This window comes from Lathyrus oleraceus, unplaced genomic scaffold (genome assembly GCF_024323335.1).
Source record: "Lathyrus oleraceus cultivar Zhongwan6 unplaced genomic scaffold, CAAS_Psat_ZW6_1.0 chrUn0399, whole genome shotgun sequence".
In the NCBI taxonomy this organism is placed as follows: domain Eukaryota; kingdom Viridiplantae; phylum Streptophyta; class Magnoliopsida; order Fabales; family Fabaceae; genus Lathyrus; species Lathyrus oleraceus.
Window position 1 is genome coordinate 1 of NW_026112790.1, and position 62,224 is coordinate 62,224.

The following is a 62,224-nucleotide window of genomic DNA, read 5'->3' on the forward strand; positions in this document are numbered from 1 at the left end:
GAGAGTTGGAGATAAAGAATATGAGTTACTGAGATTGCGAAGGAGTTCTTACAGATAGCAATAATGGCGCAAGTTTCATAAAAACAAATAAACAACGAAAAACTCTTTTATCTATAATTTTCAGAGCAACAGGTTCTTCGCTAGAGTTTTTCATCGCTTATGTGGGAGAAATAAAACGGCTACGTATTGGAAAATATACTCAGCTGGATTGGGCGGGTATGGGTACCGCCGGTTGCTTCTCCATAAACCGAACCGCCCATTACAATCCACCACAGGCCGCACTGTTGGGCTTGTCAAACCGCTGGCCCGTTTGAAACTGCACTTTTTGGTTTTTATTTTTCGGGTTTTTGCGGACTGGGCCGGTTGACGGTTTCTTGTCCAGCCCTAGTTATAAATACTTAATTTCCTCCACCACATATGTGTCAAATATTTCCATATTTATAATAGGTTGATTATTATTTTGCAGATTTTTCCTTCAACTTTAACATGGGCGTTAACAGAGATATTTACGTTATAATTTTAATTTTATTTATACTTCTACAATTCAATAGAATTCACTTTTATATTTAAGTTAATTCTTTTGTTTTTCACGAGCAAATCCTCAAATCCTCCTTTCTACATCTACTTGATTGCAGTTGGCGGCGCTTATATTATAGTATTTTTTATTTTTTTTATTGTTATTATTCGTCTTTAGAGATTTTATAGACATCGATATCTTATTCGGATAATCCAAGAGAGAATTAGTAAGAAGAGGCGCCAGATGCATTGGCGCACATGCATTGGGCCTCATGAAGAGGCGCCAATGTGTATGGTGTAACACCCTTTTTTCTACCCCAAAATACTTAACATATAATCAGAGTAAATAAGCACGCGTATAAACATAAGGGCCTCACATCGACGTTTTCAAAAACTAAAAGCTTTCAAAAACCAACATCATTCATCATCGATATACAATACACTGGTCATATAAAATAACACATTTCAATTATCATGAATACCCAAGAATATGCGCGTTCGCAGCGGAAATAATGAATACTCATGTATTCATAACATGATCCATGTCCCATACCATGATCATCTCTCAATAATCACCTCAAGATAAAATAAACCAAGTAATAACATAATGCATATCCAAATAAGATATGAGTTCAATACTACTAATCTACCCAGTGTTACATGACCAGAGCATTGACTCATTACCTAGTCTTCAAACTAAAATACGGAAACTCTCGGCTAATCTCGAGCGAGCTACCGTCCACTTACTTCAGCAATACTACTCTGGAGTATCTGCACGATGCCCATGTAAAGGTAACATTCAAACAGAAAGGGTGAGAATTCAAATCATTATGAAAAAGTATAATCAGGCACAATGATTAAATCAACAATTAACGGAATTCATCACACCTCGTATCATCATGTCAATAACATTAATCCACATTTATTTCATATGTTTCAAACATACATCAAAACTCAAGGAGTTAATATTAAAATTCAATGCTATATTCTCAAATATACACATAACCACATTATCACATAATCACATATTTCACCAAGTTATGCATCCAAACATCACCAAATTCAATTACCATATCTCGACACAACATCACAATCACATAAATACATACATTCAATTATCACATAACTCTAATGTGACTCAATGCAAGACATGTGACTCTATGCATGCGGTACCTCAATGTGAACCCAACGTTTCACCGCTTTCCGATTCAATATCTAAAATCCAAGCCACGCTTCCGATCCGGACAAGATCAAAGCCACTACCACGCCTATTTCCAATTAAGGATCAACGTGTGCTACGTCTATTTCAATTAAGGATCACCGTCTACTACCACGCATATTTCCAATTAAGGATCAACGTGTGCTACATCTACCGCCTATTTCCAATTAAGGATCAACGTGTGCTACATCTACCACGCATATTTCCAATTAAGGATCAACGTGTGCTACCATGTGAACCCACAGTTTCACCGCTTCCACTATGAAGCCAACCATGCCATGAATGAATGCACACATACCAACACATATGCAATTAAGATCATCTTTACCATCTTAACATTCCACATATCAACATAATTCAACTCTATGAATTATCCACCAATGGTACATATACACATTCATAACAATATATCATTCACAAATATAGGCTAATTATCAAATACACATAAGATTTCATTCCAATGAATACAACTTTTAAAATCTCAATTTTTCATTTTTCAAATAGTGGTAACCGGTTAATGCTTGGTGAGTAACCGGTTAACACAAAACAGAGCAAGTAACGGTTAACGCTCGGTGAGTAACCGGTTAACATAAAACAGAAACAATTCCTGCGCAGATTTTCAAGCAAGTAACCGGTTAACGCTCGGTGGGTAACCAGTTAACACAAAAACAGAATCAACAGATTTTTAAGCAAGTAACAGGTTAACGCTCGGTGGGTAACCGGTTAACACAAAAACAGAATCACATATTTTTAAGCAAGTAACCGGTTAACGCTCGGTGGGTAACCGGTTAACGTAAACAGAATCAGAATTTTCTATGTTTTTCATCGTTTGAGGACCTTCGGACCTCCGATTTCGATTCCGTAAAAAGCTACACGTTCAGAAAATTATGACTCATACAATATAACATTAGTTTACAATTTTAACACAATCAATCACCAAAAATCGAGAATATTCATCAATACCTAACAATTCCAAAACCATGCAATTTAAGGATTTCAACCTACACATGTTTCTACCCATTGACCCAATCATACTAACCCATAATAATAAGGATTCCCCCTTACCTCTTCAATTTGATGGAAACCCTAGCTTCTCTTTTGTTCTTCCCCTCTTCTCCTTACTTTTCCTCTTCTCTTTCTCTATTTTTGTCAAATGATCAAATGAATCATATTCTCCCTCTCCTCTTACTATTTATATTAGTATTCTATTTGGGTTTAAAGCATAATACATCTAATTTAATTAATAGGCCCAATAAAACCTAATATTTAAATATCTCTATTTAATTCAAATAATTTAAATCAACCAAACATACACACTAAGTTAATTAATATAATTATTTAATTATATCTCATATCAACTAAATAATTAATTAACACACCAAATTAATTAATATAATCAATTATTATACTACCTAACAACCAATTAATTACTTAACACTCCAAATAAATAAATAAATATAATATAATAATAATATAAGAAACAATACTAAAAATTGGGTTGTTACAACTCTCCCCCACTTAAAAGATTTTCGGCCTCAAAAATTTACCTCAAACGAACAACTCCGGATACGATTCCTTCATCTTATCCTCGAGTTCCCAAGTAATATTGCCATTGGCGACTCCGCCCCATATCACTTTCACCAAAGAAATCTCCTTACCACGAAGCTTCTTCACTTCTCGATCTTCAATTCGCATAGGTGATGTATCGACCGTCAAATTATCCCTCACTTGAACATCATCTAATGGAACAACATGCGATGGATCCGCGATGTACCTTCTCAATTGAGACACATGGAACACATCATGAAGATTAGAAAGTGACGGTGGTAATGCAATCCGATATGCCACTTCACCTACCCTCTCGGAAATCTGATAAGGACCAATGAAACGCGGCGTCAACTTACGCGACTTCAAAGCTCTACCAACACCTGTTATTGGCGTAACTCGAAGAAACACATGCTCATCTTTCTCAAACTCAAGAGCTTTCCTCCTCTTATCATGATAACTCTTTTGACGACTCTGAGAAGCCTTCATCTTCTCTGAATCATCTTAATCTTATCTGTAGTCTCTTGAATCAACTCGGGTCCAACCACAGCACTCTCTCCCGATTCGTACCAACATAAAGGAGTTCTACACCTTCTACCATAAAGAGCCTCAAAAGGTGTCGTTCCATTACTCGAATGGAAACTGTTGTTATACGTAAACTCGATCAAAGGCAAGAAATTATTCCAATTTCCTCCTTGTTCCAAAACACAAGACCTTAAAAGATCTCCAAGTGACTGAATAGTCCTCTCCGTTTGACCATCAGTTTGCGGATGATATGCCAAACTCAAACGCAACTTCGTACCCAAAGCACTTTGCAAACCTTCCTAAAATCTCGAAGTGAACCTCGGATCTCTATCCGAAACAATGCTCGACGGAATACCATGCGAACACACAATCCTTTCGATGTACAACTTAGCAAGTCTCTCCATCAAATAGTCCATCCTCATCGGAATAAAATGAGCACATTTCGTCAACCTGTCCACAACGACCCAAATCGCCTCACAATTACTCGATGTTCTCGGCAAATCCGAAACAAAATCCATAGAGATACTATCCCACTTCCACTCGGGAATAGATAACGGTTGCATCAAACCAGACACTTTTGATGTTCAATCTTTGACTTTTGACAAGTCAAACATGAATACACAAATTCCGCTACATCCTTCTTCATACCTTGCCACCAAAACATCTTTCTCAAGTCTTGATACATTTTAGTAGCACCAGGATGAATACTCAAACCACTTCTATGCCCTTCCTCAAGAATCCTCTTTCTCAAATCCGCAACATCCAGAACACAAACTCGATCACGACACCTCATGATACCATTCTCATCAATCCTAAAGTCACCACCTTTGTCTTGATTAATCAATGTCATAACATCGACTAATTTCAAATCTGACTTCTGACCTTCTCTAATTTCGTCAAGAATGCCACACGTAAGCTTCAACATACCAAGCTTAACACACGAAGACGTCGCTTCACAAACCAAACTCAAATCTCTAAATTGCTCCAACAATTCAAACTCTCGAATCATCAACATAGACATGTGCAATGACTTCCTACTCAATGCATCAGCTACAACATTCTCCTTTCTAGGATGATAATTCAAACCAAAATCATAATCTTTCAAGAATTCCAACCATCTCCTTTGCCTCATATTCAATTCTTTCTGATCGAACAAGTACTTCAAACTCTTGTGATCACTAAACACATCAAATCTCGATCCAAACAAATAATGTCTCCAAAGCTTCAACACAAACACAACGGCGGCCAACTCTAAATCATGCGTCGGATAATTCCTCTCATGAACTTTAAGTTGCCTTGAAGCATAAGCTACCACTTGCCCTTTTTGCATCAAAACACCTCCCAAACCATACAAAGAAGCATCACAATACACAACGAAAGTTTCTAACGGATCGGTAAAATCAAAATAGGAGCCGTAGTCAATCTTCTCTTAAGCTCTTGAAAATTCCCTTCACACTACGAAGTCCAAATGAAAGCTTGACCTTTCCTAGTCAACTGCGTCAATGGTGACGACAACTTAGAAAATCCTTCAATGAACTTCCTATAATAACCAGCCAAACCAAGGAAACTTCGAATCTCAGCAACAAACTTAGGAGCTTCCCACTAAGATACAGCCTCAATCTTCGTAGGATCCACAGAAATACCACCACTCAAAATCACATGTCCAAGAAAACTTACTTCACTCAACCAAAACTCACATTTAGAGAGCTTAGCAAACAACTTCCTCTCTTTCAACACCGATAACACAACCTTCAAATGCTCGGCATGATTCTCTTTACTCTTGGAATAAATCAATATATCATCGATGAACACAACAACAAACTTATCCAGATAATCATGAAAATTTCTATTCATATACTCCATAAATACACCAGGTGCATTAGTCACACCGAAAGGCATCACGGAGTACTCGTAGTGACTGTACCTTGTCCTAAAAGCAGTCTTTTGTATATCCTCAGCCTTTACACGAATCTGATGATACCCAGACCTCAAACCAATTTTGCTAAACACACAAGCTCCAACCAGCTGATCCATCAGATCGTCAATCCTCGGAAGTGGATACTTGTTCTTAATCGTCACTTTATTCAGTTGTCTATAATCAACACATAATCTCATAGAACCTTCTTTCTTATTGACCAACAGAACAGGTGCACCCCACGGCGACACACTAGGACGAATAAACCTCTTCTCGAGTAAGTCTTCAAGTTGACTCTTCAACTCTTTCAACTCAGAAGCAGACATTCTATAGGGAGCCATCGATACAGGACTAGTTCTAGGGACTAAATCAATCGAAAACTCAACCTCACGTTCCGACGGTAAATCACTTATATCTTCCGGAAATACCTCCGCAAACTCATAAACTATTGGCAATTCTTCAATCGTCTTCTTCTCACGAATATCCAAAGTTGCCAACAACATAAACAACTCTGCACCATCTTGCACCGATTCATCAACTTGCTTAGCAGACACACACCAATCTTCCTGAGCACCAACCTCAGGAAAAATAACCGTCTTCTCGAAACAGTTGATATACACCCGATTAACTTCTAACCAATTCATACCCAAAATCACATCAAGTTGCTCTAAAGGAAGACAAACTAAATCAATTCCAAAATCCCTACCAAAGATACTCAACAGACAATTCAAACACGCATAGGAAGTAGAAACAGAACCCATAGCAGGTGTATCAATAACCATACTTCTACGCATATCAGATAATATAAGATTCAATCTCTTAGCACAATCCAAAGAAATGAAAGAATGTGTTGCACTGGTATCAATAATGGCAATTAAAGGTGTACCATTAATAAAGCACGTACCTTGGATTAGCCTATCATCGGTTGTGGCCTCCGCACCAGACAATGCAAACACCTTTCCTTTCGCTTGCTCCTTCTTCGGCTTATCACATTTGGTACTAATGTGACCTTTCTCACCACATTGAAACAAGTCACGCTCGAACCAACTCCACACTGGTTTGCTCTGTGACCACTCTTGCCACAATTGAAACACGTCACAGGATCCCTACTACAATCCATAGCACGATGACCTTCAGCGCCACATTTGAAACACTTAAGTGGAGTAGAAGATCCTCCCCCACTTGGCTTCTTGCCAAAACCAGATTGTCTCCTTCTGTCATCATACGGTTTCCCACGATCTTGGTTTTTCCCCTTTAAACTCTTGTAGACAGAAGCACTCTCCCTACTATCCTCATCATAAATCCGACTCTTGTTAACCAACTCCGCAAAACGAGTAATCTGTTGGTAACCAATGGCCTTCTTGATATCATGTCTCAAGCCATTCACAAACTTTAAGCATTTAGATCTCTCAGCATTAGCAGTATTGTAATGAGGACAATACTTGGTAACCAATGGCCTTCTTGATATCATATTCCGCAACAGTACCATTTCCTTGCTTCAATTCTAGGAACTCCACCTCTTTCTTCCCACGACAATCTTCCGGAAAATAGTTCTCCAAGAAGACATCATGGAAAAGAGCCCAAGTAACCTCAATGATGTCTTCTTCGAACCTCTGAAGAGTGTTATTCCACCAATCTTCAGCTTCCTTCTCAAGCATATGGGTACCAAACTGCACCTTCTGAGCATCTGTATAGTTCATGACTCTGAAGATCTTCTCAATTGCCTTCAGCCAAGCTTGAGCTTTCTCAGGTGCATGCTCACCCTCAAAAACAAGAGGATTGTTCCGCTGGAATCTCCCCAAAGCACGGAATTCATCATCATCTCCGTTTCGGTTACCAGCATTCGCTTGATGGATCTGACCCATGGATTCAGCCAACATCCTCTGCGCCTCAGCAATTGCATCGTCATTCCTGCCTGCAACCATCGTCCTGAATAGCCCGAACAAACAGTATCGATTGTGTCAGATACACAAATCAAATACCACGGAATGGAAAACCCTAACGACTATTGACCAACTGGTCGACCAGACTCTGATACCACTAATGTAACACCCCTTTTTCTACCCCAAAATACTTAACATATAATCAGAGTAAATAAGCACGCATATAAACAAAAGGGCATCACATCGACGTTTTCAAAAACTAAAAGCTTTCAAAAACCAACATCATTCATCATCGATATACAATACACCTGGTCATATAAAATAACACATTTCAATTATCATGAATATCCAAGAATATGCGTTCGCAGCGGAAAATAATGAATACTCATGTATTTCATAACATGATCCATGTCCCATACCATGATCATCTCTCAATAATCACCTCAAGATAAAATAAATCAAGTAATAACATAATGCATATCCAAATAAGATATGAGTTCAATACTACTAATCTACCCAGTGTTACATGACCAGAGCATTGACTCATTACCTAGTCTTCAAACTAAAATACGAAAACTCTCCGGCTAATGTCGAGCGAGCTACCGTCCACTTACTTCAGCAATACTACTCTGGAGTATCTGCACGATACCCATGTAAAGGTAACATTCAAACAGAAAGGGTGAGAATTCAAATCATTATGAAAAAGTATAATCAGGCACAATGATTAAATCAACAATTAACGGAATTCATCACACCTCGTATCATCATGTCAATAACATTAATCCACATTTATTTCATATGTTTCAAACATACATCAAAACTCAAGGAGTTAATTTTAAAATTCAATGCTATATTCTCAAATATACACATAACCACAATTATCACATAATCACATATTTCACCAAGTTATGCATCCAAACATCACCAAATTCAATTACCATATCTCGAACACACATCACAATCACATCAATACATACATTCAATTATCACATAACTCTAATGTGACTCAATGCAAGACATGTGACTCTATGCATGCGGTACCTCAATGTGAACCCAACGTTTCACCGCTTTCCGATTCAATATCTAGAATCCAAGCCACGCTTCCGATCCGGACAAGATCAAAGCCACTACCACGCCTACTTCCAATTAAGGATCAACGTGTGCTATGTCTATTTCCAATTAAAGATCACCGTCTACTACCACGCCTATTTCCAATTAAGGATCAACGTGTGCTACATCTACCACGCCTATTTCCAATTAAGGATCTACGTGTGCTACATCTACCACGCCTATTTCCAATTAAGGATCAACGTGTGCTACCATGTGAACCCACCGTTTCACCGCTTTCATTATGAAGCCGACCATGCCATGAATGAATGCACACATATCAACACATATGCAATTAAGATCATCTCTACCATCTTAACATTCCACATATCAACATAATTCAACTCTATGAATTATCCACCAATGGTACACATACACATTCATAACAATATATCATCCACAAATATAGGCTAATTATCAAATACACACAATTAGATTTCATACCAATGAATACAACTTTTAAAATCTCAATTTTTCATTTTTCAAACAGTGGTAACCGGTTAGCGCTTGGTGAGTAACCGGTTAAAACAAACAGAGCAAGTAACCGGTTAACGCTCGGTGAGTAACCGGTTAACATAAAAAAGAAACAAATTCCTGCGCAGATTTTCAAGCAAGTAACCGGTTAACGCTCGGTGGGTAACCGGTTAACACAAAAACAGAATCAATAGATTTTTAAGCAAGTAACAGGTTAACACTCAGTGGGTAACCGGTTAACACAAAAACAGAATCACAGATTTTTAAGCAAGTAACCGGTTAACGCTCGGTGGGTAACCGGTTAACGTAAAACAGAATCAGAATTTTCTATGTTTTTCATCGTTGGAGGACCTTCGAACCTCCGATTTCGATTCCGTAAAAAGCTACACGTTCAGAAAATTATGACTCATACAATATAACATTAATTTACAGTTTTAACACAATCCAATCACCACAAATCGAGAATATTCATCAATACCTAACAATTCCAAAACCATGCAATTTAAGGATTTCAACCTACACATGTTTCTACCCATTGACCCAATCATACTAACCCATAATAATAAGGATTCCCCCCTTACCTCTTCAATTTGATGGAAACCCTAGCTTCTCTTTTGTTCTTCCCCTTTTCTCCTTACTTTTCCTCTTCTCTTTCTCTATTTTTGTCAAATGATCAAATGAATCATATTCTCCCTCTCCTCTTACTATTTATATTAGTATTCTATTTGGGCTTAAAGCATAATACATCTAATTTAATTAATAGGCCCAATAAAACCTAATATTTAAATATCTCTATTTAATTCAAATAATTTAAACCAACCCAACATACACACTAAGTTAATTAATATAATTATTTAAATATATCTCATATCAACTAAATAATTAATTAACACACCAAATTAATTAATATAATCAATTATTATACTACCTAACAATCAATTAATTACTTAACGCTCCAAATAAATAAATAAAATATAATAATAATAATATAAGAAACAATACTAAAAATTGGGTTGTTACATATGGCGCCTGCATGGCCCTCCAAGAGGAGGCGCCAATGTGTGTGGCGCCTGCATGGCCCTCCAAGAGGAGGCGCCAGAGGCAATGGCGCCTGTGTGTGTTTGTGTGCAAGGCGCTAATTATTGTGGCGTGTGTGTGTGTGTGTGTGTGTGTGTGTGTGTGTCATGTGGGTGCCAATTCAATTGGCGCCTACGTATTTTGTCCAATTCATCTTCCGTTTCTATAAATACCATCCCCTTGCATACAATTATTTTCACTCAAATTCATCTCCTAGTCTAGTTCAACCATTGATTTTAATTTTCTTTGTTTCAACAATGTCTGCATACATTCAGAAACGAAATGCTGATGTAATATTTTCTGCCGTTGCGACTCCGATACAGGTTCGACTTTGGAACACAGATACGTTTGAACGTCTTAATCGGACGTTGTACAGTTGGTTAGAGGGAGAAATTGGAGAGGGTGAACGGATTAGAAGAATACAATGGCTTGTGTCCACGTTCAACCAAAACGGAGAAGTGCGTGAATGAGTGGATATTAAAACCGACCAAGACGCTCGTAGGATGATGCAGTACATGTTCAAAATTATTTTGATGGTTGTAATCGCATAGTTTTTGTATTCTAGTTGTTTTAATTGTTTGTGTTACTTTTTATGAACAACTGTCTTTTCGTCACAGACGTCTACTATGAAGTAAAATTAATTTTCCATATATTGCAACAGAGGTACTTTGAAATAAATTTAAGTTTCCATATATAGCAACAAAGGTACATTTGAATTTATCTGGTTATGCTCGTTCCAACACTATGACAGTTATTACGATTGTGACCTAGTTGACGACATGAACTACATAGTCTAACCATTTTGTTCGCCGTATCGATTTCGGTTTGAATCCGGGTGCTGTTAGGGCGACCCTTTTTCTTCCTTCGCATAACTTCGTTGTGCCACACGATGTCCCCTTGATATTCTGGCCAATAATCCTCTTTTGCCACTACCGAAAAACTAATTTTATAAACATTTGAAAGGCTGGCGACTTTGTAAACTTCAGATAGCAAGTAGGATGGATCCCTTCGAACCTTTGAGCATGCCGCAATGATATGGGAGCAGGGGGTACAAAAGGCTTGGAACCTTCCACAGTCGCACTAACCTCTATCTAATTTGACTCTGTACTGTCTCATTGGCATGCCCTCATTGTGATCCATGGACTCGGCAACACTAAACCAACCTTTAGTTCAGTCAAATACCGTAACCACGTGTGTGTTTGCTTTGGCAGCTTCATGTCTGATGAATTTCATTGAAGCATCACTGAACAACTGTCCAGATTACAACACGGAACTCCACTTTGAGCGTCTGGTTTCAAAAAAGGCCCCTAGCCTGAAATATGTAGCTTGCACCAAAGCGATTATTGGTAGGTTACGAATTCCTTTGAAGACGGAGTTCATTGATTCCACAAGATTTGTTGTCATGTGGCCCCAACGTTGTCTGCTGTCGTATGCCCTAGTCCACTTCTCCAACGGAATACTATCGATCCACCGAACCGCATCTTCGTTCGACAATCTTATTTCCTCGCGGTAGTGTTTGAAAAAAGGTTCTGTTAATGCGTAACCTGCATTGACAACCTTCTTACGCAACATCTGATCTTTGATTTCCCGCATGAAATTCTGAGCAATATGTCTAATACAAAACACATGCGCCGAATGAGGATTTTGCCAGCCATTGTCAATGTTATTATATGCACTAATGATTGAGGGGTGTCTATCAGAGATCAAACACAAGTAAGGCTGAGGTGCAACGTGCAATCGGAGATTTCTTAGGAAAAAACTCCATCCCTCAGTAGTCTCCCCTTCAACTAGGGCAAAGGCGATCGAAAAAATATTGTTGTTCCCATCTTGTGCCACTGCCATCAGTAACGTTCCTTTGTATTTTCCATACAACCATGTATCATCAATTTGTATAATTGGTTTACAGAAAGAAAAACCTATGATACACGGTTGATACGCCCAAAATAGACGGTGAAATATTCTATTTCCAACAGCACACGTACCATCTGGTGTATATGCGGGCAATGTTTCCATCTTGAAAATTTTCCCAAGAGCATAGTGTTTTAGAGCCAACGGGTATTTTGGAAGTTGCTTGTAAGATTCCTCCCAATTGCCAAACACTTTTTCAACAGCTTTTGTTCTAGCTATCCATGCCTTCCCATATGATGGTGCGTACTCGTACTCTGCCCTAATATGCGAGATTCCTTTAACGACAGATTATCGCCAATAACAGACAATATTTCATCGCATATTAGCTGAGAGCTTAATTTACGATGATCCTGCATTGGGTTTGTCAGCATGCATGTGTGATCTGGACCCATTGATCCAATCTCCCAAGACTCGCTCCTCTTTCGGTACGAAGCTGACAACTTAAAAAGGAAGTGCTCATTCGAACAATAAACTTTGTACCTCGATGCGTTAGTTCTGTCTACTCTGAAATCTGTTGCTAGTTGTATGTGGAATTTCTTAATGGCTTTTACACATTCCTCTTTTGTGCGAAATTTGTCTCCTTGTTTCAGAGATCCTTGCATTTGCACGTAAGGATTGTACCATACATCTGCCGAAGGTTCATCTGAAACCAAATTTAACCTTGTCATGTGTTGGGGTGGGCAATATACATGACTTGCTGGTATTGGCTCCTCTTCCTCTTCAGCGTTCACCATCGAATCAACCATGATCTCAGGTTCCTCTTCTTCATCGTCTGGAACATTCACCTCAGCTTGTTCGTCATCAGTCTCACAAAACACTCGTGTTGTTGATGTGGTAATATATACAACTCTATATTGTTGTAACCGGAATGTTCGTGACTGCCAAACATATGCTGAACATCATCATCATCTCGAATCTTCTTTTGATAAAATTTTACCTGGTTTTCTGTAAAACAAACTGGATTTTTATAGATGATCTGACCCACATTATTGCACTGCAATTTCTTTTCTATTCTTTGTTTCAGATGTGAAAAATTTGATCGCCGATTTAGTATAAACGGAGTCACCTCTGTGTTTCGGAAACAAAAACCGAACAACTGATGATCAAATATTTCACCTTCGAAATGTGCACTGTTCATATAATGTTGTGTGGAAGACATTGTGTTGAATGGAATTTAAATTGAATGCATTGCTAAGTTGTTCAACTGCACAACATAAATAGTTGGTCATTGGTAAGTTGGTCAATGCATTGATAATTTGGTAATTGTTTGTACAGACTTGACCATGCATGCAGTTGAAGGAATCCAGCACGCAGAGAAAAGATTGAAACGAATACACAAGCGCCAGGGAATCAAAGAATCTTTGATGTCTGTGCCCTAAGATTCCAACCTAGGCGCCCATTCCCTAGGCGCCATAAAGTAACTGAGGCGCCAAAGGCTTGGGCGCCCCTTCACAAAACAAGACAAAGACGCCACTAGGAAGGGCGCCCCTTCCAATTGCCTTATACTAAGGCGCCAAGAGGAAGGGCGCGTCTTCCTTGCATGTGAGAAATCACATGTAGGCGCCAAACTCAAGGGCTCCTCTTCCCTTGCATGTGATTTCTTCACATGCGCCAAGAAGATTCCTCACATGCTCTTCCATGCTGAATTTTGTCATTCTTGTCTCCTCTTGCCTTTCCATGCAACCAATCACACTCTTTTTAGGTTTCCAAACCTACTCACTCATTCATCTATAAATAGTCTCTCATATCAACAATATCAAATCATCTTCATCAATACTCAAGTATTTTCTTCTACCATATTTCTTTCATCTACCAAACTCAAGCTTTGCAAATTCAAATCATGTCTTTGTTGACTATGGGCGATGAACACAAAGGCACAATCGAGAATATATCGGCATTTGTATGTTATCTCTCTCTCTTTTAGTTACTATTTCTGGATTACTTCTAATACACATCTTCTTTGTGTTATACCTTTGTAATCTCTCTCTTTTTAGTTTCTATTTTAGGATTACTTCTTATACATATCTTCTTTGTGTTATACCTTTGTAATCTCTCTCTTTTTAGTTTCTATTTTAGGATTACTTCTTATACATATCTTTTTTGTGTTATACCTTTGTAATCTCTCTCTTTTTAGTTTCTATTTTAGGATTACTTATTATAGATGTGTGTTTGTTGAGTATGTATTTCTTCTTCTAATTGTATTTTCTTATTTTTTTGTTATTAGGATCCAAAGCGGCTTAGATGCCGTGTACATGAATATGTACCCCACGATCCTTTAATAGAACCATATATTAGAGGATGTGGATTTAGAAATCTACTAAACATTGTTTCGTACTCGGTGGACTACAAGTTCATTTTGGATTTGTTGGAGAGGTGGAGACCCGAGACCCACACATTTCACATTCCGATTGGTGGGTGTACCGTCACACTTGAGGACGTGTACATGTTGTTGGGTCTTCGTATAGACAGAAAGGCAGTGAATGGGCAAGTTAACCAAGACAACAATATATGCAATGAATTACTGGGTGCCCCTTTGTTAGACGACGAAACTGAGGGAGACACATCCGGTCAAGCAAGGGGGCAAGGTATAAATTTAAAATATCTTAAACAATATTATGCCAGTATAGTATTGTCCGACGATTCAACCGAGTATGAGAAAATAATAATAGCTCGGTGTTATATTATGATTTTATTTGGTAACTTTTTGTTTCCAGAAAGTACAGGTAATTTTGTGAATATAATGTATTTACCTTTATTACGCAACATTAATAAGGTAAACACTTATAGTTGGGGTTCAACTGTGTTGGCCCATCTATATAGTGCAATGTGTAGAACTGCAAAAAAGAATACCTGTACTTTTTTTTCATGTACTTATTTGCTTTAAGCTTGGGGGTGGTCTAGGATGCCGTCGCTCGCCCCGATAAATGAGCGCCCATTCGTGTTCCCCTTTGCAACGAAGTAACTCTAGCACTTTACCATTCACCATTTAGTTAATTATATTTATTATTTAAATTAACAGTAAATAATATTTTTCACTTCTTTTTATTATCTTAGGTGGTCAGTAAGGGGAATGATCTACAATAGGTGTCCGAAACACGCTATTGCAGTCTATCGAAATCTATTGGACCACATTGGACATGATGATGTAATACTCCTACCAAACTATATTTTAATTTAAAAATTCTTCTCAAATTATTTTCCATCTAAAGATTTGGTATTTTTTTTCCAGTTTGTTTGGAGGCCATATCTGGGTCTGAATCATGATGTGAACCATGACGATGCTGCAGTTTGGACATCGAAGACACCGATTATCTGATTCACTACATTTAAAATGCACCAAAGTGACCGGGTCAAACTGTAGTTAGGAATGCTACAACATATTCCAGAATCTCCCACGTGTTTGGGGAATTGGCATCAAAAAAGGGTCGATGCACAGTGGGATTATTCTGACTGGAGAGACTTTGCAAAAGACATGTGTCGTCAATGGAGGAATCGACGACAACACATCTTGAACGAACCAGTCATCCAAGGTGCAAGACCGACTCAACAATATATGGAATGGTTTAGGTTTGTGACAACTCAGCAATTTGTATCTGAGCCGCAGTATTTTATGGATCCGCGCCAATTTGCTTCGTCATCGTATGCCCCACACCAATTCACCAACCAACACCAATGTGAACCCACTGAAACTCAACAACCAACCACACAACATCAACCGACCACATACACAAAACAACCACACACCTAACATCACAACCCGTTCATGCCAACCACCCAACAACGAACTATCCAACGTTGCAATCCATTCATACCACCCACCCAAACACAAAACCAAGAACCAAACCCCGCAACCACAACCGTCTATAGCTGTCATACCCCGATTTTGGTCCTGAAAATTTTTCATTTTTTTTCATTTGGCACTTGGCCTAAAGTTCATTTGCATCTAAGATCCATGGAACCTTAGTCCATTATTGCATTCAAATGTATCAATACATGAAAAAAACTACAATTTTGCCATGTTGACCAAAGTCAACTATATGACCATTGACACTTTCCAAGTCCTAATTCATGTTCATGTTCACTTTTAACCATGTTCATTATAAAGTCCATTTCTTTATTTTGTTCATTTTCATTTTAGACCCTATCCTTCTTCCACCTTCTAAACCATTTTTATCCTATACCATACATAAACCAATTCAATTTTAATATGTGTAATCGACCACTCAATTTCTCTTCAAACCATACAATGTTGTATTAAACCATTAACTCAAATTACAACATAGGTCATACATTCACTTTTCCATTTTTATTAACCTGTAACCATCAAGTTTCCAATTCAACCATACATACATTCATTTTCAATTTCATAAACAAATATATCCAACAATTATGAGCATAATTATGAGCATTTCAATTCCATAAACCATAATACATTCACATTTCTATTCTAATTACATCCAATTATGAACCACAACCACATATGTGTCAACATAAACATTACAAAAAAAGTATCTGAAGTTACAAGATTGCATTCCAAGCATTCCAAGCATTTAATCCACAACATATAAAATTGAACCGAGGAACCGTTGGAATCAATCACCAAACCAATTATCCTGGACGAACCCCTCTTCTGCGGCCTTCTCGCGCCTTCTCTCGACCGCCTTAACTCCATAACAAAGCTACTCTCTACCAATGACACAAAGCCAACACTCACAACGTCATGATATGGATGCTTTCTCTGCAGCCATCATTGTCTACATAACCTTCTCTTTTATTCCTGCCTCATTAGATGTGTCAATTGTTAAGGAACATGAAGTGAAAGCTAAGCAATCCCCATACATTCAACCTGCAACACCTACTAACCTGCAGAGCTTAATAAACATAACAGTAAGAATAATTCCTCACAGTTGAACAAAAATTTCCAATTAATAAGAAATTCTGCACTAACAGTTCAAGTAAGACAATGTAATGAGACTTAACATTAACACTAGCTTATAACTGAACTAATTTCATTCTTAATAGCATAACACTAATTCACACAAATTTCATAATAATAGAATTCTATTAAACTAATTACTAACATAACAACATTTTTCCCAATTAACTCAGTAGGGATACAACCTAACTAGCTCCCAGTTTAAACAGCCAGCTAACATTTAACTGATTTCCACTTCAATTTCACTAACAACTGCCCGATTCGGTTAACCATCCCCAACTTTATAAATTCATCTCTCACCCTCATTCATGATTTTGATACGTGATTCCCTCCGAATTATCAAGCTCCGGTTTGGATCACATTGATGATTTAGATTATGACTTTAGGGATTTTAAGGATGCTTCACCTGAGACCACACACCCACCGAAACCATTTCAAAACGGTTAAATTTCTGAACTAACCATGGTGCTTAGAGACCCCGGTTAAAACTCAATGTGGCGCGATATCATCCTGCAATAACCGTTCATTTTCAAACCACCAAACACGTCCTTCACGTGCGACCATCTTAAACCAACCTTAACCTGCAAAATTTTCATAACAGAAAAACATGCATGTTGTACATAGCATAGCAGCAGCAAACAAACCAAGCAAAATTATGCTAATGTCTACACTAAACTGATAATCTAAGCTATGCTACTGAATTGGTGATCCAAGTAACCTACAGGCAGGCATTAACAGCATGGTCAAATCAGTTAACATTCACCTAGCAGCCTCACTTCATATCAAGTGTGCATTTTGATTAAGATCAAATTCATGTCATAACCATCATATTGCAGCCTATACATCCATAACAGGTGTGTATTTGCATAAAAGCTACTAGCAGAATTCTTCCAAATTCAATCCAACAATATCACAGGCAGTCAACAACAACGCTCAAGCACCAAAAGTTACTCTATGGGACGAAGTTCAAGATGGGATGCTTATTGAGAGAAGGCTAAATTAATGTGGCTTACCTTCTTAACAAGATAGTCAGCAAGTGTTGTTGCACCAGGAAAACCAGCAGGTAAAGACTTTTGTATTCTTTCCCGATTGAAAGTAATGTTCATTGCAAATTCTGCTGAGACTTCAAGCATTCCCAAAATAGCTCTAACACTGTCAAACACTGGTTCTTCGTCTTCCTACTTACAACAGAAAGCAACTTTCTTTAATGAATCTCAAATAAATAGTGCTTAGACAAAACAAACGAATGCAATAACATAACATAAAACATGCACAGCCATAAAATATACTTTGATTATCTAACTACCTGCAAATCGCGATTGTAAGCATGTGGAAGTCCTTTGCACGCTGTTAGAAGAGTGACCAAACCCCCTATGACTCTGCCAGACTTACCACGAACAAGTTCCATTGGGTCTGGATTCTTTTTCTGAGGCATTATGCTGCTTCCTGTTGAAACAGAGTCGCTTGGAGTGATAAATCCAAATTCTTCTGAAGCCCACAATACCCATTCTTCACCCAATCGAGAAAGATGCACTGCTGTGATGGCATTAGCAGAAAGAAACTCCAGTAGAAAATCTCGGTCAGAAACTGCATCAATACTATTCAATATAACAATATAGTCAGTTATTTAGGTAAAAAGGTTGCATTTGAACATTCACATAGTTAACATTAATCATATGTCAAGTACAACTAAATGGATTGATTTCAAGCAAGTAAAAAGTAAGATACCTATTCCTCATCGGAGCTGTAAATCCCAATGCATCTGATGTCATGAACCGGTCAATGGGGAGCCCTGTACCGGCCAGTGCACAAGCCCCTAAAGGACTGAATTTCATCCTAGCTCTACAATCAATCAAACGACCAGCATCACGTTCAATCTGCAATAGCAAAAAGGATCGATAAAAACAAATGAGCTAAAGAACTATTCCCCAAATCCAAACTGCTTACTCCACAAATGAATAAATGAACCAGAAAGTATGAACCTTTTTACAACAAGTCAACAATGATGTTAGGATTTGACTCTAACCTACGCAATTAACTTTACAAGATTTTGTCCCAATGGAGTGGTCGCTGCTACCAATGAAGAAATTCACTTGAAACAATTTTTGTTACAACGTAAAGATAAGAGATTCCTACTCCATCAATGGTAATATTATGTTGCCTTTCAACATTTTGGAAAGTATGGATTAATATCTTCATTTGAAACGTTAAGTTGCAAGTATCAACAACAACAAATCAAACACGATCCCATTCCATTAGTTCAGCAACACACCTTCCATTTTTTTCAAATGTGTAGCGGAAATTCACTGCAGTAAAAAATACATCAACTCGGTAAGACGGTAAAAGTTAACAAACAGCCCAAAACGGAATTGAGACAAAGTTAGAAGAAGAAAGTGTAGGTTTGTATTACCGTTTCCGAATTAACGTCAAATAAGGCAGACCAAAATCTGAGCGCCTTAAAGTACTTCCAGGAGATGCCCTTTTGGATCTCCATAAGCTAGCTCAGAACCCTAAGTTGTTGAGTATAAAAAGGAGCAAAGCGAATACTGTAGGGAGAGGCAAAAACCACGACGAAAACCCTAAATCTTGGAGGCGAAAGAAACCCTAAACTTTTCCAAACGAAAAAACCTAATCTTGGAGACGGCGAAAAATCCAGAAGAGGAGAGGGAGCTGTAGCAAAAAACCAACATTCTCCACCGAAAAGCTGTCGTGGGAGTTCTTGGAAACCACCGCCGAAGGTGAGCATTATTATTTGATTTTCTTTGAGAGCCATGGATTTGTGCATTTTAGGGTGAGAGTAGGGTATTGTGAGGTAGGTGCAAAAGTTTGAGGAGATGAGCGATTGAGAGACGACGAGAGATTAAGAGTTGGAAAGGTGTTTGCTTTAGGAGAGATTGAGAGAGGAAGAGGTTTGTCTTCGTGAGGAAGACGAACGGATCCTTTGGATTTGTTTCATGTTCCCAGTTCATTTTCTTTTTATTTATTTTAAGAGCATTTAAAATCTCTTTAAAAAATTAAATGACCGTTTAATTTTTTTTTGCAATTTTCCATTAACTATTGTCTGCTGGAGTTAATGGTACTAATGTATGGTTATCTCAACCCAACAGCCAGGCGGCTAGGGTTACGTTTTATATTCCTCCATAATTTTAATTAGTGGTCCATTAACAGTAGCCCATCTCATTTTAATTCATTTGTATTCTAAACTACCTTTAGCTATCCCTGTTCATATATTCAAGTTATCATTAAGATAACAGATGACCATAAGTGTCCTAGTGGAGAGAGAGCAGTTTCACTTTCTTTAGTGGGATGGGTTTGATACTTGGGAGTAGCATATCTCCATATTTTTATTTTTATGCTTACTATTTCATTTAAATTTTTATAATTTCTTGCTATTTATTTTACTTTTATATTTTTATCAATTTAATTTAATCGTTATTTAGTTGTTTAGATTTTTAAATGTTTACCTTTTAGATTTAATTAATGGTTGACTTTCCGATATTGGGTTTTATTCGGTTAGTCGATTTTTGCGTGTTAGTTAATTTAATTAGGTTATTGGTATCCATGTTCATACCTTTACACATATAAATAATCACTTTCAAATTCACTAAATTTTTCAATTTAAATTTCACTAACTTTCCATAGTTTCGACATTTAATTTCATTTCCTCCCATTAGAATCTAGCATTCTGGTGGGAATTCGATCATATATATATATATATATATATATATATATATATATATAATTAATTCGATATATATATATATATATATATATATATATATATATATAAATTAATATATATATATATATATATATATATATATATATATATATATATATATATATATATATATAAATTGTAAAATTAATTTTATCCCTATAATTTTATTTTATTTTTAAACTATCTTTACAACCCGATTAAATTCCCTTTTTTAAAAACCTGAAAGAAGAGGACCATCTGAATCTTGCATTCCGGTGGGAACCCTCGAATAATCAGTCCTGAGCCCCTTGTTTTGGATTAACCGTTCATTCCTCCCTTTCATTCTTAAAACGCTTGATAATTAACTTTGACAAAATAAGGGCTGTTGGGATCAAGCATTCTGGCGTAACCCTTTGAACATTTGATTCTTATCAAGTGTTCGTTGTCCATTAAATAATTTTCTTAAATAATTCGAATGAAAAAGGACCATTGGAATCTAGCATTCCAGTGGAACCCCGAGTGATTGATCCCGAGGCTCATGTCTCGTTCTCATCAAATATTCGTCTTTCAAAATTCAAAAAATATACTTCATTCCTACCTTAACACTTTTTCAATAAAGATGGAAATGGAACATGGTGTATACCGTGCACTCCTGAGATTAAGATTCAAGGTGGATGCCTTGCCTATCTTAACTCTCGCTATCGTCTAAAATTGTCAATGCGGTTTCTTCAAACCCTTTCTCAATCAAACCTAAAAATACTTAATCTTTATTAAACATTTTTTTCAATAAAGATGGAAGTGGAACATGGTGTATACCGTGCACTCCTGAGACTAGGATTCGAGATGGATATCTCGCTCATCCAAGTTCTCGTCATCACTAAAAATACATCCAACCGATCAAACTCTTTCTCGCCGCCATGTGATTAATCAAAAACCTTTTTCATAAACGAAAGACATATTGTCTTAAGGTGATGCAAAACAATGTTTCGGCCACGATTGTTGAGTCGAGATAAGTGACGCTTTTCCGAATGTAGATTTATAAATCCGTTCGATGTGTGGTATGCGTCCACTCCTCATCTGTTTTGGGTAAAACAATGTTTTCGTCGATTAATACAGTATAGCTTTCGCTAAAATCGACCAACAAACAAACATTTTTCTACCCAGAACTACGTAAGCCTTGATTTCTCTTTTGAGATACGTAGGAGCAGGATTTATAAATCTTGTCAGACCCACTAATAAAAAACTTAGGTTTAGTCCTTCGTCGAAAAATCTAAAAACATTTCTTCCCTCTTCTATTCTTTCTCTCCCCCATAATAACTTGAGAAGACTAACATAAGCTAACATTCAAAACGAAACTAACTAAACGGTTCCCGTTGAATACAACGGACGTGAGGGGTGCTAATACCTTCCCCTTGCGTAACCGACTCCCGAACCCTGATTTGGTTGCGACGACCAATAATCATTGTCGTTTTTTTCTTGGGTTTTATCGATATTTCCCCTTTCCTTTTTAGGAATAAATAAAGTTCGGTGGCGACTCTGTTCAGTCCATCAATGCGAGTGTGTGATTGCGCTTCGCTTAAAGGTGTGTGGACGCGCCAATCCACACGGCGCATCCTCTCCCAAAGTTGGTTATTTTGGTATTTTTTTGAAAACATGGTTATTTTCGTATTTTTTTTGAAAAAGTTGGTTATTTTAAAAAAAATCCTTATAGGGCAAAGATTTAAGTATTAATGTAATATTTTTAAATATATTGTATAATAAAGAGTATATTTAATAAGATATTTAATAAGATATTTAATAAGACATTGGTTGTTATATAAATATAAAAAGACAAAACTTGATTATAATAAAAAATAGATATAATACATTTATTATTTTATGAATTTTTAAAAAGATATAATACATTTATTATTATTATTATTATTATTTTTAGTTTCTAAATTCACAATGAAACAAATATTGAGTCAACAAAAAAATATATAAAGTTGGTGTACTTCCTTCATTTCTTTTTTAATCAAACATCAAATTTTATATTTATTAAATAATTGATATATTTAATCTATATATTGATCAAATACATTAGTTATTCAATTAATCTAAAAAGTCATATTTCAAAAAGTTATAATTTTATTTATATTATATAAATTATTTTAAAATTTAATAGCACAACATAAATATTATTAAAATCACTAGATTGTCAAATCCCAAGCGTCTTAAAGATCATAAATAATTAATATCTTATTTTACTATTAACAAGTTTATTATTTAAAATCACCAAGTTATAAACTATTAATGGTTATAACAATATATTGAATAGATTAATTGAATTTTTTTAATCATTTATTTAAATTTAATATCATTTTTATTTTTATTTTTAAACTCGAAATTATGTGTTCAATTTTATATAGGAAGCTTAAGTTAGTATTAGTATAAATACGTATAAATAATTGAACAAGTATTACATAAAAATCAATTAAAAGTAAATTCTATAAAATCCTGACGTTACTTTTGGTGGTAGTTCTTAGCTTTTGCATAACATGTAGCAATGTTTGATGCAAGAACTGAAACTCTATCAAATGAGACAAGTTATTTTACTATATTTGATATCGTTGGTATTGTTTATTATTTATTTTCCTTTGTTATAATTTGTTTTACATCTGTTTTACATGGTTGTAATTTTTGTTAACATATCCAGCATCGTGTGGACATTGATTTTGGTTGTATTAATATCCAGAAGCAACCTTCTATAAAGCATCCTTTATTAAAAAATCATAAAATCCAGGTATAAAAAGTTTAAATCCTTATAGGTTTAATAAGATTACTTGATTTATTATGCATTTTATCATTCATAATTTGAAATATAAATCCTTGTTTTTATTTCCATTTCATTGCCAAATAGCTTTATCCAACCTTTACAAGAAACATTGTGCAAAAAAGACCATCTTATGATCTTATGATGGTAAAATCATTGAAGAATGCCCAATAGAAAAAGTTCCCTTTCACAAGAAAACAAAAAAACATCAAATTAAAGGTTTTCAATCAAATTCACATGAGTATCATGTAAGTGGACTCTCCTAATCATATCATGCAGTGTAAGGTTATAAATTATATAAAAAATTTAAGCTATCATAATATATTTATTGAGGATTAAGTATCAATATAAATTAAAAATAATTTCTCACAACTACAAATATATTGTGTAATTTAAATTAAAATTTTGAAAAATAAGTTGATGCAACGGGGGGTTTTTTACCAAGATAACCCACTTTTTCGAAGAAATTCCCAAAATACCCCACTTTTCAGCAAAATTCCCAAAATACCCCATTTTTAGGAGGAGGCGCCAATTGGATTGGCGACCCCTCTTAAAAATTGCAAGGAGGCGCCAATTCAATTGGCGACTCCCTTAAAAAAGCCTCAAATGAAAAAACCTCCAACATGAAAGTTGTAGATCTTTTCAAGACAATGAATTTGGATATAAATTTTGCATCATTTGGATTTTTTATGAGAAAGTTATGGGCAGTTGAAGTTGGACTTCTGAGTTTTTGAACTGTTATCTGACCTATAATGTTTTGTATTATTGCATGTGTTTCCTTTAGGAATATGAATTTTTGTTCAACATAACATTTGAAGTAGACATCTTAAATTTTCCAATGCAATTGGTCCCAGTTCAAAATAATTAAAAATGAGTGAGTTAGGTCTTTGCGAACTTGACCCAAAGTTAGGGTTTATGTCAAAACAAGTGTATGTGAATTTTGCCAAAAGGGACCAACTTCTAGCCCTTCTGTTTGAATGATAAAAGCCTCAAATGACAAAACCTTCAACATAAAAGTTGTAGATCTTTTCAAGATAATGAATTTGGACTAAAGTTTTGCATCATTTTCAATTTTTATGAGAAAGGTGTGGGCACCTGAACTTGGACTCTTTGACATTTTAACTATTATCTGACCTATAATGTTTTGTATTATTGCATGTGTTTGTGTTAGAGTTATGAATTTTTGTCCAACATAACAAGTGAAGTAGACATCTTAAATTTTCCAATGCACTTGGTCCCTCCTCAAAATAACTAAAAATGAGTGAGTTAGGTCCTTGCGAACTTGACCCAAAATTAGGGTTTCTGTCAAAACATGTGTATGTGAATTTTGCCAAAAGGGACCAAATTCAAGCCCTTCAACATAACAATAACAAGCCCTTGAATTAGGGTTTCTGACCTATAATGTTTTGTATTATGATATGTGTTTATTTTAAGTAGACATCTCAATGGAGTTTCAGTCAAAACATGTATATGTGAATTTTGCCAAAATGGAGTTTAGACAAAGAAACTAAATGTTTGGAGTTTACACAAAGATAAATTTGACATAATATGAATTGATATTAATAAAATTTGGATTTTACACAAAGAATCCTAATGGTGATGACCGGGATCACCTAACCGACCTCCGGTCCCACATCCCCTAGCTATCCTAACCCTTGGCCCTAACCCACGTTGACGATTCTGCACCGGTGTTTGTTCATCTGATGGTCCAGGAGCGTCATTACCTCCTACAGGAGAAGATCCGTTGAGGTATTCAGCCAACTCAGCATAGTCTTCAGTATTCAATGATGGTGTACCGGCGTAGCTGAGCTCATGACCCATGCTAGAGAAGTTGGGGTGTGGTTGACTCATGGATGGGCGACCGGGACGGTTGAAGGGAGACATGGGTGTGAATGATGGGTCTAGGAACGGTTGGAAAGGTTGTTGGGGTGTTTGGAAAGGGTATGGTTGTGGGATGTTTTGGTATTGTGATGTTTGGGGTTCTTGGCTACGGTAGGAGGAGGGGCGGTTAGTGTTTTGGCTAAGGCGACTTTGGTAGGGTGATGGTGTGGGTGCGAAGCGATGTTCGGTCGAAGGTTGATGGTCCATTTGTTGGTGGTGGTATGGGGGATGTTCTTGGTATTGGGGTTGGGTGAATGGCATGTTTTGGTTGTATGTTTGTGTGTTTGTGGAACGGAAAGTTTGACGGATAGGTGGTTGTGAGTAACCGGGATGAGAATGTTGTTGGGGGTTAGATGTTGATCCTTCTTGTGTGTAACTTGTCTGGCGTGGGTTGTAGAGGTACATATCATCGGCGATGAATTGAAATCCAACCGATCTATACCAAGCCATATAAGTACGACTTGGTTTTACCTCATTTGGCATGACTGCGTCAGTTAAGACATGGTCATGACAGTGCTTCCACTTGCGACACTCTGATCTTGCGAAGGTTTGCCAAGGGTTGTAGTTCCATTGGTCGTTCACTTTACGCATATGCCATTCTCCTAGGCTAGCTGGGGGGTCTGGGATATTCTGGACCATACCGAACTGCAGCTTCACACGATCGGTGTTGTGCATCTCCACTGTTGTGAACCGTATTATCGGTGTGCATGTTGTCCATACGGCTGCGTCTTCAGGGTTGATCTGATGCTCATGATCCATATTAAGGTATGGACGCCAAATGAACTGAAATGTTAAAGACAATAGGATTTAAATGAATGTAGAAAAAGTCAACATAATATGACGAATTAATGAAGTTATTTTGCTTACGTCTGTCGGTCGAAGGTGATCCAACAGGTTGCGATACTGAGTAATACAGTGTCTCGGACATCTGCTGTAATTCATACCACGTGCCGACCATCTACACCAAAAAGTTAAAATAAATTAGTTATGGGTACTAAACTGTAAGGAAGGAAGTAAAGATATAGCAATTTAAACAACTTACTTTTTTTCATATGGAAAAGTGAAGGGGTTGTTATTGACCGGTGCTAGAGACGGTAGTCTTGACCATCCCCATGCTTGTAGCAAAACAGCACATCCAGAAAATGTAGAAGTGTCTTTGTGGGAGTTTTTGCACAACGAACTATAGAGATAGGCTAGACATGCGGATTCCCAACTATAACTACCTATTCTATCTATATGTCTAAGTAAAGGTAAGTACATAATATGCATGCTAGAACCACTACCTTCGGGAAATAAAAAGGATCCTAGTAACAACATAATGTAACACCTAGTTTTGATTATTCAAGCATCTTCGGTAGAATGCTCATCTAAATATAAACTATTATAATATGACTTTAGGCGTGAGAGTAGTATACCTTGACCTCTAGCATTATCATCTAACAAATCAGTGTTTAAAAGCTCCATGCAAATTGAATTTGCATAGTTGGTCTTACCATTAACAGCTTTGCCTTCAATTCGTAGTCCTAAAAGCATGTAGACGTCTTCTAACGTCACGGTACACTCACCGGTTGGAAACCAAAATGTGTGTGTCTCTGGCCTCCATCTTTCGCATAAGGCTAGAATGAACTTGTTATCTATAGACCAAGACATAATCTTGCTAATGTGACCAAAACCGGCGAGTTCAACATAAGGTTGAATCATCGGGTCCATTGGGACAAATTCGTGGACTCGAGTTCGAAACCTTGATACATCCTATAATAGAAATAATGTAACACTTGACTAAGTTGGTATTTCAAAATAAAATAGGGTTGGTGGAGATGAAACATAAAAAATTAGTATAAGAAAAAACTTACGTATGTTGTGATGTTTGCAACTGTTCCTCTGTGTGCTTCGCCCATTGTGAGTAAAGACATATTGTTGGGGAGTTGGTGTAGATGAAATTGGAAGATTTTGTTGAAGATGAAATTGTAAAAGAAGTGATGTAGATGAAGTAGTGAGAATGTTGGTGTGGAAGAATTGTTGAAGGAGTGGATGAATTTATAGGCAAATGGAGGAGAGCATAAAAAATTGTGTTTGCATGGTGTCTCCACCTCATTTGGCGACCATGTACAATAATAAAGAGGGGGCGCCATTCAAATTGGCGACACCATAGGGTACATGCATGCAAGGCTAGTTCTGAATGCTTGGTTTCGAGGACTGACTCCATGGGGGCGCCATTCAAATTGGCGACCATGTGCAAGCCTTAAGTGTAGGCGCCAAACCAATTGGCGCCACCTTCTGCATGTCTGACACGTGGCACTGTTGTCTCCTGCATGCTGAACAACTTACTTATGGATGGCTTGCATGATTGACACATCATCTCTGACCATCTTAGGTGTCCGACACGTGTCTGTCTTGTCTCCTGCATGCTGATGACTAACTTCTTGATGCCTTGCCTGGTTGACACATCATGTCTGACCATCTTAGGTGTCCGGCACGTGGTTGTCTTGTCTCCTGCATGCTGATGACTAACTTCTTGATAGCTTGCCTGTCTGACACATCAACTCAGACTGTCTTGCCTGACTGACACATCATCTCAGACACGTGGCTCTCTAGTATCCTGCATGCTGAAGACTCACTTCTTGATAGGTTGCCTGTCTGACACATCAACTCACACTGTCTTGCCTGACTGACACATCATCTCAGAACTGTCTTACATGTCCGACACATGGCTATCTTGTCTCCTGCATACTGAAGAGTCACTTCTTGATAGCTTGCCTGGTTGACACATCAACTCACACTGTCTTGCAGATTGACACATCATCTCAGTCACGTGGCTCTCTAGTATCCTGCATGCTGAAGACTCACTTCTGTCTTGACTAGCTAGCATGCTTGACACATCAACTCACACTGTCTTGCATGACAGACACATCAACTCATGACTAGCTAGCATGCTTGACACATCAACTCACACTGAATTGCATGACAGACACCTCATCTCAGAACTGACTTGCATGCTTGACACATTATCTCAGAGTAGCTTCAATGTCCGACACATCATCTCAGAACTAGCTAGCATGTGAGAGACTGATACCATCTATTTAAGTGTCTTACTATCAACATCCAAGACACTTCACTCACATTCATCTGCACTTGCAAAATAGTTTTCATCTCCAAAATGTCATCTTCATCATTATACAGTGTCAACGTTCACTGCAACGGTGAAACTTTTGAGTCTGAGCTTCATGGTTTTTGTTTTAGAAACACTGATACCATTAGAGTCACGATGAAGAGAAATGCAACCTTTTTGCATTTGAAAAAAAGAATACAATCCTTTATAGGATCAGGTATTGTGTCAAAGATGACATATCAAAATCCTATATTTTTTGAGAATGGTCAATGCAAGTTTTTCCCCCTTAAGATACGAGACGATGAAGATGTTCAAAACATGTTTCTTAGTCATGAACATTCAGGCATGGATTGTATCGAGTTGTACATTACTCTACAACCATGTATACCGTCTCAACAGTCTCAACTAACCGATCAGGATGCAGCTGGTGAAGATGCTGCAAATGATGCACAATGGTCAGATGAACTCAACCCAGAAGCAGAAGTAGAAGTCGACGTTGTTGATGAAGAAGAAGAGGAGACCGAGATACAGGTTAATCACATCCTGAACAACGACGATGAAGATGAGGCTCAACCACCACCAATACCTCCTAGTCATGCCTGTAACACCTCAAAATTTGCCCTCCTCTCTTGGGACTAGCTTAGCATATTGCATTTCATTTTTTAGGTCATTAGGCATTGCATATTTGCATATCATGTGGAGACCTTAAGCAAGTCATCCTCCCAAGTCTTGTTCAGAAGATAAAGAGGTTAAAAGGTTCAAGCCTAAGGGTCTCATGAATTGATCACTAATCATCTGAGGGTTGGTGCTTCAATTAGGGTTTTCCAATTCCAGAAGTTGTTTGATTCATTTTTGCGCTTGCTGCATGAATTTTGATGTTATAGCGCCATGCATTGGACCACGTGTCCTGGTCCATTAGTGAAACGGTGAGTTTCATCCGTTGGCGCGCGCTCAGTTTGAAACCGTACTCCCTTCGATTCCCCACGCTGGACATCCATATTTGGCCATGTGCATTTTTAGTTCATCATTTCTCACATGTTCATACCATGCCTTTCTATGTTTTTTTTATTTTTTCTCCACTTCAAAAAATCATATCTCCATGATTACTTATCCAAATCACATGAGATTTTTTGCATAATGTTCTTCATGATCTCTACTATTTTTTGATGATTTTTCCAGAAATTGTGCACTGTTGGATTTTAATTTTGGCTAGGGATTGTGTGTACATGTGTTTTCTTGACATGCCTTGCCATTTTGATTGTGAAATGATGAGATTTTATCCAACATTCTTGAAATTGTGTGTGCTTAAAATAGACATCCTTAGGGACATTTTGGTATAGAGTTTGCATTTTTTGCATTCCTGGTTGATGAGATATGATGTGATTAATGGAGGTGTGACAATGTGTGTCACACCTTTGCTTTCTTGACTTGTGGATTTTATTTACCATGCCAATTCAATGCCAGATGATGTGAATTTTTGCATGATGCTACCTCTGGATGTTAGGATTGCTTGTGAATATGTGTAGAATTTTTGGATGCATTTATGATTTGTTTGGGATTTTCTTTGCTGATTGGTCATATTTGGACTTTTGATGAGTGTTGAACTTAGATGATTTGTGAAATGCTTGATGTTTATCATATGAACTTGAAATTTTGCATGTTGTTTCTAAACACTTTGAAGTTTATCTTGGCTTTAATTGGATGCATTTATCATGTGTGAATTCTGTTTTAGGCTTGTGTGAAGTTGATGTATGAATTTGTGCCTCATTTGAGCTTGTTTCCTTGCCTTGCCTTATGGAATTTATTTGCCATGCTTCCACTTGTCCAAATGACTTGAGTTTTGGTATGATGATCATGTGATGAATGCTGTTTAGCCATGATTTTTATTGGGATTTATTGAATCATTTTTGAATTGATTTGGATTGGTTCATTCTGTTTGCTTCAATGAGCTTTCAACTTGGAACATGTTTATAGCAAACAGAACCAAATACCTTCAGATGACTAACACTTTGCTTATCTCCAGTCCACTTCTGTATTGGAACTATTTCCTTCAACTTCTTCGTAGGACATCGGTTGAGTACATACGTTGCAGTGGCAACAGCTTCTCCCCAGAGCTTCTGAGGAAGTTTCTTCTCCTTTAGCATGCTTCTCACCATATCAAGCAAAGTGCGATTTCTTATTTTAGCAAGACCATTGTGTTGAGGGGTATAAGGAGCAGTAACCTCATGCTCAATTCCATTCTCCTCACAGAACTTCTGGAACTCTTTGGAGTTATACTCACCTCCACCGTCAGTTCTAAGAATCTTCAACTTCTGACCACTCTGATTCTCAGCCTTCATTCTGAACTTCTTGAATTCATCAAACACCTCGTGTTTAAACTTAATAAGGGATACCCATGTCATTCTTGTGAATTCATCAACAAATAACACAAAGTATTTATTCCCTCCAATCGATGCTACTGGAAATGGACCACACACATCAGAATGTACAACTCCCAAGGCATGTTTTGCTCTTGGAGCAGTTTCTGACGCAAATGGCAATCGTGGTTGTTTTCCTTCCATGCAAACTTTGCATGACTTTTCAGGCTTCTTAATTGCAGGAATTCCATGTACCAACTTCTTTGAATTCAGATGTTTTAAGCTTCTGAAATTCAAATGACCAAATCTTCTGTGCCACAACTCACTCTCCTTCTCAGCACTTGTTGCACTAAGACATTCTGAGTCTGCAGTTCTGACATTCACCTTGAATGTTCTATTCCTTCCCTGTTCTGACTCCATAATCAATTTCTGATTGCAGTCATACAGCTTCAGAAGATTGTCCTTCATGGTAACTGAAAAACCTTTCTCAATTAATTGTCCCACACTCATCAGATTGCTTCTGATGCCAAGTACATACCACACGTTCTGAATCAATGCTGTTTTCCCATTGTTCAGAATCACTCTGACATTTCCCATACCTTCTGCATTAAGATATTTGTCATCAGCACATCTGATCTTTGTCCTCTTTTCAGAGTCAAAGTCAACCAGCCATTTCTTGTTTCCAGTAAGATGATTTGAACAGCCAGTGTCCATATACCACCAGTCTATCAGATCCATGTCATCAGATTCAGAGGCCATCAATAGCACAGATTCGTCATCAGAACTTCTGGCTATATTTGCTTCTTCTGATTTTCTCTCCTTGTTTGACCAACAGTCTCTAGCAAAGTGACCAAACTTCTTACAACAGTAACATTGGATCTTCTTCTTGTCATACTTCTCTTTTCCCTTCTGAGCATTCTTTTGTCTATCAGAGGTTGAGCTTTCTGACTTCTGACCACCATCAGATCTTCTCCTGGCTTCTGACTGCTTCTGATACCTCCTATCAGAAGTTGCTTTCAGAGCCTGCTGCTCTACTTCCCTTTCAGAAGTTCTCTCAGTCAAACGCAACTCTTGCGCTTCTAGACTGCTCTGCAGCTCTTCAATTCTCATGGTGCTCAGATCTTTGGAATGTTCTATTGCTACCACAATGTAATCAAATTGAGAGGTAAGGGATCTCAATACCTTCTCCATGATTGTTTCTTCAGAAAGAGTTTCTCCACACGCTTTCATCTCATTAGTGATCAGAATCACTCTGGAGATGTATTCAGAAACTTTCTCATTATTCTTCATGTTGAGATTCTCATATTGCTTTCTCAAGGACTGAAGCTTCACCTTCTTCACTGATGCGTCACCACCATAACATCTAACCAGTGTGTCCCACGCAGCCTTTGCTGTCGTTGAATCTGCAATCTTCTCAAACACATTTACATCAACACATTGATAAATGAAGAACAATGCTTTCTGATCCTTCTTCCTTACTTCCTTCTGCGTGTTTTTCTGTTCATCCGTCGCATTTGCTGCTACCGGAACATAACCATCAGTGACAAGATCTAGAACATCTTGAGCACCGAACAGTACACGCATTTGGATCATCCAACGATTCCAGTTTTTACCGTCAAATACTGGAAGTTTGGTGTTCATGTTGCCGTTTCCGTTCATCTTTCTACCTTGCACAGTACACTCAGATTTCTCACACAGTGTTTCCCAACCCACAGAATTAAAATTCTGATCAGATTTTGTTCAAGATTCAACACGAATCTAAGAATCAAAATCAAACACACAAGACCTCACGTTCACTCGTGTTTCCCGTGTTTCCCAATGAATCCGAACCAGGCTCTGATACCAATTGTTGGTGCAAAGGTAGAATGAATGATGAACGGAAATATTCTATTAAGAATGACGGCTACAAAACATGATAAAAGTTACAATGATTGTCACCCTATTTATAAGCTAAAACTAGGGTTACTAGAATAGGATAAAATACTAAAATACCCTCTAACAAACTTAGGGGCTAAGAAAATAGTACAACTAATAAATATGAATTACTTCTAATAACACATACACACATTGTAAATAAACTTAATCATATTGATTTTAATTTCAAAAGACAAAATGAAGTAACAACCTCATCTAATCCTTTTGGCCACTTTGTGCCTTTTTCTTTTAACTTTTCAAAAGAGAGCAGTTAGATTTGAGTTACCTTTGTTGAGATATAATTCTCTCATCTCCATGATATTTTGATTATAAGTCTTTCCATTTAACATATTTGTTGATTAGATCCAAGTTTGAGCCCTCCCTCTTAAATGCTGAAAATCCCTCATTATCGGTGGATATTTGGTTGAGTATTTTCCTTTTGATAACAAAAGATCTCTAAGCTTATGTTAATATCAATTCACCTATTTCTTTGAAATTTTTACCACGAACTATGAAGTTTTGATCCCTCATTTTTATGTTGGTACGTATGCATAAAACTGAAGGTCTTGTCAAACATAAAATTGTAATTAAAGAATTATTTTCTCATCCCCTCGCTCCTTTTTTATCAAACATCATTTCCAACTAAAATACTACATAAATTAAGTTGGAAAAATAAACTATAGGACTGCAAATAACCTCAAAAGCGTGATGTGGCGGAAGAAGAGCAAAAGTTATGAAAGTCTTATCTAAAGCATATTGTTTTCTTATAGGATTCTAATAATTTTTATTTTATTTTATTTATAATAAAAAATAATAATAACATTAATATTCTTTTTATCAATGCATCTCTCTTAATTATGTTATATTTTTTTCATACAACTTATATTAAATATAATAAAAGTTACTCATATGTATGTTAATTTATTAAACGACATTACTTGTCAATAAAATTAATAATTTTCTTAATTTTTGTGTTTTGATCAATAAAATTTAATGCTTAAAGATAGTAGAAAAAGAATATATATATATATATATATATATATATATATATATATATATATATATATATATATATTAAAAATAATTGCGTACCCCTGATCTAAGTTCCTGGCTCTGCCACTATTTGTGCTTAGTGTTTTATCTTATAAAATCATTTCAAACTCTTTTTTTTTCTTCTCAAAACTTCTTTAAACTAATTCTAGCAAGTACATAATAAATTAAGAAGCGATTATGAGTAATTAAGAAATCCAAAATCGTTGTCTAATTAATTATACCTTTTGATCGAATTGATTAAGAAACCGATTAGGAAGCCTTTTAACCGATTGCACCACACCTTAAAGATTGGTACTTATACCTGCAAGAGATGTTTTCCAGAAAACTTACTAATTTTTCAAAAATCCAAAAGCTAGAAAACCATATGTTGGTGCACAAGGTGAAGAAGATGAAGATGGAAGAAGGGAGAGAATAACAAACTTCCACTACTCTTACAATTTCATTGATTGACAGAGCAACAATTGGTTGCTTCTTGGAACACCAAGAAATAGGACTTCCCAGATACTTAAACAAATATCTAAAAGTACTTCTTCTATCAACTTTGTCTCCACACCAATAAGAGTCTACGACACACATTAGCTTTGAACTAGCATTTTCTCCAAAAAGGAACAAAACTCCATACTTCATAGTCCTTAATATGCCTCAAAATCCTGACAACAACTTGGTAATGAGACCACTTCAGTTTACTCATGAACCTACTAACATTCCAACTGCATAGCAAATGTCAGGTCTGGTATTACATAAATACCTCATAAAGCCAACCAACTACTTGAAAGTTGTAGCATCTACATCATCACCTTTAGGATCTAATCCAATTTGTAATTTGTTTTTGAAGGTGTGACCGCAGTCTTATAATTCAGCAACTCAAATCTCTTCAGAAGTTCAAGTTCATACATCGACTGATGCAAAATGATACCCTTCTCAGAGTACATAACCCCCATCCCTGGAAATATGTCATATTTCCTAGATCAGTTATTTCAAACTCATTTATCAACACCTTCTTGAACTTAGCTATCTCATGTTCACAACTTCATGTTAGTAATATGTCATCAACATATAGGCATACTAAAATAATATTGCCTTCAGAAGTATGCTAAACATAGACACCACTCAATCTACACTTTCTAAATCCTTGGAGCTTGAAAAATGAATCAATTTTTAGATTCCAAGCTCTAGGAGCTTGTTTTAGTCCATACAGGAGGTTGTGACATATATACCTCCCGATTCTTTTTCACAAATCTAGGAGGTTGTGACATATATACCTCTTCTTGCAATGGACCGTTCAGAAATGAAGATTTCACATCCAAATGCATCAGATGCCAATTCCTGTTAGCAGTTGTCCTAATCACCAATCTAATTCTCATGTCTTGCTACAGGAGCAAACACTTTAAAGTAATTTGACCCAGGTTTCTGTAGGAAGCCTCTTTCTACTAACCTTGCTTTGTGTTTGCCAATTGATCCATTTGGCTTTAGTTTTACCTTGAAAACCCATACGACACTGATGACTTTCTTGTTCTTTGGAGCTCAGTCAACTTCCAAGTCTTATTTTTTTCTATAGCCTCAAGTTCTTATTTCGTGGCCTTCAACCACACTTTCTTCTTGAGCGCTTCTTCAGTACTCACTGGTTTAAAGTCTACTAATATGGCACACTTGATAACTTCTTCTTAAGAGATTACTTAAGTATCTTGCAGCATGTTAAACTCTGCAAACCTTATTGATATGCTTCTGATTCTTTGTGGCATCTGAAGTTGTTAAGAATCTCCTTCGGATGCTGGAACAATATCAAATGCTAAAACCTCAGAAGTACCACCTTCAGAGGCATGACCACCTTCAGAGTATGGAATATTCCTAGAGTCTAGATCTCCACCAGATTCTGAATCACCATCAGAATCTGGATCAGAATCAGATTCACCTTCAGAGTCAGGCTTACCTTCAAAATTATTTTCTGATTCTCACTCATCTTCAGAACCTTCAGATTCTAAAGTATCTTTAGAGGTTAACTCTACACTAGAGTTTGATTAAGATTTACTTTAACCCCAGACTTATGATTCCTTCACAATTACATCTCTGTTGAATTCAACCTTGTTATTGACAAGAGAATAGAGCTTATAAGCACCTGTACTGTGGTACCCTACAAGCAACATAACTCGACTTTTGTCATCCAACTTCTTTCTCTTAGTATCTAGAACATGTTTGTAACAAACAGAACCAAACACCTTCAAATATGCATAATCAGATTCAGAAGCCATCATTAGCACAAATTCATCATCAGAATCTCCTTTGCCTACATTTGCTTCTTCTGACTTCCTTTCCTTGTTTGATCAACAATCAGCAACGAAGTGGCCAAACTTCTTACCACAATAGCACTGAACTTTCCTCTTGTCATACTTATCCTTCCCCTTCTAAGCATTCTTTTGCCTTTCAGAAGTTGAGGTTTCTGACTTCTGAACACCATTAGATCTCTTCCTGGCTTCTCACCAAGACTGCTTCTGATATTTCTTACCAGAAGCTGCTTTCAGAGCCTGTTGCTCTACCTCTATTTCAGAGTTTCTCTCAGTCAGACGCAACTCTTGTGCCTCTAGACTGCTTTACAGCTCTTCAATTCTCATGGTGCTAAGATCCTTAGAATGTTCAGTTTCTATAACAATATAATCAGACTGAGGAGTAAGAGATCTAAGTACCTTCTCAATGATACTTTCTTCAGAGAGAGTTTCTCCATACAACTTCGTCTCATTTGTGATAAGAATCACTCTGGAGATATAGTAAGATACCTTCTCATTGTTCTTCATGCCGAGATTCTCATACTACTTAGAGAGACTGAAGCTTTACCTTCTTCACGGATGCATCATCACCGTAGCACCATACCAGTGTGTCCCATGCAGTCTTCTCCATCATCGAATAAGCGATTTTGTCAAACATGTTCACATCCACACACTGATGGATGTAGAACAACGCCTTCTGGTCCTTCTTCCTCAGATCAAGCTGATCATTCCTCTGTACATCCGTTGCATTTTCTGGAAGTGCAACCGGAATGTAATCATCATTGACGAGATCAAGAACATCTTGAGCGCCAAACAGCACACACATCTTAATCATCCATCAATTCCAGTTATTACCATCGAACACTAGAAGCTTATTATTCAGATTACCATTTTTGTTCATCTTCAACCTTGTGCAAACCACTCAGATCTCACGAAACATTAGTGTTTCCCAATCCCACAAAATCAAGAATGTGATTATGTTACGATTCCGATCAGGAATTCAACACGAATTCAAGAAACGAAATCAACCACACAACATCTCATCGTTCACCCATGTTTCCCTGTGGATATGAACTAAATCTCTGGATACCAATGTTTGGTGCATAACATGAAGGAGGTGAAGATGGAAGAAGTGAGAGAATAATAAACTTCCACTACTATTACAGAATGATTACAATAAGTGGTTGCACATACATTGTACATAATGCACACACTCAGTATTGCACTATCAACTATTGACGACTATACTGTTTATATATACAAACAATAATGTCACGTAGACAAAAGTGCTAACCTATATTAACTAGGTCAATCTTAACAAAAACTAATACTAAAATACTGAATTACCCTTCAAAATTATATTGAAAAGTTCATCATCAGTTTGAATACAAAACAATGACATCAAGTGCATGTGAGCTTCGATGACTTATCAATCGTATCATTGGCTTTAAACTACTTATTCACAAACAACAATGCTATATTCTGATAAATAGTCCATAAAACATATTGATATCAATTTCCCCTTCTATAAATACACAAAATATATTGAACTTGATTCCCACTTCATTTGAGAAACAACAACTTTTTCACATTCTTTCTATCACACAATAATTTCTCAGCGTTTTCATTGAACCTATTGATCCAAATCTTATCTATTACTTTATTATGACATACTTTCTATGCTCAAACTTAAGGAGAGATATTAAATATAATATAATTTATCTAGTTAACTAATTTGTTTTAACAACTTATTTAGTTGTTAAAATTGTTTCCTTTTTTATAAGAGTAATAACAAATGCCATCAACAAAACAAAAAGATATATTTTTAATAATTATAAAAGAAAAAAAATATTTATGATTTTTACATTGTTAATCAATTAAATACATATATCTATTAAATTATATTTTTATTTTTAAAATACTGATATGACATGATTGAATGTTATTAATTAATAGTGTAAAAATATTTTACACCGACATTGTATTATCTTTATGTTTTTATTAAAACCAACTAAAAAATAATATTTAAAATAATATTTTATAATATATTAAATTGTTGACACTTATAACTCATTATTTTTTTTAGTTTTATAAAACACTACTAAAACCTAATATATATATATATATATATATATATATATATATATATATATATATATATAGAGAGAGAGAGAGAGAGAGAGAGAGAGAGAGAGAGAGAAACACACTCTCAAAATTTAAATCTTTACTATTATACCAGACAATAAAACTTATAAATATTAAAATATAATTATTATTTTAATTAAAAAAGGTTTAATAGATATGCATTGATAATCTAAAATAATTTTTACATGATAATAGAAAAGTAATAGTCTATTAAATTATTTTTTCTTTTAAAATATAAATGTGATGTGGTATGATACATCGTCAATGATGACAATGTAAAAATAATTTAATTATTTTTTTTTCTCTTAAAAAATCAAATATACACATTTTAAAATAATACTTTTAGACTTTAAAAAAAAATCATTTTTCATTAAAATACACAAGTTTGGTCAAAATAAATAAATACACATGTTAATATAATAATTTCATACTTGACCAAAAACAAGTTTAGCATTTTTTCATTAAAATACACAAGTTTGGTCAAAATAAAAATATACTGTACATAAGTAAAGTAAAAAAAAATCAGTATTTTTCCGGTGAAAATCCACTATTATTTGTTTTTCTCCCTCCAAAATCGTGTTGATCTCTGCAAAAAATTCCCATAAACTCATCCATTCCCATTTCTTTCTCCATCCCAATCTTTCATCATCATCATCGCTGTTTCATTTTTTTAGCGGTCTAAATTCAGAATTGATCTTAAATTTGTTGATTTAATAAGATCTAGGGTTCCACTGATTCCCCAGCTGTAATAACAAACAATCGCATTTATTCCTTTCAAATATAGAATATAATCTGCACGCGGTTTCTCTACAAACGCATTGAAAACCTAATCCCCGATTTGATCGATACATTTGGTTTTTGATGAGAATGGAGATTGTTAGCGATGTGGCTTCATTGGATTTTGAATTGTTGCACCTCCCAGAGGTGTCTACTATGGGACTCAAGTCTAATTTCACCTTCGTCCAGACACTTTATAACCATTGGCTTTCGCTTCCTGAAACGAATCGCTTGGTATGTGTTTCGTTTCTCTATTCTGAAATCATTTCATATCCCTACTGTATGTTCATTTTCATTTTGGAGATTCTAATTGGCTCTTTTGTGTAGGCAACATCATTGCTAAATGATGTGAAATCCGGTATTCGTTAAATGTTCCCGGTAATTGCTCAAGTCCAAATGCTTCTGGTAAAAAACGGGAAGAGTAATATATATATATATATATATATATATATATATATATATATATATATATATATATATATATATATATATATATATATTTTACTCTTCCCGTTTTTTAGGTCATGATTTTCTTGATTCTTCTACTTTAATTGCAGAATTGTGTTTATGTTTTCTATCAATTTTGGATAATTATAATTTCTTGATTAATTCTGATGAACCCTCACTAGAAGCGACTAATTCTAGCCTGTGGAAACAAAGGGAGAATCTCAAATCGGATAGAAAAACCCTGACACAGGAGTTGGTTAAACTAAGAAGCACCTTGAATCCTCTGAGTAAGTTGCTTCTATTGAGTGATCGTCTGGATGGAATGGAGAAGCATCAACAACAAATGATATCGTTCTTGGTCATGGTCATTCAATGCCCCGGATTCCTGGCTCAGCTGCTTCACCCTAAGGAAAATAACTGGCGTTTTGCAGAACAAGGGAATATGTGGGACCACAGTAGCCGAGATGACGAACCAATTTCTTCTGATGGAATGATTGTAAAGTATAAGCCACCTGTAAGTGAAACACTAAAGCCTATAATTCCGCTATCTTCTGCCTTTGAACCAGAACCCGAACTTTCTGCAGACGGGCAGTCCTTTTCCCGAAAACGTTGAAGATACTGATCATGAAAATGAGAGGCACAATGTTAGTGAAATGGAGATGGAACCTATCACGAAAACTTCAAATGAATGATCTGCTTTTGAAGTAATGATTGTAGAAATGGAGAAAACTCAAGCATGAGTGTGAATTATATGCTGTTGAGGGAGGATATTGGGTAGGTCACAGGGTTTGGATTCTCAAACTGAGAAAATTGAACTTCAGCTTTAGAAAGTAGCAAAATTTAGAGAGAGAAGGAAGCAATTTTCCTTGCGGTTAAGTCATAGCATTATCAAGTCACCTTTTAACTATTTTTTCTTCCATCTTCCTCCAGCAGTTGTTTGATCCTCATTTGTATTCAGTGTAAGTATTCTCTATATTTTTCATCTCTTTACATGATAAATGAATACGCATTATTTTCTATGTTCATTGTTTGAATGCTTGTGGAAATAGAAGTTGAAGAGAAGCGGTAGTGCTTGCGATGGTTCTGTCATTGGCAATGGTGTTGGTTTGACGAACAGGGAGGTTGAGAAGCGTAGGACAAGAATTTTAGAGAGACGCAATTGGAAGTTGGAGAGTATGGTTTATCATTGGGAAGAAGATCATGTGATACCGATCCTAGGTTATTTGTGGATGATTCGAGGTTTTCATTCGATGCACCTCGGGCTTCTTGGGATGGTTATTTGATTGGGAAAGCGTGTCCGAGGTTTTCCCCTATGGTTTCTATTCATTGTGATAAGGTTTTGGTTGAGGAAGAAGAAGAAGGAGAAGAAGAGGTGGTGAATTTGGAAAGTGGTGGTGGTGGTGGTGGAGAGCATTATCCTGGTGATTCAGATCAGACAAAGCATTATTATTCAGTTCGGAGAAGGAGAAGTTTTGATAGGTCAAATTCTCGTAGGAAATCAATGGTGATTGGAGATGTTGATGAATTGAGAGTGATATCTAATGCCAAGGTTTCACCGGCCACAACCGAGTTATTCTTTGGTGCAAAAGTCTTGATCATTGAGGAAGATTTGAGGGATGTTAATCTGAATCCTAAGAACAATGGTATTGTTCATTCTAATTGTACTACAACGTCTTTCTTCTAAGGAAGCCTGTGATGTTGAAATTGGAGTTGATCAAAAGGGGCCGAACAAGTTTCACAAATGGGGCAAGTTGTGGAATAAATTGGGATTAATACAGAGGAGAAAGGAAGATAAGTTGGGAGAGAAAGAATGTGTTTCTGGTGATGTTGTTAATAAGCCGATTGCCGAGTCTTGACAGAAGCTTAGGAGGGTTGTTAATGAACAAGGGAGTGAATCGGTTAGTGAGAAACTTATTCGTAGCTATAGTGTTAGTTGTAGAAATCATAGTAGAATGCCTGGTTTTGCTCACCATGTTTCTGATGAAAGGTTTCCGCCTAATTATTTTTCGTTGAGGGGATAAAGGAGCTAATAAAGCATTAATTTGTTTGATGACTCCTATTCTTAAAGTTTTGTTCTTCTTCTAAATTGATCTATTATGAGACATCCAATTTGCTTGCTTTTTTTTACTCCTTTTGTATTCAAAAATATGAATCTAATTTTAATTGATTCCATTTTGATGATAGGTTGTAGCTTGAGAAGTATGAGAATGGTTGTTGGAACAACATATCGATATATGCTTAGTATCTTTATAGGTAAACACAAAGGTATTCTATGAAGCTATTACACTTACCGACTCTTGATTCTAAAAACACATAGTTGCGTCTCATTCACTCAATGGATTTATGTAATGTTTACCACTTAGAAAAATTTAAACTTAATTAATTTTTACATGAAATGCTAATTTATTGGTAGTTTTAGAAAATGTCAGTTGACACTCAATTCAATGTTGGTAATGCATATGGCAATACATTGCATATAAGTGATGTATAGATATAGATATATTATGTTGGATATTTCTTTATAAAACTCGCTTTGTAAAGGCTAAAGAACATCAATTTCCAATATTTGATTATTATTATAGTGGCATTTGGAGTTGGAGTGAAGGTTGATGACTTGGTAGTTTCTTTTCCTTTTTTTCCTTTATGATTGATTTTTGTTTTACTTTTGGTGTAAAATATGTATTATGTTTTGTTGAAAATTTTGTGGTGACACGGGAAACATGTATTTCAGTTTTAATGTTTTTTTTCCTTTCATTTTTTAATATAACTAATCAAGATGGAAACAAGGTCATTGAAAAAGTCATTTTAGATTTTATTTAGAATTACATTAAGCAGTGATGATTATGCTATAGTTCATTTATTTGGTATTCAGTGATGATTATGCCATAGTTCATTATAAATGTACCTTTCTTTGTTAAAATATCACAATAAGCTTTATGATCTTCTGGCAATATCAATATGGTTTGTATAAAATATGGTTAGTATAAGTGGGTTTTTGTTTAAGAAATTTAATTCTAAAAACAAAGTATGATGAGTACAATGAAAAAAGAAAGTGTTAGTTGTTCATGTGGTTTATCATTATCATGTCAATTGCAACATATAAAAGGTTGTAGGTACATATGTATAGATTGTAGAAATAAAAAAAAAATTGCTCAGTTTTGGCCATGCACCGATAGTTCATTTATAGTTATAAGCAGTTGACTTTTAGAATATTATTCAATCAATTTAAATGATATATCACTTAATCACTATTAGTGACATAAGTGATCACATAGAATTTAAGATTTTATTGATAATTAAATAAAATTATATAAAGTAGCACGAGACACGTAAAAATACATAAATATGTATATTTTTTTAACTGACAAAAAAATATAATTATTTTTCTCAAAGATGAAAGATCCTAAATCATTATGTATTATATAGTCTTTCCCAATTGTTAAGATAATTTCCTATTATTTTGTAGGTGTTGATTATAGTCTACAAGCTCTATTAATGAACAAAATTATAATGAATGAACAAAATTATAATGAACAAAATTGTGTATAAGTTCTTCAATGTGTTTGTTGTAATCAATTACTAAATTTAAAATTGACAATATAAGTGAGTAAATAATTAATAAAATATACAATAGATTTATAAAAATTATTATTTAAGTATTTTATTTTCTATTTCTATTTTATTATTTATTTTTTATAAATTAAGTGACTACATATTAATTTTTAAATATTTGTAGTTATTAATAATTTTATAATAAAAATTATAAATCACAATAATCAAATCTTATCTAATAATGTAAGACATGTTTTGAAAGATGGAATATTGTGTTTATTAATATATTAGTTGTTACAAATATATCTCTTTATTAACTATTTTCGTTATAAATTTATTTTAAATAGTCATTTTAGCTATTGAATTATTTTTGTTAGAAAATCATGTGAACAAAAATAGTAAAATAGGATTAATAATAACCAAAATAGTGTAAGTGTTCTATTTATTGATTATTTTCGTCAAAATGCATAATAAATGTATATGAAGTGTTTGCTTACTCATTGCAACGATTGAATTTTATTCTGAAATTTTAAGATAGAAAATGAATAGAAACAAAAGAAAATCCAACTTTGTATCTAGTAGCAATGTAGCTTATGATACCTAATACCATATGATACCAAACTTTCTATCTATTTTAGAGGTAGTGAGTTTATTAAGCATGCTTTCATATTTTGGTAGGTAAGTGGTCCTCTACGAATATGCTTCTCACAAATAATTGTTATGCATTTTGTCCAATTAATAAGTTGCAGTGGTTCCTTGCTAGCTATTAGCATGTATTCTCAAAATCTATTTATTTTTATGAAAGTAACTTGTTTTGCATTTGAGTAAAAAGATTGAAAATAATGGACAAATAATTCATGTGATAAAAATGTCTCATAATAGCATAATTAAATTTTTAAAACAAATAATCCTATAAAGAAATTTAGTGAAATACGGTAAGCCAATTTGCTATAAAACTAGTCCATTACACCATTCATCATCATGCAACTTACAACTTTGTAAGCATAATATCATTATATTTTCTACATACTATCTCCCAAGCTATTTTCACATCTAATTTGTTATAGTTGGTTGCGAAACATTACACTTTCATATTTTTCATTAATTTCGCCGACCTCACTCCAACATATTCTTTGAAGATACCAATGTAAGGTTTAAGATTGTCTGGTTATACATACTTAATTTCGTCCACCACACATGTATCAAATATTTGTCACCCTTAATATTTATAATATGTTGATATATATATATTTAATGCCAAATTATTGATTTTTGCAGATTTCTTTCCGTCAATTTTAGCATGGCAGGTATTTTCGTTATAATTGTAATTTTTTATTTATGTTTCTACAATTCAATAGAATTGTCTTTTATATTTAAGTTAAATTCTTTTACTTTTTCAGGAACACAAAATTATCCTTTCTACGCCATCTTGATAGGAATTGCTACTTTAATAATATTTTTTATTTTTCTTATTATTATTACTCGTGTTTGGAGATTTTATAGACGCTGATATCTTGTTCGGATCATCCAAGAGAGAATCAATGAGTCAATGTATGACTCATCCATCCCGCTCCAACACACTGAAAATCAGTGTATGATATGTGTGTACGAGTTTGAAGATGGAGAAATAATTCATACTTTACCATGCGGGCATGCATTTCATAAAAATTGTCTGCCCCAATATTTATTAAAAATGGCTCTTACCTGCCCCATTTGTAGGGCAAAGATTTGAGTATATTAATGTAATATTTTATATTTAATATTAATGTAAAAGAATTTATATTATGGTAAAAAAAAGTGTTCTAGTGTTTGAGAATGAATATAATAATATATAAAATTAATTAATATTATATTTATTAAATTATATATTCGTAATATTTTACTTTTAATATAAGTACCTTGAAAGTCATGTTATGAACCATTTTTATTTATTATATGTAAATATTACATTAACACATATTTACTGGACAACTTTGATTTATTGATAGTGTAAAATAAATATAATAGATAAATATTAATTTATCGACGAGAATATAAATGCTAACTACTTTCCGTTTAAACATTTACACTTGTATTAGAGGATGTAAACACTAGTCATTCCATTCATTAAATTGTTTATAATTGAACATGTGAATTAAAAAACAAAATTAATGTTATAGATTTCATAAAAACATATATAAATATATGGAATCTTAATTAAAATTGAAAACAAAAAACATATTAAAATAAATAAAAATATAAAAAAAAAGTATACGTTCGATATCTTGTCAACCAGACAAAACGAAACAAGTTGTTTTTCTTTTAGAATTACCTCTATAATTCAATATTCGGTATAAAGAAAAACAATTGGCATTTACTAAATCAATCAACTTGATAAAACATATATGAAAACATTATGGGTAGAAGAATAACAATTATTGAAAAATATTTTTAATATAATATTTTTTGTATTTTGTACTAGTAATTTATTTTAAGTTCTTTTAATATATATATATATATATATATATATATATATATATATATATATATATATATATATATATATATATATATTAAAAGTATAATTTTTTAATATATTTGAATTAAATTGTTTCAATTATATTTTTTATATAATATAAATATGGAATATATTATAGGATTTGATGGAATTCATTTGAGTTTTTGTTGAGTTGTATGAATATTCAAAAGATATAGAAAAGTTGTTTAGAAAATAAAAAGGTGTAATATAATATAAAAAAGTAAATAAATCTCATTTAAAACTCAAAATGAAGATGGATCTTAGTGCTCTTTTATTTATATATATGTATGTATATAGAGTCCACAACATTTTCCATTCAATATATTATGGATCCGAATTTCAACAAGAGCATGTGCTTAATCAGCTTATTTGAGTGGTATCTAGAGCCTTCTTATGAATACTAGATATCAGTATTAATCGCTTTATTAACTTGATTATTTCTACATAATAAAACTCTTGTATGAATCTGCAAAAACATCCAAATCGCTTTATTAAGTTTGATTAGTATGAATCTGTGAAAACATCCAAATGGTAAACATAATCACCAAATTATGCAAGGACTTTTTTAAGTCATCGCTCTTGAGAAATCGAAAGATATTAGCAAACATGAGCATTATGTTGAAATGAATCTTATAATATGCATGGTCGTCTATTATCACTCTACATCTCCCTCCAGGGAAAACATGGCAAGGGTTCAAAACAAATTTGAAGTATTTTTAGGCCAACTTGTAGATTAAATGATGTTTGCCGACACAAATGATATATTCCTCCTGTGTTTTCTTTTTCCCAAAAAGAAAAATCTCCAACAAGTAAAATGAAGCAGGAAACCTACAAGGAAAATTCAATTTAAGAAATAAAAAGGACTAAGAAAAGCACAAATCTACTATGTCATGATTGACTCACCTTATCAGATACCTTCTGAACATAGCTTAGAAGGGCCATTCCAGTGCTGGCAATTTGTCCAGTGGCAACCTGGATGAATACAATAAGTAGGTGATAAAAATGGAAACATTGAACACAAAATAAGATAATATGAGGCATATGTTAACAATCCCGGATAGCAGAGCAGATCATCCACAAAAACGATATAGCAGAAAAACGGGATGGCCATTATTCTATACAATGGAGGTTAAGTCAAAATAGGAATAGATGAGGGAGCACTATCACATCTCTATTCCCACTATTCGTGGTTGCAACAATAAACTGTGATGCAGTGGAAAGTATTGTTGCAGTCAGGGCCCCCACCACACCATGACAGTGCTAATGGTAGCCCTTTGTAGGATAACAATAACTAATACAATTGGATAAGTATAAGCATACTATATCCGCTTGGTATGTTATCTTTATGATGTACATAATTGTATTATAACAGGAAGAATAGAAAAACAAAATCCTTGAAATTGACTTAGGAAGCAGCATAATGTATAGGGAAGAACATGTATACAAACATCAGATGGGACAACCATAAACTTTAGATAAATAAATAGTTGTGAAAGATCCTAAATTAAATCGAGAATATTCATCAATACCTAACAATTCCAAAACCATGCAATTTAAGGATTTCAACCTACACATGTTTCTACCCATTGACCCAATTATACTAACCCATAATAATAAGGATTCCCCCCTTACCTCTTCAATTTGATGGAAACCCTAGCTTCTCTTTTGTTCTTCCCCTCTTCTCCTTACTTTTCCTCTTCTCTTTCTCTATTTTTGTCAAATGATCAAATGAATCATATTCTCCCTCTCCTCTTACTATTTATATTAGTATTCTATTTGGGTTTAAAGCATAATACATCTAATTTAATTAATAGGCCCAATAAAACCTAATATTTAAATATCTCTATTTAATTCAAATAATTTAAATCAACCCAACATACACACTAAGTTAATTAATATAATTATTTAATTATATCTCATATCAACTAAATAATTAATTAACACACCAAATTAATTAATATAATCAATTATTATACTACCTAACAACCAATTAATTACTTAACACTCCAAATAAATAAATAAAATATAATAATAATAATATAAGAAACAATACTAAAAATTGGGTTGTTACAACTCTCCCCCACTTAAAAGATTTTCGGCCTCAAAAATTTACCTCAAACGAACAACTCCGGATACGATTCCTTCATCTTATCCTCGAGTTCCCAAGTAATATTGCCATTTGCGACTCCGCCCCATATCACTTTCACCAAAGAAATCTCCTTACCACGAAGCTTCTTCACTTCTCGATCTTCAATTCGCATAGGTGATATATCGACCGTCAAATTATCCCTCACTTGAACATCATCTAATGGAACAACATGCGATGGATCCGCGATGTACCTTCTCAATTGAGACACATGGAACACATCATGAAGATTAGAAAGTGACGGTGGTAATGCAATCCGATATGCCACTTCACCTACCCTCTCGGAAATCTGATAAGGACCAATGAAACGCGGCGTCAACTTACGCGACTTCAAAGCTCTACCAACACCTGTTATTGGCGTAACTCGAAGAAACACATGCTCATCTTTCTCAAACTCAAGAGCTTTCCTCCTCTTATCATGATAACTCTTTTGACGACTCTGAGAAGCCTTCATCTTCTCTTGAATCATCTTAATCTTATCTGTAGTCTCTTGAATCAACTCGGGTCCAACCACAGCACTCTCTCCCGATTCGTACCAACATAAAGGAGTTCTACACCTTCTACCATAAAGAGCCTCAAAAGGTGCCGTTCCATTACTCGAATGGAAACTGTTGTTATACGTAAACTCGATCAAAGGCAAGAAATTATTCCAATTTCCTCCTTGTTCCAAAACACAAGACCTTAAAAGATCTCCAAGTGACTGAATAGTCCTCTCCGTTTGACCATCAGTTTGCGGATGATATGCCAAACTCAAACGCAACTTCGTACCCAAAGCACTTTGCAAACCTTCCTAAAATCTCGAAGTGAACCTCAGATCTCTATCCGAAACAATGCTCGACGGAATACCATGCGAACACACAATCCTTTCGATGTACAACTTAGCAAGTCTCTCCATCAAATAGTCCATCCTCATCGGAATAAAATGAGCACATTTCGTCAACCTGTCCACAACGACCCAAATCGCCTCACAATTACTCGATGTTCTCGGCAAATCCGAAACAAAATCCATAGAGATACTATCCCACTTCCACTCAGGAATAGATAACGGTTGCATCAAACCAGACAACTTTTGATGTTCAATCTTTGACTTTTGACAAGTCAAACATGAATACACAAATTCCGCGACATCCTTCTTCATACCTTGCCACCAAAACATCTTTCTCAAGTCTTGATACATTTTAGTAGCACCAGGATGAATACTCAAACCACTTCTATGCCCTTCCTCAAGAATCCTCTTTCTCAAATCCGCAACATCCAGAACACAAACTCGATCACGACACCTCATGATACCATTCTCATCAATCCTAAAGTCACCACCTTTGTCTTGACTAATCAATGTCATAACATCGACTAATTTCAAATCTGACTTCTGACCTTCTCTAATTTCGTCAAGAATGCCACACGTAAGCTTCAACATACCAAGCTTAACACACGAAGACGTCGCTTCACAACCAAACTCAAATCTCTAAATTGCTCCAACAATTCAAACTCTCGAATCATCAACATAGACATGTGCAATGACTTCCTACTCAATGCATCAGCTACAACATTCTCCTTTCTAGGATGATAATTCAAACCAAAATCATAATCTTTCAAGAATTCCAACCATCTCCTTTGCCTCATATTCAATTCTTTCTGATCGAACAAGTACTTCAAACTCTTGTGATCACTAAACACATCAAATCTCGATCCAAACAAATAATGTCTCCAAAGCTTCAACACAAACACAACGGCGGCCAACTCTAAATCATGCGTCAGATAATTCCTCTCATGAACTTTAAGTTGCCTTGAAGCATAAGCTACCACTTGCCCTTTTTGCATCAAAACACCTCCCAAACCATACAAAGAAGCATCACAATACACAACGAAAGTTTCTAACGGATCCGGTAAAATCAATATAGGAGCCGTAGTCAATCTTCTCTTAAGCTCTTGAAAATTCCCTTCACACTACGAAGTCCAAATGAAAGCTTGACCTTTCCTAGTCAACTGCGTCAATGGTGACGACAACTTAGAAAATCCTTCAATGAACTTCCTATAATAACCAGCCAAACCAAGGAAACTTCGAATCTCAGCAACAAACTTAGGAGCTTCCCACTAAGATACAGCCTCAATCTTCGTAGGATCCACAGAAATACCACCACTCAAAATCACATGTCCAAGAAAACTTACTTCACTCAACCAAAACTCACATTTAGAGAGCTTAGCAAACAACTTCCTCTCTTTCAACACCGATAACACAACCTTCAAATGCTCGGCATGATTCTCTTTACTCTTGGAATAAATCAATATATCATCGATGAACACAACAACAAACTTATCCAGATAATCATGAAAATTTCTATTCATATACTCCATAAATACACCAGGTGCATTAGTCACACCGAAAGGCATCACGGAGTACTCGTAGTGACTGTACCTTGTCCTAAAAGCAGTCTTTTGTATATCCTCAGCCTTTACACGAATCTGATGATACCCAGACCTCAAACCAATTTTGCTAAACACACAAGCTCCAACCAGCTGATCCATCAGATCGTCAATCCTCGGAAGTGGATACTTGTTCTTAATCGTCACTTTATTCAGTTGTCTATAATCAACACATAATCTCATAGAAACTTCTTTCTTATTGACCAACAGAACAGGTGCACCCCACGGCGACACACTAGGACGAATAAACCTCTTCTCGAGTAAGTCTTCAAGTTGACTCTTCAACTCTTTCAACTCAGAAGCAGACATTCTATAGGGAGCCATCGATACAGGACTAGTTCTAGGGACTAAATCAATCGAAAACTCAACCTCACGTTCCGGCGGTAAATCACTTATATCTTCCGGAAATACCTCCGCAAACTCACAAACTATTGGCAATTCTTCAATCGTCTTCTTCTCACGAATATCCAAAGTTGCCAACAACATAAACAACTCTGCACCATCTTGCACCGATTCATCAACTTGCTTAGCAGACACACACCAATCTTCCTGAGCACCAACCTCAGGAAAAATAACCGTCTTCTCGAAACAGTTGATATACACCCGATTAACTTCTAACCAATTCATACCCAAAATCACATCAAGTTGCTCTAAAGGAAGACAAACTAAATCAATTCCAAAATCCCTACCAAAGATACTCAACGGACAATTCAAACACGCATAGGAAGTAGAAACAGAACCCATAGCAGGTGTATCAATAACCATACTTCTACGCATATCAGATAATATAAGATTCAATCTCTTAGCACAATCCAAAGAAATGAAAGAATGTGTTGCACCGGTATCAATAATGGCAATCAAAGGTGTACCATTAATAAAGCACGTACCTTGGATTAGCCTATCATTGGTTGTGGCCTCCGCACCAGACAATGCAAACACCTTTCCTTTCACTTGCTCCTTCTTCGGCTTATCACATTTGGTACTAATGTGACCTTTCTCACCACAGTTGAAACAAGTCACGCTCGAACCAACTCCACACTGGTTTGCTCTGTGACCACTCTTGCCACAATTGAAACACGTCACAGGATCCCTACTACAATCCATAGCACGATGACCTTCAACGCCAAATTTGAAACACTTAAGTGGAGTAGAAGATCCTCCCCCACTTGGCTTCTTTCCAAAACCAGATTATCTCCTTCTGTCATCATACGGTTTCCCACGATCTTGGTTTTTCCCCTTCAAACTCTTGTAGACAGAAGCACTCTCCCTACTATCCTCATCATAAATCCGACTCTTGTTAACCAACTCCGCAAAACGAGTAATCTGTTGGTAACCAATGGCCTTCTTGATATCATGTCTCAACCATTCACAAACTTTAAGCATTTAGATCTCTCAGCATTAGCAGTATTGTAATGAGGACAATACTTGGTAACCAATGGCCTTCTTGATATCATATTCCGCAACAGTACCATTTCCTTGCTTCAATTCTAGGAACTCCACCTCTTTCTTCCCACGACAATCTTCCGGAAAATAGTTCTCCAAGAAGACATCATGGAAAAGAGCCCAAGTAACCTCAATGATGTCTTCTTCGAACCTCTGAAGAGTGTTATTCCACCAATCTTCAGCTTCCTTCTCAAGCATATGGGTACCAAACTGCACCTTCTGAGCATCTGTACAGTTCATGACTCTGAAGATCTTCTCAATTGCCTTCAGCCAAGCTTGAGCTTTCTCAGGTGCATGCTCACCCTCAAAAACAAGAGGATTGTTCCGCTGGAATCTCCCCAAAGCACGGAATTCATCATCATCTCCGTTTCGGTTACCAGCATTCGCTTGATGGATCTGACCCATGGATTCAGCCAACATCCTCTGCGCCTCAGCAATTGCATCGTCATTCCTGCCTGCAACCATCGTCCTGAATAGCCCGAACAAACAGTATCGATTGTGTCAGATACACAAATCAAATACCACGGAATGGGAAACCCTAACGACTATTGACCAACTGGTCGACCAGACTCTGATACCACTAATGTAACACCCCTTTTTCTACCCCAAAATACTTAACATATAATCAGAGTAAATAAGCACGCATATAAACAAAAGGGCATCACATCGACGTTTTCAAAAACTAAAAGCTTTCAAAAACCAACATCATTCATCATCGATATACAATACACCTGGTCATATAAAATAACACATTTCAATTATCATGAATATCCAAGAATATGCGTTCGCAGCGGAAAATAATGAATACTCATGTATTTCATAACATGATCCATGTCCCATACCATGATCATCTCTCAATAATCACCTCAAGATAAAATAAATCAAGTAATAACATAATGCATATCCAAATAAGATATGAGTTCAATACTACTAATCTACCCAGTGTTACATGACCAGAGCATTGACTCATTACCTAGTCTTCAAACTAAAATACGAAAACTCTCCGGCTAATGTCGAGCGAGCTACCGTCCACTTACTTCAGCAATACTACTCTGGAGTATCTGCACGATACCCATGTAAAGGTAACATTCAAACAGAAAGGGTGAGAATTCAAATCATTATGAAAAAGTATAATCAGGCACAATGATTAAATCAACAATTAACGGAATTCATCACACCTCGTATCATCATGTCAATAACATTAATCCACATTTATTTCATATGTTTCAAACATACATCAAAACTCAAGGAGTTAATTTTAAAATTCAATGCTATATTCTCAAATATACACATAACCACAATTATCACATAATCACATATTTCACCAAGTTATGCATCCAAACATCACCAAATTCAATTACCATATCTCGAACACACATCACAATCACATCAATACATACATTCAATTATCACATAACTCTAATGTGACTCAATGCAAGACATGTGACTCTATGCATGCGGTACCTCAATGTGAACCCAACGTTTCACCGCTTTCCGATTCAATATCTAGAATCCAAGCCACGCTTCCGATCCGGACAAGATCAAAGCCACTACCACGCCTACTTCCAATTAAGGATCAACGTGTGCTATGTCTATTTCCAATTAAAGATCACCGTCTACTACCACGCCTATTTCCAATTAAGGATCAACGTGTGCTACATCTACCACGCCTATTTCCAATTAAGGATCTACGTGTGCTACATCTACCACGCCTATTTCCAATTAAGGATCAACGTGTGCTACCATGTGAACCCACCGTTTCACCGCTTTCATTATGAAGCCGACCATGCCATGAATGAATGCACACATATCAACACATATGCAATTAAGATCATCTCTACCATCTTAACATTCCACATATCAACATAATTCAACTCTATGAATTATCCACCAATGGTACACATACACATTCATAACAATATATCATCCACAAATATAGGCTAATTATCAAATACACACAATTAGATTTCATACCAATGAATACAACTTTTAAAATCTCAATTTTTCATTTTTCAAACAGTGGTAACCGGTTAGCGCTTGGTGAGTAACCGGTTAAAACAAAACAGAGCAAGTAACCGGTTAACGCTCGGTGAGTAACCGGTTAACATAAAAAAGAAACAAATTCCTGCGCAGATTTTCAAGCAAGTAACCGGTTAACGCTCGGTGGGTAACCGGTTAACAAAAAACAGAATCAATAGATTTTTAAGCAAGTAACAGGTTAACACTCAGTGGGTAACCGGTTAACACAAAAACAGAATCACAGATTTTTAAGCAAGTAACCGGTTAACGCTCGGTGGGTAACCGGTTAACGTAAAACAGAATCAGAATTTTCTATGTTTTTCATCGTTGGAGGACCTTCGAACCTCCGATTTCGATTCCGTAAAAAGCTACACGTTCAGAAAATTATGACTCATACAATATAACATTAATTTACAGTTTTAACACAATCCAATCACCACAAATCGAGAATATTCATCAATACCTAACAATTCCAAAACCATGCAATTTAAGGATTTCAACCTACACATGTTTCTACCCATTGACCCAATCATACTAACCCATAATAATAAGGATTCCCCCCTTACCTCTTCAATTTGATGGAAACCCTAGCTTCTCTTTTGTTCTTCCCCTTTTCTCCTTACTTTTCCTCTTCTCTTTCTCTATTTTTGTCAAATGATCAAATGAATCATATTCTCCCTCTCCTCTTACTATTTATATTAGTATTCTATTTGGGCTTAAAGCATAATACATCTAATTTAATTAATAGGCCCAATAAAACCTAATATTTAAATATCTCTATTTAATTCAAATAATTTAAACCAACCCAACATACACACTAAGTTAATTAATATAATTATTTAAATATATCTCATATCAACTAAATAATTAATTAACACACCAAATTAATTAATATAATCAATTATTATACTACCTAACAATCAATTAATTACTTAACGCTCCAAATAAATAAATAAAATATAATAATAATAATATAAGAAACAATACTAAAAATTGGGTTGTTACATATGGCGCCTGCATGGCCCTCCAAGAGGAGGCGCCAATGTGTGTGGCGCCTGCATGGCCCTCCAAGAGGAGGCGCCAGAGGCAATGGCGCCTGTGTGTGTTTGTGTGCAAGGCGCTAATTTTTGTGGCGTGTGTGTGTGTGTGTGTGTGTGTGTGTGTGTGTGTCATGTGGGTGCTAATTCAATTGGCGCCTACGTATTTTGTCCAATTCATCTTCCGTTTCTATAAATACCATCCCCTTGCATACAATTATTTTCACTCAAATTCATCTCCTAGTTTAGTTCAACCATTGATTTTAATTTTCTTTGTTTCAACAATGTCTGCATACATTCAGAAACGAAATGCTGATGTAATATTTTCTGCCGTTGCGACTCCGATACAGGTTCGACTTTGGAACACAGATACGTTTGAACGTCTTAATCGGACGTTGTACAGTTGGTTAGAGGGAGAAATTGGAGAGGGTGAACGGATTAGAAGAATACAATGGCTTGTGTCCACGTTCAACCAAAACGGAGAAGTGCGTGAATGAGTGGATATTAAAACCGACCAAGACGCTCGTAGGATGATGCAGTACATGTTCAAAATTATTTTGATGGTTGTAATCGCATAGTTTTTGTATTCTAGTTGTTTTAATTGTTTGTGTTACTTTTTATGAACAACTGTCTTTTCGTCACAGACGTCTACTATGAAGTAAAATTAATTTTCCATATATTGCAACAGAGGTACTTTGAAATAAATTTAAGTTTCCATATATAGCAACAAAGGTACATTTGAATTTATCTGGTTATGCTCGTTCCAACACTATGACAGTTATTACGATTGTGACCTAGTTGACGACATGAACTACATAGTCTAACCATTTTGTTCGCCGTATCGATTTCGGTTTGAATCCGGGTGCTGTTAGGGCGACCCTTTTTCTTCCTTCGCATAACTTCGTTGTGCCACACGATGTCCCCTTGATATTCTGGCCAATAATCCTCTTTTGCCACTACCGAAAAACTAATTTTATAAACATTTGAAAGGCTGGCGACTTTGTAAACTTCAGATAGCAAGTAGGATGGATCCCTTCGAACCTTTGAGCATGCCGCAATGATATGGGAGCAGGGGGTACAAAAGGCTTGGAACCTTCCACAGTCGCACTAACCTCTATCTAATTTGACTCTGTACTGTCTCATTGGCATGCCCTCATTGTGATCCATGGACTCGGCAACACTAAACCAACCTTTAGTTCAGTCAAATACCGTAACCACGTGTGTGTTTGCTTTGGCAGCTTCATGTCTGATGAATTTCATTGAAGCATCACTGAACAACTGTCCAGATTACAACACGGAACTCCACTTTGAGCGTCTGGTTTCAAAAAAGGCCCCTAGCCTGAAATATGTAGCTTGCACCAAAGCGATTATTGGTAGGTTACGAATTCCTTTGAAGACGGAGTTCATTGATTCCACAAGATTTGTTGTCATGTGGCCCCAACGTTGTCTGCTGTCGTATGCCCTAGTCCACTTCTCCAACGGAATACTATCGATCCACCGAACCGCATCTTCGTTCGACAATCTTATTTCCTCGCGGTAGTGTTTGAAAAAAGGTTCTGTTAATGCGTAACCTGCATTGACAACCTTCTTACGCAACATCTGATCTTTGATTTCCCGCATGAAATTCTGAGCAATATGTCTAATACAAAACACATGCGCCGAATGAGGATTTTGCCAGCCATTGTCAATGTTATTATATGCACTAATGATTGAGGGGTGTCTATCAGAGATCAAACACAAGTAAGGCTGAGGTGCAACGTGCAATCGGAGATTTCTTAGGAAAAAACTCCATCCCTCAGTAGTCTCCCCTTCAACTAGGGCAAAGGCGATCGAAAAAATATTGTTGTTCCCATCTTGTGCCACTGCCATCAGTAACGTTCCTTTGTATTTTCCATACAACCATGTATCATCAATTTGTATAATTGGTTTACAGAAAGAAAAACCTATGATACACGGTTGATACGCCCAAAATAGACGGTGAAATATTCTATTTCCAACAGCACACGTACCATCTGGTGTATATGCGGGCAATGTTTCCATCTTGAAAATTTTCCCAAGAGCATAGTGTTTTAGAGCCAACGGGTATTTTGGAAGTTGCTTGTAAGATTCCTCCCAATTGCCAAACACTTTTTCAACAGCTTTTGTTCTAGCTATCCATGCCTTCCCATATGATGGTGCGTACTCGTACTCTGCCCTAATATGCGAGATTCCTTTAACGACGGATTATCGCCAATAACAGACAATATTTCATCGCATATTAGCTGAGAGCTTAATTTACGATGATCCTGCATTGGGTTTGTCAGCATGCATGTGTGATCTGGACCCATTGATCCAATCTCCCAAGACTCGCTCCTCTTCCGGTACGAAGCTGACAACTTAAAAAGGAAGTGCTCATTCGAACAATAAACTTTATACCTCGATGCGTTAGTTCTGTCTACTCTGAAATCTGTTGCTAGTTGTATGTGGAATTTCTTAATGGCTTTTACACATTCCTCTTTTGTGCGAAATTTGTCTCCTTGTTTCAGAGATCCTTGCATTTGCACGTAAGGATTGTACCATACATCTGCCGAAGGTTCATCTGAAACCAAATTTAACCTTGTCATGTGTTGGGGTGGGCAATATACATGACTTGCTGGTATTGGCTCCTCTTCCTCTTCAGCGTTCACCATCGAATCAACCATGATCTCAGGTTCCTCTTCTTCATCGTCTGGAACATTCACCTCAGCTTGTTCGTCATCAGTCTCACAAAACACTCGTGTTGTTGATGTGGTAATATATACAACTCTATATTGTTGTAACCGGAATGTTCGTGACTGCCAAACATATGCTGAACATCATCATCATCTCGAATCTTCTTTTGATAAAATTTTACCTGGTTTTCTGTAAAACAAACTGGATTTTTATAGATGATCTGACCCACATTATTGCACTGCAATTTCTTTTCTATTCTTTGTTTCAGATGTGAAAAATTTGATCGCCGATTTAGTATAAACGGAGTCACCTCTGTGTTTCGGAAACAAAAACCGAACAACTGATGATCAAATATTTCACCTTCGAAATGTGCACTGTTCATATAATGTTGTGTGGAAGACATTGTGTTGAATGGAATTTAAATTGAATGCATTGCTAAGTTGTTCAACTGCACAACATAAATAGTTGGTCATTGGTAAGTTGGTCAATGCATTGATAATTTGGTAATTGTTTGTACAGACTTGACCATGCATGCAGTTGAAGGAATCCAGCACGCAGAGAAAAGATTGAAACGAATACACAAGCGCCAGGGAATCAAAGAATCTTTGATGTCTGTGCCCTAAGATTCCAACCTAGGCGCCCATTCCCTAGGCGCCATAAAGTAACTGAGGCGCCAAAGGCTTGGGCGCCCCTTCACAAAACAAGACAAAGACGCCACTAGGAAGGGCGCCCCTTCCAATTGCCTTATACTAAGGCGCCAAGAGGAAGGGCGCGTCTTCCTTGCATGTGAGAAATCACATGTAGGCGCCAAACTCAAGGGCTCCTCTTCCTTTGCATGTGATTTCTTCACATGCGCCAAGAAGATTCCTCACATGCTCTTCCATGCTGAATTTTGTCATTCTTGTCTCCTCTTGCCTTTCCATGCAACCAATCACACTCTTTTTAGGTTTCCAAACCTACTCACTCATTCATCTATAAATAGTCTCTCATATCAACAATATCAAATCATCTTCATCAATACTCAAGTATTTTCTTCTACCACATTTCTTTCATCTACCAAACTCAAGCTTTGCAAATTCAAATCATGTCTTTGTTGACTATGGGCGATGAACACAAAGGCACAATCGAGAATATATCGGCATTTGTATGTTATCTCTCTCTCTTTTAGTTACTATTTCTGGATTACTTCTAATACACATCTTCTTTGTGTTATACCTTTGTAATCTCTCTCTTTTTAGTTTCTATTTTAGGATTACTTCTTATACATATCTTCTTTGTGTTATACCTTTGTAATCTCTCTCTTTTTAGTTTCTATTTTAGGATTACTTCTTATACATATCTTTTTTGTGTTATACCTTTGTAATCTCTCTCTTTTTAGTTTCTATTTTAGGATTACTTATTATAGATGTGTGTTTGTTGAGTATGTATTTCTTCTTCTAATTGTATTTTCTTATTTTTTTGTTATTAGGATCCAAAGCGGCTTAGATGCCGTGTACATGAATATGTACCCCACGATCCTTTAATAGAACCATATATTAGAGGATGTGGATTTAGAAATCTACTAAACATTGTTTCGTACTCGGTGGACTACAAGTTCATTTTGGATTTGTTGGAGAGGTGGAGACCCGAGACCCACACATTTCACATTCCGATTGGTGGGTGTACCGTCACACTTGAGGACGTGTACATGTTGTTGGGTCTTCGTATAGACAGAAAGGCAGTGAATGGGCAAGTTAACCAAGACAACAATATATGCAATGAATTACTGGGTGCCCCTTTGTTAGACGACGAAACTGAGGGAGACACATCCGGTCAAGCAAGGGGGCAAGGTATAAATTTAAAATATCTTAAACAATATTATGCCAGTATAGTATTGTCCGACGATTCAACCGAGTATGAGAAAATAATAATAGCTCGGTGTTATATTATGATTTTATTTGGTAACTTTTTGTTTCCAGAAAGTACAGGTAATTTTGTGAATATAATGTATTTACCTTTATTACGCAACATTAATAAGGTAAACACTTATAGTTGGGGTTCAACTGTGTTGGCCCATCTATATAGTGCAATGTGTAGAACTGCAAAAAAGAATACCTGTACTTTTTTTTTCATGTACTTATTTGCTTAAGCTTGGGGGTGGTCTAGGATGCCGTCGCTCGCCCCGATAAATGAGCGCCCATTCGTGTTCCCCTTTGCAACGAAGTAACTCTAGCACTTTACCATTCACCATTTAGTTAATTATATTTATTATTTAAATTAACAGTAAATAATATTTTTCACTTCTTTTTATTATCTTAGGTGGTCAGTAAGGGGAATGATCTACAATAGGTGTCCGAAACACGCTATTGCAGTCTATCGAAATCTATTGGACCACATTGGACATGATGATGTAATACTCCTACCAAACTATATTTTAATTTAAAAATTCTTCTCAAATTATTTTCCATCTAAAGATTTGGTATTTTTTTTCCAGTTTGTTTGGAGGCCATATCTGGGTCTGAATCATGATGTGAACCATGACGATGCTGCAGTTTGGACATCGAAGACACCGATTATCTGATTCACTACATTTGAAAATGCACCAAAGTGACCGGGTCAAACTGTAGTTAGGAATGCTACAACATATTCCAGAATCTCCCACGTGTTTGGGGAATTGGCATCAAAAAAGGGTCGATGCACAGTGGGATTATTCTGACTGGAGAGACTTTGCAAAAGACATGTGTCGTCAATGGAGGAATCGACGACAACACATCTTGAACGAACCAGTCATCCAAGGTGCAAGACCGACTCAACAATATATGGAATGGTTTAGGTTTGTGACAACTCAGCAATTTGTATCTGAGCCGCAGTATTTTATGGATCCGCGCCAATTTGCTTCGTCATCGTATGCCCCACACCAATTCACCAACCAACACCAATGTGAACCCACTGAAACTCAACAACCAACCACACAACATCAACCGACCACATACACAAAACAACCACACACCTAACATCACAACCCGTTCATGCCAACCACCCAACAACGAACCATCCAACGTTGCAATCCATTCATACCACCCACCCAAACACAAAACCAAGAACCAAACCCCGCAACCACAACCGTCTATAGCTGTCATGACATAAATAAAAGTAAGTAACCCAAAAAAATAAAAAAACCAAAAACCCCGATTTTGGTCCTGAAAATTTTTCATTTTTTTTCATTTGGCACTTGGCCTAAAGTTCATTTGCATCTAAGATCCATGGAACCTTAGTCCATTATTGCATTCAAATGTATCAATACATGAAAAAAAACTACAATTTTGCCATGTTGACCAAAGTCAACTATATGACCATTGACACTTTCCAAGTCCTAATTCATGTTCATGTTCACTTTTAACCATGTTCATTATAAAGTCCATTTCTTTATTTTGTTCATTTTCATTTTAGACCCTATCCTTCTTCCACCTTCTAAACCATTTTTATCCTATACCATACATAAACCAATTCAATTTTAATATGTGTAATCGACCACTCAATTTCTCTTCAAACCATACAATGTTGTATTAAACCATTAACTCAAATTACAACATAGGTCATACATTCACTTTTCCATTTTTATTAACCTGTAACCATCAAGTTTCCAATTCAACCATACATACATTCATTTTCAATTTCATAAACAAATATATCCAACAATTATGAGCATAATTATGAGCATTTCAATTCCATAAACCATAATACATTCACATTTCTATTCTAATTACATCCAATTATGAACCACAACCACATATGTGTCAACATAAACATTACAAAAAAAGTATCTGAAGTTACAAGATTGCATTCCAAGCATTCCAAGCATTTAATCCACAACATATAAAATTGAACCGAGGAACCGTTGGAATCAATCACCAAACCAATTATCCTGGACGAACCCCTCTTCTGCGGCTTCTCGCGCCTTCTCTCGACCGCCTTAACTCCATAACAAAACTACTCTCTACCAATGACACAAAGCCAACACTCACAACGTCATGATATGGATGCTTTCTCTGCAGCCATCATTGTCTACATAACCTTCTCTTTTATTCCTGCCTCATTAGATGTGTCAATTGTTAAGGAACATGAAGTGAAAGCTAAGCAATCCCCATACATTCAACCTGCAACACCTACTAACCTGCAGAGCTTAATAAACATAACAGTAAGAATAATTCCTCACAGTTGAACAAAAATTTCCAATTAATAGAAATTCTGCACTAACAGTTCAAGTAAGACAATGTAATGAGACTTAACATTAACACTAGCTTATAACTGAACTAATTTCATTCTTAATAGCATAACACTAATTCACACAAATTTCATAATAATAGAATTCTATTAAACTAATTACTAACATAACAACATTTTTCCCAATTAACTCAGTAGGGATACAACCTAACTAGCTCCCAGTTTAAACAGCCAGCTAACAGTTAACTGATTTCCACTTCAATTTCACTAAACAACTGCCCGATTCGGTTAACATCCCCAACTTTATAAATTCATCTCTCACCCTCATTCATGATTTTGATACGTGATTCCCTCCGAATTATCAAGCTCCGGTTTGGATCACATTGATGATTTAGATTATGACTTTAGGGATTTTAAGGATGCTTCACCTGAGACCACACACCCACCGAAACCATTTCAAAACGGTTAAATTTTTGAACTAACCATGGTGCTTAGAGACCCCGGTTAAAACTCAATGTGGCGCGATATCATCCTGCAATAACCGTTCATTTTCAAACCACCAAACACGTCCTTCACGGCGACCATCTTAAACCAACCTTAACCTGCAAAATTTTCATAACAGAAAAACAT

The 62,224-nt window shown here is 35.9% G+C and overlaps 1 protein-coding gene and 2 pseudogenes across 1 annotated transcript; 2 read left to right on the top strand and 1 right to left on the bottom strand.

Moving 5' to 3' along the window:
* Nucleotides 1-17,587: 17,587 nt before the first annotated feature.
* On the bottom strand, nt 17,588-19,001 carry LOC127114133 (argininosuccinate lyase, chloroplastic). The gene is made up of 4 exons (XM_051046524.1): nt 18,834-19,001; nt 18,412-18,703; nt 18,119-18,283; nt 17,588-17,686 (listed from the first exon to the last, which is right to left on the bottom strand). The coding sequence occupies exons 1-4, from the start codon at nt 18,938-18,940 to the stop codon at nt 17,588-17,590; spliced, it is 663 nt and encodes a 220-aa protein (XP_050902481.1). The 5' UTR covers nt 18,941-19,001.
* A 20,203-nt stretch (nt 19,002-39,204) lies between these two features.
* Nucleotides 39,205-40,758, top strand: LOC127114134 (heat shock factor protein HSF8-like; annotated as a pseudogene).
* LOC127114135 (protein OCTOPUS-like) lies at nt 40,553-41,582 on the top strand (annotated as a pseudogene).
* Nucleotides 41,583-62,224: the final 20,642 nt, after the last annotated feature.

What these genes read in the sequence shown, in the direction of transcription:
- LOC127114133 (XM_051046524.1), bottom strand. Translation starts at nt 18,940, where the DNA reads ATGAAATTCAGTCCTTTAGGGGCTTGTGCACTGGCCGGTACAGGGCTC. An exon ending in ACAGCTCCGATGAGGAATAG is followed by an intron (nt 18,704 to 18,833) that starts GTATCTTACTTT and finishes TATATTGAATAG; the next exon opens with TATTGATGCAGTTTCTGACC. An exon ending in CTTACAATCGCGATTTGCAG is followed by an intron (nt 18,284 to 18,411) that starts GTAGTTAGATAA and finishes TGTTGTAAGTAG; the next exon opens with GAAGACGAAGAACCAGTGTT.